General features: G+C 47.0%; 7 protein-coding genes, 1 long non-coding RNA gene and 1 pseudogene across 11 annotated transcripts; all 9 read left to right on the forward strand.

Moving 5' to 3' along the window:
* Positions 1-206: 206 nt before the first annotated feature.
* kel (Kell metallo-endopeptidase (Kell blood group)) lies at positions 207-16,071 on the forward strand. Of its 4 annotated transcripts, none has more exons than XM_088939398.1 (18): positions 207-2,178; positions 2,902-3,052; positions 4,341-4,577; positions 4,715-4,842; positions 6,053-6,211; positions 6,927-6,992; positions 8,051-8,239; positions 8,805-8,947; positions 9,303-9,420; positions 9,567-9,674; positions 9,771-9,869; positions 9,975-10,052; positions 10,968-11,071; positions 11,464-11,568; positions 12,434-12,501; positions 13,316-13,473; positions 14,957-15,046; positions 15,234-16,071. In XM_088939398.1, exons 1-18 carry the CDS (start codon positions 2,134-2,136, stop codon positions 15,372-15,374), a joined length of 2,187 nt encoding a protein of 728 aa, XP_088795524.1. In that variant the 5' UTR covers positions 207-2,133; the 3' UTR covers positions 15,375-16,071. The 4 variants fall into 4 exon arrangements, with proteins under 4 accessions (XP_088795524.1, XP_088795527.1, XP_088795525.1 ...); XM_088939401.1 differs by having other exon boundaries at positions 1,935-2,178; positions 9,768-9,869; XM_088939399.1 differs by having other exon boundaries at positions 1,997-2,178; positions 2,905-3,052; positions 9,768-9,869.
* A 957-nt stretch (positions 16,072-17,028) lies between these two features.
* On the forward strand, positions 17,029-20,542 carry emg1 (EMG1 N1-specific pseudouridine methyltransferase). Its single transcript, XM_088940047.1, has 5 exons — positions 17,029-17,195; positions 18,116-18,217; positions 18,899-19,040; positions 19,122-19,333; positions 19,949-20,542. The coding sequence occupies exons 1-5, from the start codon at positions 17,046-17,048 to the stop codon at positions 20,060-20,062; spliced, it is 720 nt and encodes a 239-aa protein (XP_088796173.1). The 5' UTR covers positions 17,029-17,045; the 3' UTR covers positions 20,063-20,542.
* A 1,647-nt stretch (positions 20,543-22,189) lies between these two features.
* Positions 22,190-22,524, forward strand: LOC148816463 (histone H4). The gene has a single exon (XM_088940061.1). The coding sequence runs from the start codon at positions 22,190-22,192 to the stop codon at positions 22,499-22,501; it is 312 nt and encodes a 103-aa protein (XP_088796187.1). The 3' UTR covers positions 22,502-22,524.
* Positions 22,525-23,295: 771 nt separating this feature from the next.
* On the forward strand, positions 23,296-23,918 carry LOC148816464 (histone H2B 1/2-like). The gene has a single exon (XM_088940058.1). It carries the CDS (start codon positions 23,306-23,308, stop codon positions 23,678-23,680), a length of 375 nt encoding a protein of 124 aa, XP_088796184.1. The 5' UTR covers positions 23,296-23,305; the 3' UTR covers positions 23,681-23,918.
* Positions 23,919-26,190: 2,272 nt separating this feature from the next.
* LOC148816465 (histone H1 pseudogene) lies at positions 26,191-26,963 on the forward strand (annotated as a pseudogene).
* A 998-nt stretch (positions 26,964-27,961) lies between these two features.
* On the forward strand, positions 27,962-32,442 carry LOC148816466 (histone H2A-like). The gene is made up of 2 exons (XM_088940048.1): positions 27,962-28,333; positions 32,077-32,442. Exons 1-2 carry the CDS (start codon positions 27,962-27,964, stop codon positions 32,392-32,394), a joined length of 690 nt encoding a protein of 229 aa, XP_088796174.1. The 3' UTR covers positions 32,395-32,442.
* Positions 29,154-29,564, forward strand: LOC148816467 (histone H3). The gene has a single exon (XM_088940054.1). It carries the CDS (start codon positions 29,154-29,156, stop codon positions 29,562-29,564), a length of 411 nt encoding a protein of 136 aa, XP_088796180.1.
* Positions 30,605-30,916, forward strand: LOC148816468 (histone H4). The gene has a single exon (XM_088939857.1). It carries the CDS (start codon positions 30,605-30,607, stop codon positions 30,914-30,916), a length of 312 nt encoding a protein of 103 aa, XP_088795983.1.
* A 262-nt stretch (positions 32,443-32,704) lies between the features above and the next one.
* LOC148816469 (uncharacterized) lies at positions 32,705-39,019 on the forward strand. Its single transcript, XR_016094704.1, has 3 exons — positions 32,705-32,826; positions 33,578-33,760; positions 36,566-39,019. It is a non-coding gene; the product is annotated as an uncharacterized LOC148816469 (long non-coding RNA).
* Positions 39,020-69,455: the final 30,436 nt, after the last annotated feature.

A 69,455-nucleotide genomic window follows, 5' to 3' on the forward strand; every position in this document is an offset into this window, starting at 1 on the left:
CGCGGTGACGTGGGACCGGCTGTTCCGGGGAAGCCAGGTGACGCTGCCCACGTCTCCCCGCGGCTTATCTGCCCCCAGCAGCAAGCTCTGGCTGCTCTCGGAGGGGCCGGGGAGAGGGAGGGAGGGGGGCGGGGTGTCCCCGCCGGGCTCTGCAGGCTTCTAGATTGGCCTGGGTGGCGGTAGAGCCTGAGAACGGAGCCTTCGTCATTTCGACCTGTCCCCAGACGGAGTCGCCTCCTCCAGGCTCCTTCCAGGCCCGTGACGCTGGGTGATGAGCTGGTACGTGAGAGAGGGACAGGTTAGCACCTACTGACAGGCAGGGCACCCGAGTGCGGGTGATTGTGTGCCGACTGAAGACTGAAAGAACGACAGTGACGCTGCTCTGAGGTACAGAACGGACCCCACGCAGACTAATCCTGCACTGAGAGAGGCAGGATATTCCACTGCCCAGCACAGTGACTGGACACTACAGTACTACAGCACTGAGAGAGACAGTGACTGGACACTACAGTACTACAGCACTGAGAGAGACAGTGACTGGACACTACAGTACTACAGCACTGAGAGAGCCAGAGTGACTGGACACTACAGCACTGAGAGAGACAGAGTGACTGGACACTACAGCACTGAGACAGACAGAGTGACTGGACACTACAGTACTACAGCACTGAGAGAGACAGAGTGACTGGACACTACAGCACTGAGACAGACAGAGTGACTGGACACTACAGTACTACAGCACTGAGAGAGACAGAGTGACTGGACACTACAGTACTACAGCACTGAGAGAGACAGTGACTGGACACTACAGTACTACAGCACTGAGACAGACAGAGTGACTGGACACTACAGCACTGAGAGAGACAGAGTGACTGGACACTACAGCACTGAGACAGACAGAGTGACTGGACACTACAGTACTACAGCACTGAGAGAGACAGAGTGACTGGACACTACAGTACTACACCACTGAGAGACAGAGTGACTGGACACTACAGTACTCCAGCTCTGAGAGACAGAGTGACTGGACACTCCACTACTACAGCACTGAGAGAGACAGTGACTGGACACTACAGTACTACAGCACTGAGAGAGACAGTGACTGGACACTCCAGTACTACAGCACTGAGAGAGCCAGAGTGACTGGACACTCCAGTACTACAGCACTGAGACTGACAGAGTGACTGGACACTCCAGTACTACAGCACTGAGACAGACAGAGTGACTGGACACTCCAGTACTACAGCACTGAGAGAGACAGTGACTGGACACTCCAGTACTACAGCACTGAGACAGACAGAGTGACTGGACACTACAGCACTGAGAGAGACAGAGTGACTGGACACTCCAGTACTACAGCACTGAGAGAGACAGTGACTGGACACTACAGTACTACAGCACTGAGAGAGACAGTGACTGGACACTACAGTACTACAGCACTGAGACAGACAGTGACTGGACACTACAGTACTACAGCACTGAGAGAGACAGTGACTGGACACTACAGTACTACAGCACTGAGAGAGCCAGAGTGACTGGACACTCCAGTACTACAGCACTGAGAGAGACAGTGACTGGACACTACAGTACTACAGCACTGAGAGAGCCAGAGTGACTGGACACTCCAGTACTACAGCACTGAGACAGACAGAGTGACTGGACACTCCAGTACTACAGCACTGAGAGACAGAGTGACTGGACACTACCGCACTGAGACAGACAGAGTGACTGGACACTACAGTACTACAGCACTGAGAGAGACAGTGACTGGACACTACAGCACTGAGAGAGACAGAGTGACTGGACACTACAGTACTACAGCACGGGGAGCCTGACAGCAAGCTAATGTGAGGTTACTGGTGTTATCAGAGTGACACAGTGCAGACTGATGACAGGAGATATCACAGTGTGAGAAACAGCTGACAGGACAGAGAGAGAGAGAGAGGCTGTCAGGGAAAAACTTGGGTAACAAAAAGCAGCACCGCGCCTGAGCTGGAGAAAAACAGCAGCGCGCAGGAAGGCGAAGGGGAGTTCAGCGGTCTACTCCGAGGCAGGAGGCAGAGAGCGAGGACAGCGGACGAGCCGGGCCGAGAGAGTACTGGAACCGGAACCGGTGTGGTCAGCGTGCTGGCGATGTTGTCGGCAGAGAAGATGACCGAACGCTCGCTGGTGTCTCAGGTAAGCGTGAGACACTTCTGTCACCAGCACGTCAAAAGGTGACGAGGGCAGCACTGGTGGATAAGAAGTATTGTTCTCGCTGGTCTTACTGCTGACTCTTAGCTGCTTTTGATAGTACAGCTATTCCACTCCGGGCTTGTCCTCTGTCCCTCCTCAAGCTCCCTCTCTAATCAACTGGCGTCGCAGTTTCTCATTCCTCCATCGCTTCCGCTGTGCAGCAGGGCGGCTGGAGCGTTTTTTTGGGGTGGAGGGGGATAAAAAGTGGAGCTGGTGCAATTACATTAGAACTGTGATGAGAGCAATGCTGAAGCTTGACTACTAGTCATGATGACAGCTGTTGTGTCCACCTCCTCTGCTTCTGTGAAGAGATACTGTGCTGTAGTGTCCAGTCAGTCAGTCAGGGTCACTGTGCTGTAGTGTCCAGTCAGTCAGGGTCACTGTGCTGTAGTGTCCAGTCAGTCAATCAGGGTCACTGTGCTGTTGTGTCCAGTCAGTCAGTCAGTCAGTGTCTCTGTGCTGTAGTATCCAGTCAGTCAGTCAGGGTCACTGTGCTGTAGTGTCCAGTCAGTCAGTGGCCTTAACAACATGGCTGGGCAGTTTGTTCCACACTACCGCCTCCCTTTGTGTAAAGAAGTGCACCTCCACTCAGCTCGCTCTTGTGCCTGCAGGTCTGAGTTTCAGCGTTTCTCTGACTCCCAGCCCTCTCTGCCCTCTCTGTCTCAGCAGAGGATTCGAGGTGCGCGGTGGGCCAGGCATCGACTCTCGCGGCTCTCCCTGGCCGTGCTGCTGCTGACGCTCCTTGCCCTGGTCCTGGGGCTGGGCGTCCTTTTCCACGGCGACGACGGCTGCTCGGCACCCGCCCAGGACGGCCCAGGTACCGGGGGGGAGGGTGCGAAGTGACCTCCAAGGAAACGACCATTCTCGTGACAATAGCGCAGCAGTCTGGAGTAACCACTAGGTGGCGCTCTTCAATCTGAGGCCAGCGGTCCACGGCAGCTCCGCAGTGGGGCGATGTGAGAGACTGTGTTTTCCGTGGCTGTATTGGCAAGAGCTGGCTGTGCTCCAGATGACATAGCACTTCTAGTATTATAACCAGGGGTGCTGATTTTGATCGCTGACAATTCCTGATCCGGGTCAGGCTGACAGAACAGCGGCAGCCTTTCTCAAGTTTTACTCGGGGGCAGAGCACAGTATAGACCGATACACCCGCACACACAGGGTCCTGGCACAGGGATAAGAGAACCTGGGCACAGCACCAGGCACAAAGTGGAGGAGACTCAAACACTGAAGGGCTGCGTCTGGAGGTGGTCCAGGCCTGCTAGCACTTCATGTAGGGCCTGACACAGATGCTCATGCACAGGGCTGCCTATTTATACCAAACAATGTGGATGCGTTATGGGAGAACTTGACAAGTGGGCTGACTTTAAGTGGTGGGATTTAAACCCTTGTTGTGCGTGTTGTAACCCAAACCGCACCTTTTTCCTCAGAGGAACTGTTCAAAAGTTAAAAGAAGAAGTGGCCTGGGTTTTTTTTAAGTCCCTACAAAAAAAAAAAAATTCTGCATGTCTTTTTGTGAAAACCGATCTGTTATTTAACTCCCACACTGTTGGACACTTACTGTAAATAATCTAAGACAGTAAGCAAAATAACTCAAAACTCAAACCATCAGCAATTTCTGTTCACCATGTCTGACACCAATTATGTTCCTCATTTGACTTCTTTCCAGAGCAAATTTGACACCAAAAGTGAACAAGACCTTTTTCAATTTATTTCGCTGATACTCACTACGATTCAATCTTTATTAATCCACCCATTTTCTTACCACTTTTTCCAGTTCAGGGTCTTTCTGGGAGCCAGAGCCTATCCCAGCAAGCACTGGGCACAAGGCAGGGTACACCCTGGATGGGACGCCAGTTCATCACAGGGCAGACATAAGAACTCACACACATTCACACCAGCACTAATTTTCCCGCAAGCCAATAACCCAGCAGCATCTTTCACGTGAACACGGGGAGAACATGCAAACTCCACACAGACAGTAACCTGGGAATTAAACTGAGGGCCCTAGTTCTGACCACTGACCACTGACCACTGCGCTACCGGGCTGCCCAGTATCTTAAACGTATTCAACAACCTCCTCCCTCTGCTCTCCTCTCTCCCAGGTCTTTCCTGTCTCTCCCCGGCCTGCCTGTCGGTCACAGCTCACCTCTCCTCTTCCCTCGATCCTTACGCTGATCAGTGCCAGGACTTCTTCCAGTTCGCCTGCGGGGCACGCCTCCGGGAGCCGGCCACCGGGGGGCGCCAGAGGGGGAGGAACAGGCAGCTGCAGCCCGGACGGCCGGCCAGCTCACCCGAGCCGAGGGGAAACGCCCTGCAGAGGATGCTGAGGGACATTCTGGGTGAGTCTCCCACGGGCTCAGTGTGCGTCTTATAGTCTGCGAAGACGTTCGTGGGGATCTGCATGGGTCGTGCAGACTGACAGCAGCAGAAGGAATCTATCTAACCCCCTTCCCCCCACCGGGCTGTGTGCTGGCAGAGTCCCCGAACGGCTCGGGCGCCGTGGACTCGGCGGAGGCGAAGGCTGGGAGGTTCTACCGGTCCTGCATGGACACGGCCCGCATCACAGACCTGGGGGCCCAGCCGGCGCTCGAGCTCATCGAACAGGTGCGTGCGTGTGCGTGTGCGTGCGTGTGCGTGCGTGCCCAACAGTGGGAACACTTTCACAGGGTTCGGACTCTTGTTTTTTTACGTGAAATATATCCATCCATCCAGGGCCAGATCTTGGTGTGCGTAGGCCCTGGGCCCTTTCACTCCGAAATGTGCAAGAATAGGGGTGAACGCCAATTGAATGATGCACCTTAAACTATTGTGATGACCCTGGGTGGGATGTCAGTCCATTGCAGGGCAGACATGCGCACACACACCAGGGCCATTTTCCCCACAAGCCTATTAACCCACCAGCAGGTCTGTGGGCTGTGGGAGGAAACCCACACAGACAGCACCCAGGGCCCCTGACACTGCGAGGCACCGCCGCTAACCACCAGGCCACCCGCATGAAAAAGATTCACTTTCGTTTTCAAGAGGGGAAAGTAGCAGGCCTAGCAGCCGGAACATTTTTTTTTTATTTCTGCTTTTCGACGTGGAAAGCAGAACCTGGTTCCTTATTTTAAGTTCCCCTTCCGTATCTGTTTTGTTCCACTTTGGTAGGTGTCTGGAACATCTCTTTGAAACCTTTATTTTTTTGCTCATCTCCAAATTTATCCCAAAAAGGCTTTGAAGGTCTGGCTGTTAAGATGGCAGATGAACCCACTTTTGCTGGGTCGTTTTTCAAAGTGTTCTATCTGGGCTGCCTGTCGTCACTGACAGCCTAACGTGCTTCACACTTCTAAGTCGGATCTGTTCCCACATGGTTACCCAAGATCAGACGGGTGCCATCCATGAAAATGAACAGAATCCAGGAAAATAAGTTGATCATGGTTACATTTTTTTGCATGTCTTTAAGGAAGCCCACTGGATTGGGGCTTTCCAGTTTCTGGCTTCAAAAACTGCTTGGGTTTGCCTGCAGGAATCAAAATGACCATCCAGTATGATCCCCGCCCGAAGAAGGCTCCACAGCCGAAATGTTGTGTTTCTTTTCTTCTCTTTTCAGCAGGGAATATACCTTCACTTGTTCCCTTGCATGTATTATTATGATCATCAGTGTGATACTTGTGGAGCTTTCCAACCCAAAGTGCACATGTGTTATTATGGAACAAGTAAAGGTTTATTCCACGCTGAAAGGAGAAGTAAAGAAACACCATGTTTCGGCTGTGGAGCCTTCTTCGGGTGTCATGTATTATTACGACCATCATCGTGATCCTCCTGGTCTTTGTAGCTGGGTGGCTGGCCAGTCTCTGGGGTGTGGAAGCGCTCGGATTTCAATGCCACTCTGAGATCCCTGATGCGAGACTACTCCACATTCCCTTTCTTCAGCATCTACATTGGGAGGGACCCGCAGGACCTCACCCCTAACAGCACCACGAAATACATCCAGGTCAGTGCCTGAAGCGAGCAGGCTGGACAGAGCCTGGCCAGGAGAGATGGGTCCGGTGCTGAGCTGCACTGGATCTTGGCTCTTGGCAGTGAAACAAGGCACCTGCCTTCTGGATAAATATCGGAGCCAACCACACTCTTGAGATTTTCTCTCTCAGTGGCTGGCAGTGCTGGAGGAGTCCGAGACAGACTCCCATCACCTTCCCTTAACCTGATCGAAACCTAAGATGTGCAAAGCAGCTGTCGCACCATCGTTGCGTTCCTGGGAAACACTGCATCATAGAAACTCACATTATAAAAACCAGTGGAGAACACTGCGTTACAGAAACTCACGTTATAAAAACCAGTGGAGAACACTGCGTTACAGAAACTCACGTTATAAAAACCAGTGGAGAACACTGCGTCATAGAAACTCACGTTATAAAAACCAGTGGAGAACACTGCGTCATAGAAACTCACGTTATAAAAACCAGTGGAGAACACTGCGTCATAGAAACTCACGTTATAAAAACCAGTGGAGAACACTGCGTTACAGAAACTCACGTTATAAAAACCAGTGGAGAACACTGCGTCATAGAAACTCACGTTATAAAAACCAGTGGAGAACACTGCGTTACAGAAACTCACGTTATAAAAACCAGTGGAAAGCAATGCGTTATAGAAACTCACCCCAATAGCGCTGTCCCCCAGCTCGATCTCTCTCTCTCTCCTTGTAGATCGATCATCCTGACTTCCAGATACCAGCCGAATGGAACACCAAGGACAGGAAGCCCAAAGCTGAGGTACGGTTTTACTACACCAGCTACAGCGACAGCACCTGTTTCGAAATGTGTGTCGCAGGGCTCCGAGGAAAGGGGAGGTTTATATAAGAGCTCACGTCTTAATTAGCAGCCCTGTTACACCAAAACAAATCCTGGAGCAGTTAAATAATGATAATTCTTTACACTTATAGAGGCTTTTCTGGACTCTCCACTCAAAGCGCTTGACAGGTCATGGGGATCCCCTCCACCACCACCAATGTGTACCCCCACCTGGATGATGCTCCAGTCCTCTCCCCACACACCAGCTCTCAGTGGGGAGGAGAGCAGAGTGATGAAGCCAGTTCAGAGATGGGGATTATTAGGCGGCCATAATTGGTAAAGGCCAGGGGGAAATTGGGCCAGGACACCAGGGTAACACCCCTACTCTTTTATAAAAACACTCTGGGATTTTTAATGATCACCGAGAGTCAGGACCTCAGTTTTATGTCCTATCCGAAGGACGGCACCTTTTTATAGTATAGTGTCCCCATCACTATACTGGGGCATTAGGACCCACACAGACTGCAGGATGAGCGCCTCTTACCGGCCAAACTAACACCTCTTCCACCAGCAACCGTAGTTTTTCCCAGGAGTCTCCCATCCAGGTACTGGCCAGGCTCACACCTGCTGAGCTTCAGTGGGTGGGGCCACCAGTTGTGAGCTGCAGGGTGATATAGGTGCTGGCACTTATAGGTTGACCTTGAAAGTGAGATCTCCTGATTTCCAGGAGTCCGGGATTTCCGAGGCCAAGCACAGTAAAAGTGTGCAACTGCCAGAAATCAGGAGGATGACCAATGCAGTGATTGGCGTCTCTGGAGAATAGCACACTGGCTGGGTCTGGAGGATTGATAGGAGTGATGGTGTGGGGAGGGGAAAGGGAAAACGAGCCCACAATGCATCACTGTTGGAGAAGAAATCCTGGGTGTGAGACGGGATGATGGGAATGTTGTTCTTTGGCGTTGTTGCCAGGCCAAGACCTGACCCTGGAAGGAGCTCAAGACCCGTAGATCCCTCTCCCAGCGACTCCGTCTTTCTTCTAGGTTGTGCGCATATACATCTCCTATTTGGTGTCTCTGCTCTCCCTGCTCGGAATCCAGTCGAGCCCGACGTCAATGCCCACGGGCCTGGTCACCGCCTTCGCCTCGGAGCTGAGTCGAGCCGCCACCCCGCTGAGGGACAGGCAGGCTCGGGGCCTGCTCTATCAGCGCACCACCATCGCACAGCTCCAGGTCGGCCTCATTCGCTCCCCCACCGGCTGGGTCTGGTCTTGTGTGATGTTTGTGGTCGTTCTGGAATGTGGTGACTAAAACGGCGATATTACTGGTGCATTTGAACTATATAGCCTAGCTGTCTGTTTGTCTTCCTGCTTCCCTATATTATCTCGATGATAGCAGTTCAAGTTGGGAGCTGCGTCAGCATGCTCAGGCTGCAAAGGAACAAGGAAAGGGTTATTCCCTGCTGAAAAGAGAAGAAAACAAACACAACGTTTCGGCTGTGGAGCCTTCTTCGGGTGTCAAGTCCACAGCCGAAACGTTGTGTTTCTTTTCTTCTGTTTTCAGCAATGGATAACCCTTTCCTTGTTCTTTATCTAGAGGATGTAAACTATATGTTTCGAGGATTCCTGGCTGAATCCTCACTTGGGAGTTTACAATATGGCCTCCTAAAAGTTCTCCCTGGGGTCAGCGGGTGGCCATAATTCTTTCTGCTCCCCTGATCGGCTCTGCAGTGCTGCACTTCAGTGGTTCCCTCTTATGTAGAACTCTTGAGGGCAAAGAGTGCTATCTGTTTTTTTAGGAGGCTGCCCCAGCGGTTGATTGGCTGAGCAGCTTGGAAGCAACTTTTCATCCCATCCAGCTCAACGAATCAGATGTCATCTTCGTGCACGACTTCCCTTACCTCATCAGTATGTCTCGGAGTATCAGCAACTGGTATAAACTGTAAGGATGATCAATCTCATGAGATAACGCAGATCTTAATATAGACCCTAGAGACACTCCTCACACACAGAGATTAATACAGACCCTGATATAGACCCTAGAGACACTCCTCACACACAGAGATTAATACAGACCCTGATATAGACCCTAGAGACACTCCTCACACACACAGATCAATACAGACCCTGATATAGACCCGTCACACTTGTCCCTGAGATAGTATAGACCCTAATATAAATCCTAGAAACACTTGAGATATACAGACAATCATCCAGAACCTAGAGTTAAATCTAACCAGGTACTGAGAGATGGGCACATTTTTTGCAAGGATTAATATAGGTGCTATCTCTTTCAGGGGGACAGTTCACTCTTATATGATTCTCAGCCTCCTCCATACTGTCCTTCCCGCTCTGGATTCCAGATTCACTGAACTTCGGCTGAACCTGTCTAACGCCCTGGAAGACACAAGGGAGGTGAGTTTCTGTCTCTCTCTATGTTTGTAAAGCTGTGCTGATGTGACTGCTAACCTGGAGGACCAGGGGAAGATATTGGTTTGGTTCAGTTGTATGGAGTTCTGTGGCCTCTGTGTCTCTCCACTCACCTTTTCCACCCACTTCAGAGAGCCCCCCGCTGGCAGGAGTGTGTTTCACAGACGGAGAGGGTATTTGAATCGGCCCTGGGAGCGATGTTCATCGACCGAGCTTTCACGGCACAGACACAGGAAGAGGTGAGAACGACATACAGACGGGGAACGAGAGATTTGTCAGAGAAGGCAAAACAGCCCCTTGCTTGGAATGTGTTTTAAGCTGACATTTCCCAGCAGGCAGAAGATTTGATCTCCAACATCTACTCATCCCTAAAGGCCAAACTTGTTGATCTACAGTGGAAGGATGCAGAGACCAAATCCATTGCTCTGGAAAAGGTACGATAACAGGAGAAGCCGGTGGGGACACTGTCTTACTCTGCTGTGTTAAACGACGACTGTCCGTATGCCACATAATCATCTCCACCCTCTTTCTCTGGACAGATTCGGTCTCTTCCTCCCAGGCTCGCTAAATATCCAGGAATCCTAGATAGGAGAAAATTGAACGAGCATTACTCTCAGGTAAATCTAAATTAACGTCTCTATATATATATGAAGGCCGCACCAGCATGGTGGAGTATATAGCTCAGGGGGCCCAGGGTTCGATTGCTGGGGTGCTGTCTGTGTAGAGTTTGCATGCTCTTCCCGTGTTTGTGTGGGTTTTCTCTGGGTGCTCCGGTTTCCTCCCACAGTCCTGGTTGGTAAATTGGCTTCTGGGAAAACGGGCCTGAGGTGTGAGTGTCTGTGTCTGTCTGCCCTTGCGATGGACTGGCATCCTGTCCGGGATGTATCCTGCCTTGTGCCCATTTTTTGCTGGGATAGGCTCTAACTCCCCCGTGACCCTGAACTGGAAGAAGTGGTTAGAAAATGGATGCATATGTTTGTGTGCATCCTTTGAGGTGTTTAATTACAGTTTATTTTATGGTATGTATTAACCTGTGTTATATTTCTTCCTTAGATGTGTCCCTCAGCTCTGAGGTCTTTATGAATCCCTGTGTCACGTGTATTTCTAGGGTCTATATTAGGATCTGTATTAATCTCAGTGTGTGAGGAGTGTCTCTAGGGTCTGTATTAGGGTCTGTATTAATCTCAGTGTGTGAGGAGTGTCTCTAGGGTCTGTATTCGGGTCTGTATTAATCTCTGTGTGTGAGGAGTGTCTCTAGGGTCTGTATTCGGGTCTGTATTAATCTCTGTGTGTGAGGAGTGTCTCTAGGGTCTGTATTCGGGTCTGTATTAATCTCTGTGTGTGAGGAATGTCTCTAGGGTCTATATTAGGGTCTGTATTGATCTCTGTGTGTGAGGAGTGTCTCTAGGGTCTGTATTCGGGTCTGTATTAATCTGTGTGTGTGAGATGTGTCTCCAGGGTCTATGTTAATCTCTGTGGGTCTATATTAGAGTTTATATTAACTGCCCACTCTATCTCTTTCATCCTTTCAGGTGTCAGTCAGTGAGGATGTCTATTTCATGAACTATCTGCAATCACTCTCAGTCTCACAGCAGAGGAAGATGAGGCTGTTGTCGGGAGCAGTAGACACTGACATGTACTATTTGTTTTTTTACCCAAAAGTCATTCTGTCAGCATGTGTCTGGGCGACTATTCTGTGCTTTTTGCCACATAATTATCTTCGTCCATCTGAAAAGATCCTTTTGCCATTGCTCTTGTTCAGTGTTTCTCAGCGACTGAGTGACTCACACAGATGATTTGTCTGGTAACTGTTAGAACTAAACAGCCTCCTCTGTGTAACCTCCCTGAGTTGGTGTGAACTTGCTTATCTGTCACTCCTCCTTCGCTCCCTGTGTTATCTCTCTCACAGATCTCCTGCCTTCCTTCCTGTCTTGTATAGTTTTATTTTCCCTCACGACAAACGAAGAAGAGCAACAGTCATCGGCCCCAGAAAGCTCACAGAGTTCCGGTTTTCTCTCCCTCTGTCAGGTTTTCCCTGAGTCCCGTGTCCGGCAGTCCCTCCCTATCCCCCTCCGGAATCGTCTTCCCGCCCGGAATGTTTCACCAGCCTCTCTTTCACCCGGATTACCCAAGGTGATCATCTTCATCATCATTATCATCATCATCTTCATTCAGGCTGGTCTAGACTCCCTGGGCAACTTCTCTGCGTTCAGGACCAGACTTCTCCATCAGCATCTTAGTCAAGCCCTACATGCAGCACCCAGTGTACTAAATGCAGTACTGCTGGGATTGAGTCTGCACCATTTTGTGCTTGGTGTTGTGCCCCTTGCATCAGGATCAGGCCAGGTTAACAGGTCAGGGAGCTGTAGTATTAGAATTGCTATTGATATTTATTACTGCTAGTTGTAGCTGTGAATGTATCTATTGTATATTGCTAGCAGAATAACAGCTTTGTTAGAGGTTGTAGTTGCTGTGGCAGGAGCTGTAGCAGGAAACAAAAATGGTTTGCTAACTGCTAGGTGGTGCAGGCTTCTTTTCAGACACAGGGCATAGACACGCCCTCACATGCAGGCCAATTCATCTACCAGGAGGAAACTCCTGGGACTACAGGGAGAATATATAAACCTCACACACATAGCACCCCAGAAATTGGACCCAGGGCCCCAGAACTGTGAGGCAGCAATGCTAACCACTTTTTAACAAGTCTTCAAATAGAAAACTGAAATAAATTAACAAGAAACCAGAAGACACAGGGATTTCCTAGAATCCAGACGTAGGACTACAGTACCAAGGGATTTTTACAATCAAGGCCTGAATGCAGAAAATAAAAAGCTTAAGCAATTAAGCCAATCAGTTACAGGAACCAATCAGCACTGGTGATTTAGGGCCCTGTTGGACCAAAAACCCGCAGACACAGGGGTACTCTAAAAAAAACAAGACTGGATGAGAATTTCTATCCTGGATATTTCACAAGCTTGATTGTTCTTTCCTTCTTCAGAGCTGTCAACTATGGCGCAATGGGAACAGCTGTGGCCAAAGGCATTCTGCATCTCCTCCTCAGCCACAGTGAGAAAGACTTCCTCCCCTCTCCTGTCCTTCTGACTGCCTGCCTCCTCTTTCCTTCTCTCTCTGACCAGCAGTCTGTTTGCTTAGTAAACTCTGATATTCGCCTTAACCTGATCTCAACCCCACTTGAACTTCACTCCTGCTCTAGCCTCCCTGTCTCGGCTGCCAGTGTTGTATAGGATGCACGTCAAACTCATCTGACCTAAAAAAGAGCTAAACAGTTAAACTCATTTGTACTATAATGACTAGCTGAGTTATCTCGATCCATCTCTGCTCCTCAAATTCTCGCTCACTGTGCGTGTCCATGACAGGACACTATACACTGGGCAATAGGGCACTTTTACAGAACTGTGCCCAGACACCATTTGCCCCAGGGGTCTGACTGTGCTCCTGGAGAGCCCCCATTTTTTATAGGTAGCCATGAAATTGATATCTAAAGACCAATTTAAGTGTCATCACGCGAATGTCTGATTTGTAGAGGTCATTTGACATGAAATTCTGAAGACCATGGGCAGTGACTAGATCACTCTGCATCTCCCCACTGGAGACCCACTGAAACGCAGCAGATGTGAGCCTGGCTGGCCAGTACCTTAGTACTATCATTCAGTCATCAAGTCCCAGTTCCTTGACTGAATAAATTTACTTTCTTAATACATTTTATCTTACAAGTTGTCCTGATCTACCAAAAAAGCCATTTTTTTTCCAGGTGACTTATAAAATGAACTGGACTAGGTACGGTACAGGGTCAGGATCTGAGACCTGTGCTCAGCCCCATGTCCAACTCCAATGTGCTGCAATTGTTTACCTTGAACAGTAGAGGGAGCTCTGAGCCCCGCTGCCTCCCCATTGACGCTGACCGAGTGCCTGATGCTGCAGTACCGCAACTCGTCACGGGAAGGCGACAGATCCAGCTTCCAGGTCACGTCAGAGGAGCAGTGGCTCTTGCACATGGCCTTTGAGGTTTCCTTCCAGGTGACGCACTGACGGGAAGGCGGGGGTGGGAGGGGGGGAGTGGGGGGTAGGTGTGTGAGCTCGTGTGCCTCTAGACCAGAGTCACCAACTAACACAGCAACCCGCCAGGGTTTGGCTCTGCTTCAAGAAAGGGTTACAAACAGGAGGCGCTCCTCTGACCTCTTGACCTGGGGTTCGAACAGTGTGCTGTAGTCTCTGTAGAGGCTGTGTTTCCTGTATGAACTCCTCTCTCTGACTGCAGTGACAGTGTGCTGTAGTCTCTGTAGAGGCTGTGTTTCCTGTATGAGCTCCTCTCTTTCAGCACAGTGACAGTGTGCTGTAGTCTCTGTAGAGGCTGTGTTTCCTGTATGAGCTCCTCTCTCTGAGTGCAGTGACAGTGTGCTGTAGTCTCTGTAGAGGCTGTATTTCCTGTATGAGCTCCTCTCTTTCAGCACAGTGACAGTGTGCTGTAGTCTCTGTAGAGGCTGTGTTTCCTGTATGAGCTCCTCTCTTTCAGCACAGTGACAGTGTGCTGTAGTCTCTGTAGAGGCTGTGTTTCCTGTATGAACTCCTCTCTCTGACTGCAGTGACAGTGTGCTGTAGTCTCTGTAGAGGCTGTGTTTCCTGTATGAACTCCTCTCTCTGACTGCAGTGACAGTGTGCTGTAGTCTCTGTAGAGGCTGTGTTTCCTGTATGAGCTCCTCTCTCTGACTGCAGTGACAGTGTGCTGTAGTCTCTGTAGAGGCTGTGTTTCCTGTATGAGCTCCTCTCTTTCAGCACAGTGACAGTGTGCTGTAGTCTCTGCAGAGGCTGTGTTTCCTGTATGAGCTCCTCTCTTTCAGCACAGTGACAGTGTGCTGTAGTCTCTGTAGAGGCTGTATTTCCTGTATGAGCTCCTCTCTTTCAGCACAGTGACAGTGTGCTGTAGTCTCTGTAGAGGCTGTGTTTCCTGTATGAACTCCTCTCTCTGACTGCAGTGACAGTGTGCTGTAGTCTCTGTAGAGGCTGTATTTCCTGTATGAGCTCCTCTCTTTCAGCACAGTGACAGTGTGCTGTAGTCTCTGTAGAGGCTGTATTTCCTGTATGAGCTCCTCTCTTTCAGCACAGTGACAGTGTGCTGTAGTCTCTGTAGAGGCTGTATTTCCTGTATGAGCTCCTCTCTTTCAGCACAGTGACAGTGTGCTGTAGTCTCTGTAGAGGCTGTGTTTCCTGTATGAGCTCCTCTCTCTGAGTGCAGTGACAGTGTGCTGTAGTCTCTGTAGAGGCTGTATTTCCTGTATGAGCTCCTCTCTTTCAGCACAGTGACAGTGTGCTGTAGTCTCTGTAGAGGCTGTATTTCCTGTATGAGCTCCTCTCTTTCAGCACAGTGACAGTGTGCTGTAGTCTCTGTAGAGGCTGTGTTTCCTGTATGAGCTCCTCTCTCTGAGTGCAGTGACAGTGTGCTGTAGTCTCTGTAGAGGCTGTGTTTCCTGTATGAACCCATCTCTCTCTCTCTGTTTCTCAGGCCTATGCTCAATGGTTGCTGAGTGCACCAGGTGATTTCTCTCTCTCCGGCCTGAGTCACACACAGCTCTTCTTCACCAGCTTTGCTCAGGTAAAAAAAACCCAAAAACTTGCGTCCTAGAAATGTTCAAATTTACAATTAATAGGTTTGGATAATGTATCCCATGTGACATTGCAAAAAAAACAAGCAGTTCTTTTGTGAATTCTGGAAGCAGTAGTTCTAACCTGACCCCGTGAGCTGGTTAAAATGTTAAGCTCATCTTTTTTTATCATTACAGATGCTGTGCAGCTCCGACAGTGACCCCTCTATTCCCGACCCCTCCTTCCTGGTGAACTCCGTGTGTGCGAACTCTGATCTTTGCTCCCAGAAACTGGGATGTTCCCCAGACTCCCCACTCAATCCCCGAAAAAAGTGCTGACCGCGTTCCCTGCGTTGCCTTCTCCACTCTCTGTCTGCTAATGACAACATAGGGGGGTTACTGCTGCACAGACAAGCAGGGGGAGCCTCAGGGTTCGTTGTCCTCATGGGAGACTACATTTCCCAGGGGAATGTGCAAACAATGATGCATGATGGGATTTCCCTTACTTGTCACAGACCTGCAGTACACAGCCTTCTTCAGCTGCAGGAAGGGGGACAATTGCTGTGCCTTTCCAGTTGTAAAATTGATTTGGAACCTCAGATGATACTATACATATAGCTTTTGAGTATATTTTTTATTGCTTCCTTTTGTACATGGCAATTAGACCTGTATATTTGCACTATGTATTTCTACAAAAATGTGTGTATATAAACATCTGTGCAGAACTACATTTCCCATGAGAAGCTGTAGCATGTGTGTAAAGTGAATGCTGCCACGATTGCATCAGGAGAAGTATGACACATTCAGCTTTTGGAGTAAGGAAAAAGTAATGGACTCTATTTGGACTGCATTCCCCATCTGCCATAGTTGTAAGCACACTGTGTTGATGAAGAGGAATACCTTTGCAATGCCTTATGGGAAATGTAGTTATTTTTTAAAAGCTCATCCTTGACTTAGTGTTATACAGTGTTTTCATGGGTGTTGAATGTGCCTTGCACTAGAGAAGTACATAATAAAACAGAACCAGCTTTGAAAATCTTGTCTTTTATTTGGCTGCTGGTGCATAACGGTTATTTGGCGGATGAGGTGGGTCCCATTCTAAGTGTGAGGGGTTTCTGAGATCCTCTTGGAGGAAAAATTCTCGAGAAAAGCAAGGAATTACTTCTATAAGTATGTCTTTGGATCTTTAGGGTCAGTTACCACAGCCTGGACACAGAAACTGGATGCAGTCAGACCTGGCTGTTCAGAGAGAAACTGCCAGAAGGGCGAAGCAAAGACAGAGATGCACTTTCTGCAGAACTGTGAGAAGCACACACATATTATAGAAACATCCTTCCCTAAAATATCACATTTCAGCCCAGAGTTCCCACACCTGCCAGATTTAGAACAGCTACATACAGTATCCTACTAGGGGAAGAAACTCAATAGAGCTGTAGCCCAGTGTCTGATCTACTGTCACAACCTGAGGAACAGAGACTGAGTCTGTCTCTCAATAATAATAATAATAATAATAATAATAATAATAATAATAATAATACAGTGTGTGATCTCCTGTCCCAGCCTAAAAGGAGCAGACAATCTGTCTCACAACTAGTGCTATGTGTATAACTTTTTTCAGTCTTAACTTATTAAGGCTACCCAACATCATCCCTTGTATAGCTGTATGCATTACTAACAAACTTATAAAAAGTAGTTATATACACTACTTAACTTATAGTAAGCAACACAAGTACTTCTATGTACAATTTTAGAGCACAAATATTTTTAACTACCCTAAATGAGCCAAATCATAATTGCGAAATGATAGAAAAGAGGTCACAGTAGAAAATTTGCATATGGATAAGTAGAGGCGGGGCAACTGAGAAAATGACATGTAAATAACCCAATCAACGTCGTTTCTGCCTTAGGATTTCCGCCCAAAGCAGGAGCTGCCTCGTTTTGGGCAAAGTGACGTAAAACTCATGCGACGCTAAGCGCTTCTGGCGTCTGTGTGTTTCTTGCAGGAGGAAGATGGCGGCGCACGGCGGGCCGAAACGTGGTTCGGATGATATGGACGAATATGACCCGAAACCGGCCAAACACCTTCGGACTCTGCATGATAGGATGACTGAAAAGCGGTTAGTGGTAATCCTGGAAGGAGCGACTCTGGAAACAGTCAAGGTACTGTCGTCTTTTAAATAACTGCTGTGATACCTATATAAAACACGTACACCCTTATGTAGGATTTCGGAGTTATGTGTGTATTTGATCTTTTTTTCTAAATGTGTAGGACAAGTTGTATACTATTAATGGCCCAGTGTTTCGATACTGTAGCGTTCTGTATGTCAGTTTGGAAGCGTGCTTGTCTGTTAACAATACTCTAGAGCACAATGCTTTGTGGACTGTATCATATTTAAAAATGTCCTAAATAATAAATACCTTGTCATGCTGAATGGCGCTACTTTACATTGAAGAGTACTGTAGTGTTATGGAACTTATTGTGTTATGCTGGCGTATTTAATTATGTTGTTATGCATTGTATTGTTTCGTATTACATTAGGCTAAGAAACCGTCTTTTCACTGAGCGCCTCACTGTATTTTACTGGCCTGGACTGTATTGTGTGCAGTGTTATAGTGTTATACAGTCTGTTTGTGTGATACTGGACTGTATAGTACTGGCCTGCAGTGTGATTGACTGTATTGTGTGCAGTGTTATAGTGTTATACAGTCTGTTTGTGTGATAGTATTATACTGGCCTGTCCTGGTTCTATGCTGCATGGTCCCCAGTGCTCTCTGGGATGGGCTCCCAGTCACCGTGGCCCTGGTCTGCAGAAGCGACATTTGGAAGTGCCGGTGTTTTTCTGCTCAGGTGTAGCCCTTTTCTCTCCACTTTCACTGCTGCCTCCTTGATGCCCACAATCGCTGTCATTCCTGGAGTATGTTCCCTGAGGTCCAAGAGGAGCCGCCAGCCTGTGCTGTTTCCCGCCCCCAGCGGGTCGGGGCCGATGCTGGGCACAGTCCTCTCTTGCCTTTTCCCACACTCACCGGGCACTCCCCCCTGCTTGCGTGTGCAAACCCCTACGCTCGGTGTCTCCTCACAGGTGGGGAAGACGTTCGAGCTGCTGAACTGCGACAAACACAAGAGCCTGATCATCAAGAGCGGAAGGGAACCGGGACGGGTGAGGCCCGACATCACGCACCAGGTACTGCGCCCACTCCGGCTTGTCATCTAATAATCATACACTGACAGGAAGCCAGTGCCGGGACTCCAGGACAGGAGTAATGCGATCATTTGCACTGGCCCTGGGCGGGATTCTGGATATACTGGAGTTTATTCCATGTGGATTTAGATACCCCAGCTAGTAGAGCTTTACAGTAATCAACAACGCTGACACAGCCCAGTCACAGGACTCTAGACTCTTCTAGTCCCTGTGGACACACTGACACAGCCCAGTCACAGGGCTCTAGACTCTTCTAGTCCCTGTGGACATGCTGACGCAGCGCAGTCACAGGGCTCTAGACTCTTCTAGTCCCTGTGGACACACTGACACAGCCCAGTCACAGGGCTCTAGACTCTTCTAGTCCCTGTGGACACACTGACACAGCCCAGTCACAGGGCTCTAGACTCTTCTAGTCCCTGTGGACACACTGACACAGCCCAGTCACGGGGCTCTAGACTCTTCTAGTCCCTGTGGACACTGACGCAGCCCAGTCACAGGGCTCTAGACTCTTCTAGTCCCTGTGGACACACTGACGCAGCCCAGTCACAGGGCTCTAGACTCTTCTAGTCCCTGTGGACACACTGACACAGCCCAGTCACAGGGCTCTAGACTCTTCTAGTCCCTGTGGACACACTGACACAGCTCTCTCTCTGTCCCCGTCAGTCTCTTTTGATGTTGATGGACAGTCCTCTGAACCGAGCAGGCCTCCTCCAGGTTTTTGTCCACACGGAGAAGAATGCCCTGATTGAGATCAACCCCCAGACCCGCATCCCTCGCACCTTTGACCGCTTCTGCGGGCTCATGGGTAAGTCCCCTCTCCCTCCCTCTCTCGTCCTCCCCGGCTGCGTTCCTGGCTGCTCACCCTGCCTGCCTTGCTCTCTCGCAGTCCAGCTGCTGCACAAGCTCAGCGTCCGGGCGGCCGACGGCCCCCAGAAGCTCCTGCGGCTCATCAGGAACCCCGTGTCCGACCACCTGCCGCCCGGCTGCCCCCGGATCGGCACCTCCTTCTCCGCCCAGGGGACGGCCCTGTCCCCCCGCGACCTCGTCCCGGCTGAGGGCCCCGCGGCATTGGTCATCGGCGCCTTCGCTCACGGAGCGGTGAGTGGGGGGGGGGGGGTTGGGCGGTGAGGACGTTTGTGGTCGCCGTCTTAGGAACTAGGAATCATCCGAATCGGGTTGGTTTAAAGGGGAACGGCAAGGCTATTTTCATATTTTGGGGTTGGAAAGAGTTGGCATTGCTGAGTGCATTTTAGACAGCAGTGAAGGTAAATATGTACACAGTAACTCGTTAAAACCTCCAGTTTACGTTACGAAATGGAGGACATTTCCCAGAATGGATTCCCTTCCTTGTTGTTCCGGCTTCCTCCTCCTCCGGCAGGCTAATGGGATTCTGGGGAAACTGGCCCTGGTGTGAGCGCGTGTGTGTCCTGGGATGGTCTAGCGTCCCGCCCATGGTGTAGCCTGCCTTGCGCCCTTTGCTTGCCCAGGATAGGCCCCGGCTCCCCCAGGACCCTGAATTCGGACAGAGTTGAGTACAAAATGGATGGGTGTCCTCCACAGACTCTGAGATTGTTCCGTCTTGGATCGGGGGTGCTTCTGTTTCAAGCGTTCTGCAGAGAGGGTTTAGGCCGGAGGGCGATGATCCTGTTGACGGCGATCGGTGGCGGCGGCGATGGGGGCTTTGATCGCCGTCTTCCCTCCCCTGTCTTCCAGATCAACGTCGATTACACGGAGAAGACCGTTTCGATCAGCAACTACCCGCTTTCCGCTGCTCTCACCTGCGCCAAGATCTGCACCGCCTTCGAGGAGGTGTGGGGTGTGGTCTGACCCGCGACCCCCTCTTGGACGGGATTGGACCGAAGAGGAGGACGGCTTGGACCAGTCAGCTGCCAGGACTGGTGCCGTAGGGCTATTTTTCCTCACAGCCTAGTCTGAGGGACGCCGAGCTGTCTGATGAACACTGCGGGATTACAGCGAGGAGGTACTGGCCCAGTCCCTTTTCGCTGTCCCTCGCTCGCTGTGCTTCCTCAGCTCTGTGTGTGAACTGTATGACACGGAGAGATGTTGGCAGCCAATCAGCATTCTTTGCGTCGGTATTCTGCCCGGTAACTATAATCCCCTCACCCTCATCCTCATTCTGATTGGACTGTTTGACAGTCCCCATGGCCTTCAGGTTTTTATCTGTTTTCCAGCAATATCGATTGATTGTTTACCTCATTCTCTTTTCAAAATAATTTGACCGGTGTACAAACCTGTGTTTTGTAGTACATGAAATGCTGTGTTCTCACAATAAATCTGTATTCTGAATCTGAGGAGTCTGTGTGTTTTGAAAGGGCTGTCATGGAACATACAGTGTTTTAAATCTTTGAATTTTGGGTAGGCAGGAATGATCATAGCAGATTCCTGTGCTTTTAAGCTGAAGTGTTTTTTTTTTTTAGGGTGTTCACTTAGCTGCTGATAACTAATGTATTCAGAGAATAGGAGCTTTCAAAACGTATATTAATATCCATGTCATTGCAACAGAAGGGCAGTTAAAGATGAGAAGAAGCCGCCATCTGGTTCATTTGGTAGTCAGTAGCCACGTGATCTGAGCGTTTCATCCACTTGTTTCCCGATAGACGCCGGGGGATCAACCTGAACAGCAGGGCTGGGCAGCTTGCTCCACTCTCCCACAGCCCTTTGTGCAGAGTAGGGCCTCCTGTCCTGCTCGGAAGGTCTCCTCCGGAAGTCTCTTGCCAGAAGCCGGAGGATTAGCTTTAACAACATGGCTGGGGAGCTCGTTCCACTCTCCCGCACCTCTCGGTGTCGAGACGCACCTCCTGTCCTCAGTTCTGACTGCAGTTCGCCGTCGGTCCCGCTCCTGCCCCCTGGTTCGTGTTAAACTGTTTCTTCCGAAGCTTGGGGGGATGACTGTCTGTGCCTTCGAGAGGTTTGAAAACGTGTATCAGGCCCACTTGTTCTCTGCCCCGTTTACGCTTCCTTGGCGGAAGCATTTTGCCGTTTTTAATTTTGTGATGCACTTATTTAGCGGGGGGGGGGCGTGGCAGGTTGGGGCAGTGGTTCAATTTCTGTGACGGACTGGCACGTGAGATCAAACTTTTTTTCCTTCAAAGTTTTATTGGACATCAACTAATACAAAGGAGAAAAGAACAAGAATGATCGATTGTTTTTTTTTTTTTGTCCTGTTATGTGTCAAGTTTTCAAGGGGGTTTAAGCGATAGTGATGGAGTTTCAGCCTCCTTACAGGCATCAAAGAAGGGAGCTCCACAGCCGAAACCTTCTCTCTTCAGCGGGGAATAATCCTTCACTTGCTCCTTGGGAGTACCACTAGACCGTTATGCTTTGTGGACATGATATCGACCCAGTATTACTAATAGGTTAATTATAAAAAAAAGTTTTTTTTTTCCGTAACTTGCAACATGAAACTACATCAAACTACCCGGAAGAACAGGTCGGTGGCGGGGGAGGCCAACGGTCTCGCACGAAGTCACTTCTGCGTTACGAGAAATGCAACCGAGTAGCCCGAAGTCTTGGTTTATTATTATGGTATCAGATGCCCTGATAAAGACATAAAACAACTGTGACGACAGGAAGAAAATAAAGATATGCGCACAGCACGCTAACACTCATTCCAATATGATCCCCTGCAGCATTTGTTAATCTCACTAGCTCCCCGTTGGTTTCGGAATAAATATCTTTATTCACAGCTTCTCTGTGAGCTATCCTTCGTTATCCTTTATTAAGCTGAAAGTCGCTTTAAATGCGGTCAAAGCACAGATGCCGTCCTCTATGGACCGCTTGCGGCAGTGAAGAGGTTAACGCGCGACGCAGCTGGACAAGCGCGTGGGAGGCGACAAGAACTCGTCTGGTTTCAACAAGGTCCGCCTGCAGTGAATATAGAGCGGGCACGGGGAAGCTGGAGAGTAATTGTTTTGTATCTAAATAAGAGAGAAGATGTCTGGAAGAGGCAAAGGCGGAAAGGGACTCGGGAAAGGAGGCGCTAAGCGTCACCGCAAGGTTCTCCGCGACAACATCCAGGGAATCACCAAGCCCGCCATCCGCCGCCTGGCTCGCCGTGGGGGAGTGAAGCGGATCTCCGGGCTGATCTACGAGGAGACCCGCGGGGTGCTGAAGGTGTTCCTGGAGAACGTCATCCGCGACGCCGTCACCTACACCGAGCACGCCAAGAGGAAGACCGTCACCGCCATGGACGTGGTGTACGCGCTGAAGCGCCAGGGCCGCACCCTGTACGGCTTCGGAGGCTGAACAGGAGCGGAGCTGCACTGCCGGACCGGACCCCGACGTATCAACCCAAAGGCTCTTTTAAGAGCCACCCAGTCTTTCGATTAAGGAGCGATTGATTCTTATTGTGTACTGAGCCGTGTGATTCGGGTATTATCTGTATTAGAAACTGAACTCTGAATTAGAAATTCTGAATTCCTCCCTGTCTTTACAGACCGCTTCCTCGGCTCTCGCTGTATATGTGTCTGTATTAACTAATTCAGTCGGAGAAAATGCATGGTAGTTTTTTAGCGACCTACTGTTTTCACCGTTTTCACAGAGCAAAGAATTCCGATTAAGACATTTGCGCGACTTTATTCTCAAATGTCCGGCGCCAAATGGTAAACAGAAAATGCAGTGGGAGAAGACGGGGGTGGTTATGGGTTAAATTGCATCTAACAATGCAGCCAGAGTTAATTTGGTGTTTTCGATGCAAGTAAAACCTTTGATTTTTAGAAATGGCGATAGACCTGATGCATTCATTAAACGTAGATCGAGACCAAAGGGGAAAAAAATATGTATTTCTGCTTCCCTGATTGCCACGAGGTCTTTGTTCTCAATGCTGGTTGGAACCGGCTGGGGCCGGCTTGACTACGGCACAAAGGTCAAGATGCAGCGGAGCTTCTCATTGGTCCAGACGGACAGCCAATAGAAGCTGAATACTCGCAAAACAGCCAGATTAACCAATGAGAGCAGCTCTGCTTTGCCGGTGGCTTATTTGCATACCGCTACTATAAAAGCGTCTGCCAAAGAAGGAGGAAGCACATTAAAGCAAACCAGAGAGGAGACATGCCGGAACCAGCGAAATCCGCTCCCAAGAAGGGCTCCAAGAAAGCCGTGACCAAGACGGCCGCCAAGGGCACCAAGAAGCGCAGAAAGACCAGGAAGGAGAGCTACGCCATCTATGTGTACAAGGTGCTGAAGCAGGTGCACCCGGACACCGGCATCTCGTCGAAGGCCATGGGCATCATGAACTCGTTCGTCAGCGACATCTTCGAGCGCATCGCCGGCGAGGCCTCCCGCCTGGCGCACTACAACAAGCGCTCCACCATCACCTCCCGGGAGATCCAGACCGCCGTGCGCCTGCTGCTGCCCGGAGAGCTGGCCAAGCACGCCGTGTCCGAGGGCACCAAGGCCGTCACCAAGTACACCAGCTCCAAGTAAACCCGGCCCGCCCGTCCCCGATCAGCGAACCCAAAGGCTCTTTTAAGAGCCGCCCACAGACTCGAGAAGGAGCAGATACTGACTATGATCATTATAACTAAAGACTGCTTATGACTTTAACTACACAGAGTTACATATTCCCGTGTTCTGTGGAGAAAAAAAAACAACCAACCTAAATGAGGTTTTATGTGTCTGATTTTAGTTTGTTACTGCTTATTTATTGTATTAATAAATATTTAAATATCTGCAGCGTCCCGGCATATCTGTAAGATGAGGTAAGTGATGGTATATATAAGATCTGTCTGTAAGGCTACAGCTGAACCAGGACGAGGCTCAGGGAGCAGAGACCACGGTTGTCCAGCAGGGGGAGCAGGAGAGAAATAATCGTTTTTATTCGTAAACAAAGCAGAGGTTATTGACCTGTACTGCAGCCACTTATCAAAACTCTAACGCAGTTCTTTAAACTGGAGAAAATACACACTCCAGGGTACCTGCATGCCTATGCTCAATAGTAAGGTAGTTAACAGCTAGTTGTAGCCAGCAGCCTTATCACCCTGCAGCCCCACTGGAGCTCAGCAGTGTGAGCCTGGTCAGTACCTGGAGGGGAGACTCCTGGGAAAAACTAAGGCTGCTGCTGGAAGAGGTGTGAGTGGGGCCAGGCTATAATACCCCATTATAGGTCCTGACTCTCTGTGGTCATTAAAAATCCCAGGGTGTTTCTTGAAAAGAGTAGGGTTGTTACCCCAGTGTCCTGGCCAAATTTCCCCCTGGTCTTTACCCATCATGGCCTCCTAATAATCCCCCTCTCTGAACTGGCTCCATCACTCTGCTCTCCTCCCCACTGAGAGCTGGTGTGTGGGGGGAGGACTGGAGCATCATCCAGGTGGGGCTGCACGCTGGTGGGGGTGGAGGGGATCCCCATGACCTGTAAAGAGCTTTGAGTGGAGTGTCCAGGAAAGAGCTATATAAATAAATTATTCTTATTCTTAATGGACCCAGATCTCGTCCTGTTGTTTGTAGAGAGTAGCGAGGGGATCAACATGGCTGGACAACTTGCTCCATTCTCCCACAGCTCTTTGGGTAAAGCAGTGTCTCCTGTTTAAAAAACTACACTTGTTTGGTGTATTTAGACTGTTTCTTTACCAAGGAGCGATTGCTGTTCTATGAAAGGGAATTCACACTGCAGCAATTTGGTGTTTATGAGTAACGGTCTAGAACAAAACTAATCTGTAGCAAGACTGAAGAATTATTGAGAATAATAAAGAACCAGTGAGAATACGCCCCCCCCCCCCCCCCACACACACACACACACACACACACGGCAGAACTGACAATTAACTAAATACAAGAACTCAGGGTGTTTCTACACTGTGTGGATAATTCAGTATTAGTGTAGGTCTTCTATTTGATTAATATTATTAAGATAGGTTTCAAAATAAAGCATCTACAACTTCTGCCTCTCAGGTCTTGATTTTAATTCGGGATGGAAGAATCCTTCTGAATGGAGTCTGCATGTCTCCAATTTCTGCCCTGTTCCTGCTGGATTGGTATGAGTCCTACCGTGAGCCCCAGAGACAAACTTCTTAATTTAAATCTCTGGGGAATGGACGGGTGTCCACACGATCCAGATGAAAGAAAATAAAACTAAGCATTTTGAAATTCCTTTTTTTCTGCCCGTCTTGTACGAACAGTAATATCACGGGCTTTCTGCTAACTGTCTCCTCCCGAGAAGCTGGGACGATGCTGAAGGATCTGGAGGAACTGAAATCCGAAGTAACAGGTTTAGAAAGAGCTTCAGGAATGTTGGTATTGACGGTAGAGAGTCGCGGTCTTTACTAAAGCCCCATTGAAGAATCGCCTTTGAAGGAAGAGATTTGGAAATATATGAGATAAACAAAGCGACAAAATACGCTTGTAAAGCATTTTGTAAAAGCGTATCTGTGGAAAAACTCGAAATACTCCGAAATTCACAGGGATAAAACTGTCTAGTTTGACAAAACTTGTCCGTCTCCTTAGAAACAGCGAGTCCGGGAGTGTGTTAATGACACTGAACATAGAGCAAAATAAATCATCAGTTTAAAATAATTCAGAATTCATTCTTATTGTGGTACATGACCGGCGGCCTCGGCTGTATTATGTACACATTGTTTTTGTCTTTACTGACGGTTTAAGTACATTTATTTTAGAAATAGACGACAAAGTGCCGGGCGAGCACCGCCTTTCGTGAGCTCTGTTGTTGGAGTTTGAGCAATTCTGTCAAAATTACCGAACAGAAACAGCTGTAACTCAACTGCATATTAAAGAACAGGGGGTTTTCTCTGCATTTTGCATCTTTTGTACTCGTTTCGGTGTAGTTGTGAGGATTACGGGGCAGTTTTGTGCGCGGAGAAAACACAAGTGCGAGCGGGCTGTGCGGAGCGGAGCTGCAGCAGCAGCGGTTGAGTCTCCACGGTTCTCATGCGGCCTTGAAGTCCCGCCTGCGCGCGGAGCCGCAGACAGTCCGACAGCAGACAGAGACGCAGCGATGGCAGAAGAAGTCGCTCCGGCCCCCGCCGCCGCGCCGGCCAAGGCGCCCAAGAAGAAGAGCGCCGCCAAGCCCAAGAAAGCGGGCCCCAGCGTGGGAGAGCTCATCCTGAAGGCCGTGTCCGCCTCCAAGGAGCGCAGCGGCGTGTCCCTGGCCGCCCTGAAGAAGTCCCTGGCGGCCGGCGGCTACGACGTGGAGAAGAACAACTCCCGCGTCAAGCTGGCCATCAAGAGCCTGGTGACCAAGGGCACCCTGGTGCAGACCAAGGGCACCGGCGCCTCGGGCTCCTTCAAGCTCAACAAGAAGCAGGCGGAGACCAAGACCAAGCCCGTGAAGAAAGCCGCCGCCGCCGCCAAAGCCAAGAAGCCGGCGGCCAAGAAACCCGCAGCGGCTAAGAAGCCAGCGGCCGCCAAGAAGCCCAAGAAGGCGGCGCCCAAGAAGCCGGCGGCCGCCAAGAAGTCGCCCAAGAAAGCCGCGAAGCCCGCAGCGGCCAAGAAGGCGACCAAGAGCCCCAAGAAGGCCAAGAAGCCCGCGGCGCCTAAGAAGGCAAAGAGCCCGAAGAAAGCCAAGGCAGCGAAGCCCAAGGTGGCCAAACCCAAGACGGCCAAAGCTAAGAAAGCGGCTCCCAAGAAGAAGTGAGCGATCGACCCCCGAGTTAGTTTCCTCCAAACCCAAAGGCTCTTCTAAGAGCCACCAGCCCTTCCGAGAGAGAGCGCAGACTTTCCCTTTTCACCGCCTGAAAGCGCCGGTTCGCTCGATGGGGGGAATAGTTATTTTACACGATGGGGGGGTATTGAGTTTTAGCGATTAAAGTATCCTTTTTCTTGAAATTGAAACTGAAATGCGATATTTAGTCGAACTGAGTAAAATATTGTTCAAATGTAAATACTATTGCAAATAATGGGTGCATAGGGAAGGTTTTGTAGAATTATAAGGGGGCCTTTTCGTTAAGAATGAAACTTTCTAATCGTCACTGAGCAACGCTGTGACTCCTTGTATCTCATCACCAACAATGAGGTGAAATGTTACACTGTTACATTGCCCGTAGGTTTTCATTAGTGTGTGACTTGCAATTCGTGACTGCTAGTCTCGCAGCTATAGCGGACTTGTGAAAAGGCGTAACGTGACAACTTGATCACTATAAGAGCGACAACGGTGACTTTTCAATACTGAGCCCTCGCAGGCGGGTGATCCAGATTCTTATGGGAGTTGAGCTTAATTCCACTCAAGGTAGCGTGTTAAGACATAGTTACTGAGAGTCAGATGGCGGTGAAATTCACTAAAATATACTTTCTAAAGCATGAAAATGACCGATTAAGCAGTGTGTTTTGCACATTATCTGTTGTAGTTTTGCTAATCGCCTGTTGTTCTGCACATGGCCTGTTGTCTCTGTCTTTCTTTTCTTATGCAACTGTATTGTTGTTTTTTACCACTTACCGTCTGAGAGGTAGCTAAATAGCATTTCGCTATTCCATATACCTGTGTATTAGAATAATGATAATAAGCTTGAAATTGAAAAACAAATATTGGTCCTTCGCTCGGCAGCAGAGCCGCGCTGTGTTCAGAGTCCGAATTTCCCTCCTGCCTGTTGATTGGTCGAGACCGAGAGCGCTGGGTGGCAACACTGATCTCTGATTGGGTGGAGAGCTTGTTCCCGTCCAACCAATCAAATTCAGCCGCGACTCTTCAAAAGCGGGGCGGCAGACAACTTGTGATCATTGTTGTCACATTTCTTCAGACAAGCTTGATAGTGCAAGATGAGCGGCAGAGGAAAGACCGGCGGTAAGGCTAGAGCCAAGGCCAAGACTCGCTCTTCCAGGGCCGGATTGCAGTTCCCTGTGGGCCGTGTCCACCGCCTGCTGCGCAAGGGAAACTATGCCGAGCGGGTCGGCGCCGGAGCCCCGGTGTATCTGGCCGCGGTGCTGGAGTACCTGACCGCCGAGATCCTGGAGCTGGCTGGCAACGCCGCCCGGGACAACAAGAAGACCCGCATCATCCCCCGGCACCTGCAGCTCGCCGTCCGCAACGACGAGGAGCTGAACAAGCTGCTGGGCGGCGTGACCATCGCGCAGGGCGGCGTGCTGCCCAACATCCAGGCGGTGCTGCTGCCCAAGAAGACCGAGAAGCCGGTCAAGAGCAAGTAAACAGCCCGGCAGAGACCCCGACTGACCCCGAACACAAAGGCTCTTTTAAGAGCCACCCACAGCCTCTTGAAAAGAGCGATTTCTGTTTTTATTAATATAAGTGCAATATACATTTATAAATAGGTCGGAGCACGTGTTTTTGTTCCTCAGTGGTGTCTGTGGCTCCGTATCACAGCCGCTGTGTGGACGAGCGATTTCTGTTGCGCTCCCAATACAGTTCATACGATCATTTTCTTTGTTCCGTTCGTTCAGGTAGATTTTCACCTTTTAATTATAAACCGAGCAGAACAAACTGGGTTCCCTATAGTACTTGTAATGGGGTTTAGAAGATTGTTCTCTTAATTCACATTATTCTATCATTTACATTAGTGTATAACGAGCTTTTTACCCCGAGCTGCAGAGTTGAACAGAAATCGGGGTCCCTCAGCACAGCACTCCTCCCCTGAGTCACAGGATGCGCTTTTACACTGTAACATATGTTTGATTTAACTTCATTATAGTAGGATTACACTATTTCATGATTTAATGGAAGTATATTCTTGTCCTACATTATTATAGTTAAAAGTAATAAAGGTTCTTGCCAGGTTATTGATTTCTAGGTATAAAAACGCCTTTATACTTTGACTTGATCAAACAAAGAGGATTGGAGAGGGTGTATGAACTGCGCGCTCCTTCTCAAACGATCCAATCAGCGAGAGGGTCCCGGGGCCGTTCAGCCAATCAGGACGGGGCTGCCTGCGCATATAAACCCGAGTGCCGGCAGCACCTCTCACTACAGTGCTGATTGTGAAGAGCAGCGAGGAAGATGGCGAGAACCAAGCAGACCGCTCGCAAGTCCACCGGCGGCAAGGCGCCCAGGAAGCAGCTGGCCACCAAGGCTGCCCGCAAGAGCGCCCCCGCCACCGGCGGCGTGAAGAAGCCCCACCGCTACAGGCCCGGCACCGTGGCTCTGCGGGAGATCCGCCGCTACCAGAAGTCCACCGAGCTGCTGATCCGCAAGCTGCCTTTCCAGCGCCTGGTGAGAGAGATCGCCCAGGACTTCAAGACCGACCTGCGCTTCCAGAGCTCCGCCGTCATGGCTCTGCAGGAGGCCAGCGAGGCTTACCTGGTGGGGCTCTTCGAGGACACCAACCTGTGCGCCATCCACGCCAAGAGGGTGACCATCATGCCCAAAGACATCCAGCTGGCCCGCCGCATCCGCGGGGAGCGCGCTTAGACACGGACCGCCCGCTGCAGGATCTTTCCCCTTGAACACAAAGGCTCTTTTCAGAGCCACCACAACACTCGAGAGGGTTCATATATTCCACTATAGCCTGTACGAGGCACAATTCTCGTTTGGTTAGGTGATAAGTGAAATCCGTACTGAGAAGCGGTTTTCTACCCCCTCGTGTAAAAGCCCATTCGCGCACGACTACACTGCTGCAGTTACCCACCGACACACGTCCCCCTTTTGCTCTACCTCTGTTTTTCAGCCTTCATATCTACCTTTGAAAGTTTAAGTGCATGGGATTATTTTAATGATACAAGAACGAGTGGCATTAAAACCCCTTACACTACTATACGTTTTACGAATTCGGTGTCTGTTCGCAATTAAGTAGCAGCTTACTGGTCCCTCCATCGCTCTTCATTTCACCCCAGAAGAAGCATTTATACTGCAGTACAGATCTGTGAGGACCACTGTGCTAACTAGCCATGAACCTCAGACAATCCATGTGATCGAGATTTCAATGAAATGGTTTAAGAACGTTTATAAAGACAGTTTGGGTGAAGCATTTCCTTTTAAGCGTTTTAAAAGACGTCCTTACATTTTGGACTTTTTAACAGCTGGATTGTTTATTCAATGCTACATAAGGGGTGGAGAACGAGATATGTACTACTTCAACGATGAATGCTTTATGTCAGCTATTCATGACCCTCATACACAGTAGTACACTACATTTTCCATTCCGAATTCTGTGTTTTTGTGTTGTGCGCGGAATTAGGTCTAAATCTACACGAGAATATTACAGCACCTCGGGTCGCATCAACATAAACATTGAATACTCGAGGTCTGTCCTCTGCAGCGCTGCTGTGGGAGAGCTCACGGCAGGGAAGGGGTTCATGTGCAGTCTGGGCTGCTGCTGCAGTCGGAGAGGAGGCGGGCTCGTGTGTCAGTGCGCCTCCGGTCTCAAGCAGGTCCGCTCTCAGGCTTGAAAAGAGAAGCGCCGCGGCTGCAGCCCAGCAGTGTGTGTTGTGTTCACAGCTGATAACTTGAAGATGTCTGGAAGAGGCAAAGGCGGAAAGGGACTCGGAAAAGGAGGCGCTAAGCGTCACCGCAAGGTTCTCCGTGACAACATCCAGGGAATCACCAAGCCCGCCATCCGCCGCCTGGCTCGCCGTGGGGGAGTGAAGCGGATCTCCGGGCTGATCTACGAGGAGACCCGCGGGGTGCTGAAGGTGTTCCTGGAGAACGTCATCCGCGACGCCGTCACCTACACTGAGCACGCCAAGAGGAAGACCGTCACCGCCATGGACGTGGTGTACGCGCTGAAGCGCCAGGGCCGCACCCTGTACGGCTTCGGAGGCTGAACAGGAGCGGAGCTTCACTGCCGGACCGGACCCCGACGTATCAACCCAAAGGCTCTTTTAAGAGCCACCCACCTTCTCAGAAGAGAGCTCTAATCTGTTTGGGTATCGAAGTTTTATTTTGAAAACCATATTTGCAAGTATGAAATAAAGTAATCACAGAGTCGCTTTATTACACACTGGTACACTATACAATACAGAGCGACCTATATATGGATGTGGCTGCTAATGGGGTAGCGTTTCTTGGTGAAACACGTTATGCTGCCCAGAAGTGTTGGTGTGGTAGTTTTTGTCCCTATCACTCGTACGCTGTGTTTTGCGTTTTGTATTTAAACTATTTTCTTCTGATAAGCCTCCTTAAAAAATGCGTTCGAAAGGGTAGAAAATTGCTATTAGATCATGGGGCAGAATGGGGTTCAGCTTCTAAATGTTTTTTTTTTATTCTTCAAGCTTGGTTTGTCTTTTAAGAAAGCGCTTTTGTGATATCGGGCCGTTTCTAACCCTCCCGCCCCGCCAGGAAGCTGCTCGGCTCTTTGTTCGCTCAGACGCGGCGGGAGGTCGAGACAAAGACGCTCGAAGCGCTTGAAATCCATTTGCAAAGAGCCCTTCTGCTTACGTTCACTTTGTAGAAAGGTTTAGTGTGATGTTTTCTTGTGCTCAGACTAATTTGAAACCTGTGCTAAAGCTCAAAAGTTTTGCGATAAAATGCTGTTGGTTCAGAATTGATTTTAAAATTGCCTAGATTATCACCAAGAGTTCTTTTGACTCCAAGTTTGCACAAATTGGACAGTTTACACCGAGCACATTGTTTTCTAGAGAAGGAGATATAAGAGTCGGATTTCAGAAAACGGATCACACGGCCCTTTGTTCCTGTGTGCGCGGGCGGAGGGGAGAGAGAGGCGCCTGGAGTCAGAGCGAGCGGCTCGGGCGCTCAGCCGTTTGAATTTCATTGGCGGAGAGCGCAGCCAATAGGAGAGCAGCTCTCTCGCTGACCAATGAGCCGGCATCTGTGCTGAGCGAGCTGATTTGCATGCGGCCGCTATAAATAGAGGGCTGCAGGAGATGGGTGATTTTATTACTGTCTGTGCAGTCTGCAGTGTGTGAATATGCCTGAACCAGCGAAATCCGCTCCCAAGAAGGGCTCCAAGAAAGCCGTGACCAAGACGGCCGGGAAAGGCGGCAAGAAGCGCAGAAAGACCAGGAAGGAGAGCTACGCCATCTACGTGTACAAGGTGCTGAAGCAGGTGCACCCGGACACCGGTATCTCGTCGAAGGCCATGGGCATCATGAACTCGTTCGTCAGCGACATCTTCGAGCGCATCGCCGGCGAGGCCTCCCGCCTGGCGCACTACAACAAGCGCTCCACCATCACCTCCCGGGAGATCCAGACCGCCGTGCGCCTGCTGCTGCCCGGAGAGCTGGCCAAGCACGCCGTGTCCGAGGGCACCAAGGCCGTCACCAAGTACACCAGCTCCAAGTAAACCCGGCCCGCCCGTCCCGGATCTACGAACCCAAAGGCTCTTTTAAGAGCCGCCCACATACTCGAGAAGGGGCACTTGACCTTTTTTTGTGTGCATGTTATTACTTTATCCGAAATACTGAAGCGCCTTTGAGCTGCGCTTATTAAACGTAAATCTGTTTTGGACAGAACAGGCTGTCTATATTTCGTGTTGTGTGTATTTTATGCAGACTTTCCGTTTACGTTTAATATTTCAGGCTGTCTGAAGAACGTATTGTTTGCATAATCTGAGTATGCGTTTTCAGGAAGTGTGATTTATGTCTAATTAATAGGGATTTCACGCCAAATAACGCGAACACCGGTGCTGTTCGTGCCTATCGGCTCTCCGGCAGGGAAGAGGTTAATGTTTCTGCTGCTGCACGAGTCAGAGAAGGAGGGATCGTGTCTCAACCAGGTCCGCTTGCATGTTTTCTCCTTTTTATTTTTAGTTTGTTTTAACGATTAGAAATTTACAACTGCGTCTAAATCCTGTTATTATATGGTCGCATGTTTTTAGGCAGTATAAATCGTGCGAGCTTCCATGAAACAGCCTCCATGTCTGACCTGAAACAATTATTTCGGATCTTAATGAAGCGAAACACAAGTCTCAGTTTTTAAGTTGCTGTTTATCTTGAGATGGAGTATATTTTGAAAATGCAGGATATTGAAATGTTTCTGTGGAGTTTAGGTATTACTATTTTACAAGTATTTTCTATAGAAAACAGAAGAATCACAAACAGTAAAAATGTCAAACTGACCCTATGTTGTGAAGGCTTTATTTCGAAAGATAGATACTTTATTGATCCCGTGAGGGAAATTGCAGTGCAACAGCAGCTTAACACAGTCAACACAGCACAGTGTAACGAAGGATACAATAATAATAATAATGCAGTACAATCAGTGCACTAAGTGCACTAAGAAGAGTTACTGACAGTCCAAAACACACAAAGACCAAACCAGAACAGTACACAGAAAAGTTGTATTGCACAATATAAATATAAATGTATTAGTCCCTGGCATATATTGCACAAAACGGTTGTAAACGGGAAAAAGAAAATATTTTAAAGAAATAATTAAATATTCAAATTCTTTTTGGGAGAAAAAGCAGTCGCTTTGACTGAGAAACAGTTACAGGACCGATAGAAAAGTATCTCCCTGTTTGTAAGGTTACAGCTGAACCAGGGCGGAGCTCCTGGGTGCAGAGACCACGAGTGTCCAGCAGAGGGAGCAGGAGAGAGTGGATCGGGACACGCTAAGGGGAGAAAAGCAGGACACGCTTGTCTGGAAAACAAGGCAAATGTCTTTAAAATAAGAACTGCAGTCCACACGATTTCAGCTGTGGATCTCTGGTGAGTTAAATGATTTCTTCTTGCTGTCTGATAGCGGTTTTAGTGTCGGGTCATTAATAAATATTAAACGGAACGCAAGTTAAAGGAGTGAATTTAATTTGCTCATTTGATTTACTGGTTTTAAAATCTATATGAAATGGTGCAGAGGACTGAGGAAGAGACGAACTCGAAATGCAGTTCAGATATTCGAGAAAGGAGCGGCGTTTTTACATCGACTGTAAACGTTTTAAAAAGAAAGATTTCAAGAGTTTGCTCACAGACTTGGATGTGAATGTTTTGCTGTAAAGGGATTATGTGTCTTTCCCTGCTCTCACGTCCTGGGGGCCCGTAAAATTCGGAAAGATTAGATGTTAGTCCGAAACTATAATATTTGTATGGATTTCTCTATTCTGTAAAACAAATAATTACCTGTCAGAACTCTACAAAGTTTCAGAAAAGCACAGATTTAATAATATCCAAACCATCAAAAAATATTCAGAACCTTTCTCCAGTCATATAAAATGTATTCTCCAGGCTGTTTTCACTGGTAAATATGTTCCTCATGAGGATGGTTAGCTCTTGTCCTGCAGCACAGTTCCAGGGTATTACAGTGAGAACAGTGATTATCCAGGGTATTCCAGCTCACTGTTCCTTGTGGGTATTAGAGGTCAGAGGGCTCTGCCCCAGCTCTTAAATCACTGCGTCAAACCCATTCATCTGCACTCTTCTCTGCTAGAGTTCTGAGGGCTTTGCCCCAGCGCAGTGTTGAAGATCCCTGTCTGGGGTGGTGTTTTCAACACCCTCATATGCAAATCTACCTGTGAGAATGTGCAGTTCTTGTGCTCGGGTTCAACTATTTACAAGTATTATCATTCTTTGAGTCCTTTTGGTGGACATAAATATTTCATTGCTTTGATTTCAGCTTTCCTGGAATTACAACCTTGCATTGAAAACGCCCAAAAAATATATTGCAAACAGCAGGCAATTTCTTTCTCCTCTGATATAAGCGCCGGACACAGTAAGTCATTGCAAAGCTCCCCAGAACAAAACAAAAACATGTTATTTGCCGGTGAGGGTCTTGAGCACTTCCCACCCCTGTAAAACAGAGCCCAGCTGCCCACAGATATCCCCAGTCCTCTCTGGTGTCTGATTTCAACTTTGTAAAGCCAGTGCCGTAACCCTGTCTGTAGATGGTACTGTACTTGACCTTCAGTCTATATTGAAAAACTTGGCGGTTATACTTGATTCAGGCTTGACATTTGACCCACAGGTACAGCATATTGTCAAAACCTCTTTCTTTCACCTCAGAAATATGGCTTGACTACATCTTATGTGACCACTAACTGTTGCTGAAAAGCTGATCAACACATTTGTACTTGTGATTTCTGTGCTGTAGTTTTTCTCAGAATAGTTAGGGTAGGGTGAAAAGAAAGAGAGTCCAGCTCTCAGAAGAGTTTGGGCAGGCGGAGAGGGGAGTGTGAGTACAGCTGTGATTTCTGTGCTGTAGTTTTTCTCAGGCGAGTTTGGGAAGGTTGAGAGAAGTGGAGGAGTACTTGTGATTTCTGTGCTGTAGTTGGTCTCAGATGAGTTTAGGGAGGCGTGAGAGGATTAAGAGTTCTGCTGTGATTACTGTGCAGTAGTTTGTCTCAGAAGAGATTGGGGAGGGTGAGAGGGTGTGAGAGTTCAGCTGTGATTTCTGTGCTGTAGTTTTTCTCAGTAGAGTATGGCGAGCTGTGATTTCTGAGCTTGATTTGTATTTTATCTGAGACGAGTTTGGGCAGGGTGAGTTGGGGGTGAGAGTTCAGCTGTGCTTCATGAGTGTAGTTTGTCCACGATGTGTTTGGATAGGCTGAGGGATTGAAAGTCCAGTTGTGACTTTTTGTGTGTGCTGTATTTTGTTTTAGAACAGTTTGGGGAAGAGTGAGAGGAGGTGTGTCCGATTGTGAATTCTGTGCTGTAGTTAGTCTCAGAATAGTCTGGGGAGGAGTGAGAGTCTAGGTCTGATTTCTGTCCTGTAGTTTGTGTCAGAAGAGTTGGGGGATACAGTATAGGCACTGAGAGCACAATGTGTCCCTCTGTACTGTTGTCCCCCCTGGGTATACATTACTGCACAGAGCACCAACAGGTACCAGTCCACTGGGGTATACATTACTGCACAGAGCCAGCAGGTACCAGTCCGCTGGGGTATACATTACTGCACAGAGCCAGCAGGTACCAGTCCGCTGGGGTATACATTACTGCACAGAGCACCAACAGGTACCAGTCCGCTGGGGTATACCTTACTGCACAGAGCACCAACAGGTACCAGTCCGCTGGGGGTATACATTACTGCACAGACCAAACAGGTACCAGTCCACTGGGGTATACCTTACTGCACAGAGCACCAACAGGTACCAGTCCGCTGGGGGTATACATTACTGCACAGAGCCAACAGGTACTAGTCCGCTGGGGTATACATTACTGCACAGAGCCAGCAGGTACCAGTCCGCTGGGGTATACATTACTGCACAGAGCCAGCAGGTACCAGTCCGCTGGGGTATACATTACTGCACAGAGCCAACAGGTACCAGTCCGCTGGTGTATACATTACTGCACAGAGCCAACAGGTACCAGTCCGCTGGGGTATACAGTACATTACTGTACAGAGCTGCAGCATTGCCAGGTGGGCTAATTGAACCCAGAGCCCCAGTGCTGTGAGGTTGCAATTCTAGCCACTCTACCAGCATGCTGCCCTCACTATCGGCTCATAATCCTTAATTTTTCTTCACCCTGACTTCTGAAGTTACAGCTCTGACTGCCTTCGGTAAGACTTCATGTTCCTCCCAGGTGAAGCCGTCTCCGGCTCTGTGCAGCGTCGTGACCCAGCGCTGTGTGACAGGTGTGCTGGCAGAGAGCAGCGACCACTCTCATCTGAAGATCTCATGAAGCAGCCACTTACAGGCCCAGGTAAGACACTGCTTGACAGCTTTATAGCTGCTCATCAAGTAACTTCATATCAGCACTGGAGCATAATGTTGATTGTGTGATGAGAAGATTCAGCAGAATATATTTAAAGGAAATGGTCAAACCTGTAGATCAGTGGAAGAACAGATACAGATTTCAACAAGTTCACAAATTTGGGGAAACTTCTGTTGGAAAAAGCTGACATTTATTCATGCATCCTAAAGTTCAAACGCATCAAAAAGGAAGCAGTTCACAGTGTTGGAGGTTGTGTGGAGAGCAAGTAGAGACTCATTTACACATAATCCTGTCCTGCCTGGAAATTCAACAATACAGGAAACCTCTACATGAACCCTTAATAATATAGTGAACCTAAACACGCTGTTCCCGTCTCCCTGGTGTGTTTGAGTAGTTTTACTTTTGATTACTTGGAAGTAAAGGGTAGATTTATACTAGGCAATCCTTTAGCTGCCAGTAAGACAACAATCACAAGAAACTGGGTTTACTGGAAAGCCCCCAACATGTGAACAGTGGATCAGTGCTGTGAGGGAGATTTCCATCAAGAAAAAGAACAGCTTTCTCTCAGGTTACAGGCAGAGAGGTTTAGCAGATACTGGTGAGCCTGGATTGGATTTACAGCCTCACTCAAACCTGATTTCATTTGGTGAAGGAAGATGAACCAGTTTTCCAGTGTGGATTACGAGCTGTCTGTTGTGTTTTTACTGACTAGTTAGATTTCCTCCATCTGTACTGGCACAGTGTAGAGAGTTAACCACGTGGAAAAGCATGTCACTGTCAGATGGAGGAGGACAATTGCTGTGTCGTGTTTAGGCTTTATGTGTGTATCCTCTTGTTGGTGAATAAAAAGCCTGTGAGAATAACCTTTGGAAGTTCTCCGCTGTAATTCCAGGTGGTGTGGGAATTCTGCAGTTCTGTTCTGTTGGAGGCAACAATACTGATAGGACTACTATACCTTCAGCACTTCACTCAGAGGATTAAAACATTTGCCTCAAAAACTCAGCATGTAACCTAGGCGTCATATTAAAGGCTCTCGTGTAATTCTCATGTTAAAACAGTATCGATAACATGCTTCCTACAATTAAGAAATATTGCAAAACTAAGGCAGATTCTCTCCACTCAAGACACAGAGAAAGTAATACTGTACATGCTCTTGTATACAGCAGGTTAGACTACTGCAAAGCCCTACTATCAGGGAGCACCCACCACTCTTTCATCACCTTACAGCGAATTCAGAATGCAGCAGCTGGAATTGTTACTAGGAGCAGAAGGTATGACCAATATAACCCCCATGCTTAGCTCTCTTCATTGGATTCCTGTCAGGTACAGGGCGGACTTCAAAATCCTTCTACTTCCTTACAGGGCTCTCCGAGGTCAGGCACCTGTCTGTCTAATGGAACTTATTCATGTTTACCATCCAAGTCAGCCGGTTAGATCACAGAATGCAGGTCTTCTTCGTATTCCGCGCATTAATAAAAAAATTAATAAATAAAAGCCTTTAGATACAGGGCCCCTCGCTTATGAAAGCCCATGTTCGGGATGCCGAGTCGATCTCAGTATTCAAATCCAAACTGAAGACCTATTACTTCAGCCTAGCCTGCTCACACCTTACATTATAGCCTGCTGCAACCATGGCTGCTGGTGCTGCTGTACATGCCATTGTGTGTCTCTGTGTTGGCCCACCAGGTAGCTACATCTGTTCTGACCAAACTATCCTATTCTCCTCCCCACATGTCTGGATGGCGCCCGGGCTGGGTACCATCTGAGTTTGATGCTGCATCACTGCCTTGGCTCCAAGAGGGACATCGTGGATGTAGCTATCGTTTACGAGGATTTTGCTGGTCTACAGAGATCTGCATGGAGTACTGACATACAGAAGACATGATGGATGAATTAATACCTTCATTCATTTCTCCCTTTTTTAATTGTATAATTTTAGCATTTAGGGATTGGGCAGACAGTTGACCTTGGACCCCTACAGGTTTCTTTTCTCCTTACTGAGGAGTTTGTGGTTCCTCTCCTCCGTTGTCTTCTGGCCTTTTCTGTTCTGTATTCACAACATTTACGGTCACTTGTTTTGTTAAGTGCCTTGGGGCAACCTTGTTGTGAAAGGCGCTATGTAAAAATGCATTGAATTGAATTCTGCGAGCCACCCGTGACTCCGCCGGTGTCGGAGCGCAGAGGCTGTCCAGGGGTGCAGCTGGGACCCCAAGTCCACAGACAGGTTCAATGTGTTCTGCTGCAGTGAGACCCGAGTCTGCCAGGGGTCAGAGGTCAAGAGCTGCAGGGGCTCTCTAGCTCCCTGTACCCTAAGGGGAGGAGGCTCGGAGCTGGGAGACAGTGGGGTCCCGCTGTGGGGTCTGTGGGAGCGGTCAGCCGTCACCCCTCCTCTTGGTGGGGGAGCCTGTTGCCTTGATAGTTCATTCTGGCTTCACTTGCAAGGTGCACAACCCTCTTCTCCCTGACCTAACGCCCCACTGCCCGGAGGTGTGTTGCTGTGCTGACTGCTGTCTGAGGATCAGAGCGCCATCTGTCCTCCCAATCCCAGTGCCTGCAGCCCCTCCTCTGGAGAGGGTCGTGAGGAAGCCCTTCCCTCCTCTTGGACCCCCAGCTCCTCTCTCTCTGTGGTCTGACCTTCCTGATTGATGCCCTCTCCTGCCACAGGGGCTGATAACACCACGTCCATGATTAACTGCTGCCCTATTCCTGTGAGCTGTGGTGGCAGGTTTATTGGTTTATCTGGGGGAGGGAAGAAGCACAGTGCCAACAGAGCACCAGCTGAAGTCACACATGAGCCCAGAAGTGTCTGAATAAAAGAACTGGGGTTTCATTTTTTACCTCTTTATTAACTGAACACTGCTTTTCCCTTTTCAAGTTCCACGAAGGAGAAGACACTCAGTTCTCCTGTGTATCACAACTCTGCACGAAGTGGAGAGGTGATTGCTCTGCTGGGGTGTTTCCTGCAGGCAGCGACAGCAGATGCAGCTCCAGTACTCCAGCTCCTGCGGCTGGGACCCCAGTCTCCAATCGGGAAGCTGCAGGAGAGACTCTCCCCAGGGGAGACCTGGTCGCAGACATCAGGCCCTGCAGGGAAAAGCAGCAGCAGCCTGGTCAGTTAGTATCAATCTCAGCCTCCACTGGCTGCGGACAGCTGGTGCTGGTTAGGGCTGCAGTCTTGCTAATCTACTGGACTGACAATAAACTGTTCCCATTGCTAAAGAAAAAAAAATATTGTAATAAAAATTAAACAATTCCCTGTGAGAGAAACCACAGCCCTTGTGTTTCTGGCCCTGCTTTTTTCCTCCTCTCCCAGGGGTGCAGGAAGGACAGGAGCTGCTCCTGTCATCAAGGAGGTTCAGCTCTCTCAGGAACTAAGGCTGGGAGAAGGGAGGACCAGCTCCTCTCCCCACTGGCAGAGGGATGGAGTCCACAGCTCTCTCAGATCTGCTCCAGAGCTCAGACACTCCTACTGCCAGACCTGAGGGCTTTAAGAAAAGGGATCTGAGGGCTGTAGGCAGCCACTGTCATACAGTGCTGAACTACATTCATTCACCGTATTGATCAACAGTACATTCCAATTGCTGATTCTGTACTCAACCTGCCAACTGTAGGAGTTCTGTCTGCACTGAAGTAGCAGGTGTTAGTAATGAAACAGCTCCAGCCAGGACAGCTGCCCTGGGGACGAGTGGAGAAGCAGCAGGAAGGTCAACAGTTCCTCCCCCAGCTAGAGTCCCTGGCAGCAGCTCTTCCCTGGAGAGGCTGAGCCCCCTCTGCTTGGCCAGGAGAAGCCTCTAGGACACCCTCTGCTGGGCTGGCAGCTCTGGCCTTCCTCTCCTTCTCCAGGGGCACTAGGCAGGACCCCACTGGGCCTCTGGGGCACCACTGTCCACCCTCTTCTCTGGGACACAGATACTCCCACACCACTTCTAGACACTGGGCTCTGAGCTCCCCCCTGCACTGGAGACCCTGGGCTCACAGCAGACTCCTTCCTCTCCCCCTGCTGACCCTGACCTGGGACAGGCCAGCCCCTCCACAGCCCTGAGCTCAGGGTCCTGCAGGCTGGAGCCAGTCCTGTCCAGAGCACCAGCAGCTGCCACACCAGCTGGGCTCCTAGTTTAGAAAGAGCTCCACACCAGTCCCACCAGCAGCAGGGGGACTAGGCTACAGCCCTACACATGCTGTAGGGCTCTTGTCTCCTCCCTCTCAGACAGGGTGAGCTCCAGTACACTGCTGGCTCTCTTCTGGCCTGACTCCCTCTCCTGAGCCCCTGTGGGTCAGCTGTCCAGTCACAGGACTCCAGGTTGCAGCACCTCACATGACCACATGAGGCACTGTCTCACTGCTACCATCACACAGGGAAGATACTGGCTCCAGCAAAAGAAAAACCTGTAAAACCAAAAGGACAATAAAAAAAAATACATTTAGAGGCTTAAACAAGAAAAACACAAATAACACAAAAAGGCTTTCACCAAGCAGCATTAGCAACTGCTTTCTTACCATGACCTGTCTATCCTGAATCCCACTGCTACTCCTTCCTGAGCCTCTGACACAGCTTTTATACACCTCAATCCCATGTGAAAATCCTCCCAGTCCAATCAGCCCTTCAGACAATCAGTGTCCACAGGTGCAGCTCTTGACACTGGAGAGTCTGAGTCCTGTTCTGCAAGCCTGCAGTGGCGCCACACTGTGGTCGGTCCTGTCTCAGGGCAGCCTGAAAGACGGGGACTGCGGGAGGAATATTGTCACATTCTCACAGAGGGAGATCTGCAGGGACTCAAGCAGGAAAAGACATACAAGGGTGTCATTACACAGTGATCTTACTGACTGTTTCAGACAGGAGCTGTATCTGTTACAGCTGAAATGAGACGCAGGTAGTTTGACAGATGTACAGAGGGGTTTAGACACAGCAATCAATACAGGATCAATTACAAAGGGATCAATACAGCCTTCAGCGAATTATAGAATGAGAGTGAGTGTAAGAGAGGCACAGACCTCCAACTTTTACCCCAATCTGTAAAACTGATCAGGTATTTAAAATCATAGCTGGAAAGTGACAGATCTCTGATCCAAACAGATCAATAGACACACGTGTGACAGGCAGGGACAGATTTCTCCAGGACTTTGTGAAATAAGTCAGACAAACTGTTCTGGACTGTGGCAGAGAAGCACAGTTAACAGAATAGTGGCTGAAAGATCTGCAGGCAAACTGCTGTGGAAAACAAGTTCATTTCAAGCCACAGAGCCAGTGTGTCAGAACCAGCAGGTGATGGAGGAAGAAATAAAACTGATCTGAAGACAAAGAGAAGAACACAAAAACTGACACTAGAGTAAAAAATTTGTGATGAGAACATGATTTCAGTCAGCACACTGCACTGAACCTGTTAGCTTGATGAAAACGTGTTCAGGAAGATCAGAGAGAGAGAGAGAGAGAGAGAGAGAGAGAGAGAGAGAGAGAGAGAGAGACAGACAGACAGACAAGTGTTCAGGCACCTTCAGCACAACATCCCGCTGAGTTTCATTCTGAGCTGGTGAGGGTGTCAGTCTGAGACTCTTGGCCTGGAGCTGGTGTCTGCTGTGTCACTGAGGCTCAGGGCCAGGAGCTGGACTGGATACAGATGACATCGCGGTCAGTGGAGCACAGCTGGAAACTGAAAAGGGCTTCATTAAAGCAGCCTCCATAGACACGTGTAGCAGTGTCTCCGCCTGGCGGCCACACTGTGAAATGTCACCTTCTGACATCGCTTTTCACAGTGTTACTGCAACTTTAAATGTCGACATTTGAGCTGATTAAGTAGTTCAGGTGGGTAGCCGCGTCAGCATGCGTAAACTGCAAAGGAACAAGTAATAGGATTATTCCCTGCTGAAAAGAGAAGAAAGAAAACACAACGTTTCGGCTGTCGAGCCTTCTTCAGGTGTGAGCTGAACGTTGTGTTTCCTTTCTTCTATATTGAACTGATTGTTCGCTTAATCCTATAACATTTGTATCCTAGATTATTTTTCAAGGTTAAAATTAAAAACTTTTGATGAGTATAATTCTAAATCATAACTTATTGCAACTCGCTATATGATCATTTTAACGTGATATTTCGATATATTCGTTACTCTGGGTACTAAATTAACTACATTTACTACTTCTTTAAATAATTTCAGATGTAACAAGATTCTGAAATTAAGCCTATTAATCGGGCTACAGCAGGGGGTGTCGATTCCGATAACAGTCCGCCAGGCGGCGGTGGTGATACACGAGTCTATGGAGGGCTGGTTTACAGCGCAGTAGTGAGGGTCTGGTGTGTATTAAACACCCGGATCATGTGACTGGGGTCTGTACTGTTTACGACAGAAACGATCCACAGCCAATCAGATCCCTGGATTGAGCCCAGCGATGTCGTGATTGGTCAATGGGAGTTACTGCTGATTGACAGTAAGTTTTCCCAATTATAGACGAGACTCAGTCCAGTTGCCCAATAAACTCCTAGATTCAGTAGAGGGGCGGGAATTTTAAATGTATTGTTGGGCCTCTGCGTCTAAGAAACAGGAAGGAGTTATTATTTAGCAAGAAGTAACATTTAATCGGTGCCACCTTTCTTTGTTAAAAATCTGAGGCGTCCTTTTATACTGTAGCTGTAATCTTTTGTTGTTTGTCTCGTATTTTGTTCGTCTGAACACATGAAATCACGGCGCTACGTTACACGAGTTGCTGTGGAAACTTTATTTCTCCTTCAGACGCGTTGAGCCTCAGTGATCCTGAACCTTCGTGCAGATGAATTTGATGATGAAGAAGACGATGATGGTGAGACCCTCGTGTGTCAGAGCGCGTCTTCTAACTGTTACTGGAGAAACAAGACTGAAGCTCAGACCTTTCCAAAGGCTGAGTCCCTGAGCTGTGAGGATCATGAGGACCAGCTGGACAGTCCACTGTCCACTCCACAGCCCTGAGGAAGGAGGTAGGCAGGACAAGAGCTCGTCTTTAACAGAAGCTGTGAGAACTGAGGGTAGATTTTACTTTATTTATTTGTTCTCATCGTACATTTTATGAATGTAATGGCTCTTGTTGTGTTAGATGTGTTGTGTCTTTTAACTGTCTGCAAAAACACTTACCCCTCTGGGACAATTAAGTAAGAGGTGTCCAGTCCTGAGGGGCCAGTGTGTGTCTGCAGCAGGGCTGTCCAGTCCTGGTCCTGGAGGGGTCAGTGTGGCTGCAGATGATCCAGGTGTTTTTGATCAGCAGCTGCTAAAGAGCTGGGAAAAGGTGTTTGTTTGGTCCAATTTAACCAGTAACCAGCTGGTTTAGCTCCAGTCTCTCTCCTCTGTAGCTCTATACTGTGTCCATGAGAGATCTAGAAGACAGACAGAGATTACGTGTTGATTTGTGTTTGTTGATTTAGTTATTACATTATAATATTTATTTTTCTCAGCACTAGAATAGATAAAGAGAGAATACAGATTCTGATTTAATCTTTATTTAAAAATAATTCCCTAAACAGCATTTAAATGTTAAGTTTTCCAGAAATGTTATTGAATATTTATAGACAGACAATGTTTTGAATATCTGTTAAATATATATACATATTGCTTTATATACCTGTGCAGATCTTACACTTAAACTTGTCTCTGCTGGATCTCTTCAGTTTGCTGTGTGTTATGTGTGTATTGTCTCTCTCAGTTCAATCTTGTAATTGCCATCGTGATGTGGAATAGTGTTGTCAGTTGTTGTGTTGAAAGGAGATGATCTCTGTTGTAGTAAACTGTTGTGCTCTTTGATCCCTCTGTCTGAGCTGCTCCTACACTGCTGTGGGTATTTTCTCAGGGACGGCCTCTGGAGAATCTGTACCAGCCTCAGGAATGGACACCGATATCAGCTGACTGTTCCTTCACTCCTTCATTCTGATAATTCACTACACTAATGTACTGTTTTAACATAATAAAACACTCCTGAGCAAACTTTTAGTCACTTGTTTTTATCTTATTTTTGTTCTTTAGTTAAAATCTGGTTGTGAACACCTCTTCCATGCTCTTGGGTTTTATTTCCAGTGTCTGTGAAGGAAAGTGTGGTCTTTGTGGTGATGAGAGAGCTCTCTGCTAGTCATATTGAAGAGTTTCGGGGGAACTTCTGATATGAGCTCTGTGCCTTGTGAGGGGGGAGATTCTCATGGAGAACAGGGGAAAGGTGAAGCCTGATTGTCCACATTTATAATTGAAGTCTAATTCCATCACACTGTCAAACTCAGAGCTGCTCGATACAAACAGATGGAGTCACACTGACACACTGCAACACCTTTCCCAGTGAAGCAGAGTCCTGTGCAATATGCAGGACTGACAGCCCCTCTGAACACTGTACAGGATCACAGCAGCTCCAGATCACTGCAGGATTGAGCGCAGCTCCAACTATCCTCAATCTTCACAAACATCATGAATTCACTTCATGTGAGCTGCAGTTGTGCAGTGGCTCCTGCAGTCCAGCTGTGCGCTCTGCTCTGTCTTTATTACAGAAAGGGGTCCTACTCTCGGCCGGGGAGTGAATCGCAGTTTTAAAGCTTTTATATTTGGCGGCGCTAGAACGTCCGCGCGGCGCTGTAGCTCGTCGTGTAGCGCGCTGGTCTGCGGGCAGTGAGAGTCCGGGTTCAAATCCCCAGACTAATGTGCGGTCAGTGTGGACCTGGGTTCAATCCCCGAAAGAAATGCTTTTGTAAAGCTCGAAACACAGTAGATCAGAAGAGATCCTACTTTTAGAATTGCAAGAAGAGGAGGGATACCTTTTTAATTTTTCGATTTTTTTCGTTAACCGAAATTTTGCCAGATAAGTATGACCGCGGAGTTACTCTAGATTTGGCAAGAAGTATAGCTCACTCAGCTAAACCCCGACTCCTACACATCTCCACCCCGGAGCCCCGGGTTCGAGACCCGCCTGGCTCGGCTGATATTTTTCTCTCGAGCTGAACTTGCGCTCTTCTGATTGGCTGCTCTTACCCCCACCTCTTCCACACGCTGATTGGACACTATTAACACTGAACCCCGCCCTTCACCACAGCCACACCCTCTGTCTCAGTCACCATGGTGACGGGACGCGTTCCCTCAGCAGCGCGGAGCGTCATCCTTCACCTAACGGGCTGCGAGTGTCCTCGGGCGGCGGGGCTGTAATCGAGGCCGGGGATGGAGGCTGCAGTCTAGGCCGCAGACCAGCGTCTCCCGCCTCCCCGACCACGACAGCCCGGTGCCCGGAGGCTGAAGCGCTGCGAGCCGCTTGGTGTGGCTGCTCACAGGGGGACCCGATTCACGGTTCTCCACACCCCTGTACCCCACCCTCCCACACCCCAGACCCCACAATAATCAATTAACCAATTAACACTCACAGCAGTTTATTACAGCAAATAAGGATATAAAACATAAAACAATTACACTATACAGCAGTGTTATTAAGCAGGTATCCACACATTTCCATCTCGGTCCCCGGTGTCTCTTATTTTGCTACCTTTGTCGTCCTTTTCGCGCTCATCAGGGGGTTCACGTTATAAATAGGGGCGGGTCTGTGCTCCAGACCCGTGCAGGCTGGGGTCCCGGCCAGAGGGAGGGGAGGCGGGGGGACTCCGGCGGCTCGCTGGCTGGGAGAGAGGCGGCTGGTACCCCGCTGCTCTCCCGGTACAGGCGCTTTGCTCGGCTGCCGGAAAAAAAGAACATGCATTAAATTTTTCTTACAGGTTTTAACAAAAGCAACAACGTTTTCTACGAGAAATGCATTTTAAATGTCTTTAACTCTCTCGCTTCAACCTTTACAGCAGGACAGCCGGCGTTTCGAGAGCAAGGTAAGCGGTTTCTCTCTCTCCTCACACCGGGGGTTTCGGTTTTCACACCGGGTCTCACACGGCTTGGCCCCAGTTTCCTGCGGTCAGTTACCGGTACCTCGAGTTACCAGTTTCCCCCAGTTCAAGCTAAACGGAGCGGTCGGCGCGTCTTCATGCAAACCGGCTCCGGAGAAAGAAAACCCAGCCGGACCTGCAGCTGCACAGTGAGTCGATACCGGTAAGAGACGAAGCCCCTGTGAAAGTGGTTTTCAGTCCTAAACGAGCCTTGAAGCTGCGCTTTCCTGACCGGGTCTCTCTCGGCCTCTAGGAAGAAGAGACTCGGACTCGCCTGTGAATCCGCCGCGGAGCTCCGGTCACTCGGTACACGGGTGGGTCTGCGCTCAGGTCTCCACGCCGAGAAGGACCCGACAGCCGCCGTTTAAAGCCCAGAGCCGCGCCAGGATCCTGCAGAAGCCTGGAATACAAACGAGAAAAAGCGTATTGTGCAGGTAAAAACACAACATACAACAAGCAGTTTAAAGAAGCTGAAGCACGATTTTAATACCATGTTTCTCCGCAGAGTCGAAGCCACAAGTCCTACAGCCCGTCCGGCAGCTCCGCCAAAAGTAAGTTTCGAAATTCATGTACTTTTCAAGCCCCATTTTATAACGTTTTCCACTCGGACCGAGAAAAGCCGACAGCCGTCGCCCAGGATCCCGCTCCAGCTAAACGGTGAATTTGAGAAACTTTCTTTGTTTGCAAACTCGCTATTTAAAGGCAGAGAAGCGACTCGGGCGTCGGAACCGCTAAACAGCCGCGGATTGAGGTCTAATTGCAGACTGACCGCACCTGCCTTCTCATTCAGACTCGGCCAATAGGGGCGGCGGATCCCGGAGCTGCTCGTCTCTGCTGCTAAACAGCGAGTTTTCAAACAGGGACACGAGAGACCAAAAATCCCCTAACAGGCACAGTTAAACAAAATAAATCTCATCTGAGGTTAAAAATAGGTTTTAGTCTGAGCTACTAGGCTTGCAGCCCTTCCAGTGCACTCCACTGCAGTAAGCTGACTCAACCAGCTGCTTAATTAGTGCTGATCCTGCTAATGATCAATTCAACAGCACTGGGTGCAGCTACACTGTAATGCAGTGGACTGGAGAGGCTGCAAGTAGCTCTGATTCCAGTATCAAGGTCCCACCTTCACACTACAATACCCTGAGACAGGACGGGCTCCCACACTGACACTACACTGCCCACTCATGCTCTTTATTCACCTCAAGGCAACACTGCTCACAGGGAACACAAATAAGGAACAAGCTGGTGTCGACTCCACTCTGGAAAGGAAACAAGAAAATGGTTCTGGCTGTGGAGTTATCTGGGTGTCAGGAGGCCATCAGGCTGCAGAGAAACGGGACACCTTGAGACAGAACAGGAGTCTGAAGAGGCTCTGAGACTGAAAGCAATCACTTCTACACCTGTGCTCAACCCATTACCTCACCACATCCTTCCCAAACAGTTAATAAACCTCATTCGCAGCACTCATTACTAAACCAGTTTAATTTCTCTGGTTTATACACTCTCCTGTGATGAATGTTAATGGTTCCTGCCCCTCGCCTGCTTTCTGACAGCATCCAAACCACACAGCAGCTCTCCTGCGCTCGTGTTGGGGTGAACTCGACTGTCGCAGGGGAAGGACATGGTTTCTGATGATGTGGAGTGAGTCTGAATCCTGCAGTTAGTATGTGAACATGATTCAGAAATCGGGACTCTGCAGTGACAGTGTTAAGGACAATTGTAGCTGTTGTCTCACACATGAAGAAAACTCCAGAGCCAGAATAAATGTTCTTCTCAGTGTGGAATTCTCCCCTACTTGTTCCTCTGCAGCTCCCACACTGACACTCCTCTCCACTCTGAGCACATTCAAACAGGCAGGTTTTTCCTACAGCTGAACAATCTCCTTTCACCAACAGCCTCAGCTGCACTCCCACCTAAAGACACTCAGATCTTTTTCATGGTTCAGTGGAAGAATTCTAACAGCACAGAATATGAACAAAGCACATTAATTCATGTCACTGGCCCTGTCAATCAGCCCCTCCTGTCAAGGTGTATTGTGTACTGTGGGACACTTGAAAATGCAGGTTTTCATTGGAAAGGTACAGTGTCCTCCATCAGTACTGCAATGAGCCAACTTTACAGTCAAGCAATTTGTTCTTGTGATCGGAACAGAAATATTATCCTGGTTTTATTCTGTGGTAATTCTCTGCATACATTTGATCATATTGGAATAAATGTTCAACTTTCTATTTTGATGTTACTGGGACACATTCACTTTAAATACATTTCAGAGTGTAGAAGAGTATGTGCTTGTATATCCCTCTGAGACAGTAACTGCATGAGGTCTGAGACCCATTGAGCTCACTGCCCTCTGTAATCATCTGAGATGCTTTGCTGTTGCCACCAAGTTTTTATTTAGTCTTCAGGTGATCATACTTCAATTGTTTTTCCTTCTGTCAATAGGGTTGAAATCTAGGCATTAGACCCAACAAGTTGAGGTGTTTCTACAGTCATTCTCCTGATGACCTCCTTGGTTGCATTATAAACTGACTCAAAGCTACAGCACCTGAATATTTGATGTGTGTCCTCTGAGCCGAGATGTAGATGACACGTATGGTCCCTAACTAACACCACCTCTAATCCTACTCCTGTACATGTGATCAGCATCTGAGCTCAGAGGGAGCGCAGAGGACATTGAGGTGTTGCTGGAGCTCTCAGCTCCGAGTCCACCGCCTTCAGGTTTGAGCTTCAGTGACCCAGTACACTAGTGCTGAGGGAGACAGACAGGTGAAGGAGTCTCCTCATGATCTCCCCAGGCCAGGCCATGACTCTCACATGAGGTGCTGTTCACTGGAGCATCTGCAGCTCCTTTCTTTCTCCACACTTGAACCTGTCATCTCTGTCCTCTGAGCGCATGCTGAAGCCTGGTGGAGGTAATGTCATGGCCTGGGGAGGCTTGAATGTCTCAGACTGGGTCACTGCTCTTCATTGAGGATGTAGCTAATGATGGCAGCAGCAGAGGGATTTCTGAAGTTCACAGAAACAGGGTCTCTGATGAGCTCATCAGGAGAAAACCGAAACTTGTCAAGTGTGTCTGCAGATCTCAATCCAACTCGAAGTCACTGCTTTAACATGATACAAAATAAAAGCACCTCAAGAACAGGCGATACCTCATCTTCATTGATGATACTGAGTACAGTGAGCTCATTTACTGGTTTATGCTATGAAATGTACGTAACATGAATGTGTCCCAATAAGTCAGACCATATGACATGATGAGGATTAATTCACCACTATTCCTGCTGCCTCCTGGTGTTCATCCACACTCCCAGAGAACTGAGATGCAGATTTCCAAATTGAGGAGAATCTGATTTACAGGGTGAGTTGGCTTAGATCCCCACACCCTGACATCACACTGACACTCCTTCACTACAGTTGCAGCACTGAAGTAATCTGCATTAATGTGGAAGTCTGACATGTACAATTAATCAAGCATATTCTGTACTTGTCTAGAACTCCATCTTATATACTTGTTTCTGTATCGATACTAAAATTCTCAATCATTTAAGATGTAAAACCAGAACACTGAACTTGGTGCTGGACTTGTCAGCTACACTGTCTTCTGCAGGAACAGCTCAGTCAGGAGGTCAGCAGGAGGAAACAGTGGACAGTCTTGTACTGGCCAGGCCAGTCTCCACGTTTAAATCCTCCTGAGCAGCATTTTACAGGCTGAAGAAAATCAAAACCACAAGAATAGACAACTTGGTAGCTGCAGAGGAGGATGCTAAGAATATTGAGCTGACTGTGTCCAGACTGCAGGCAGTTAGTCTCAAAGGCAGCTTCACCCACATGTTTCCCAGTCTTTACTGTCACTTGAAATTACAGCATTTAACTGGCTGTGCTTGAATATGATCAAATGTATGCGATTCCAAAAATAAATTGTATGTTTTATTCTGTTTGTTATTCATCATCTCCTGTTCATGAATAAAGATTGCTTGACTGTAAAGTTGTGGCTCATTGCTGGGGGTACTGTGTGCAGATCTAGGACGAGTCTGGCTGTATTTAACAATGCAGGCAGTTGACATGATTTGCTGTGGAAGTGAGGGACCTGTGCTCAGGGGCAAACTGAGAACTAGATCTAGTTATGGGAAGCACTTGATTAGTAGTAACACCCTGTTCACTGGAGTGTTCTGCACTCGGGTTTTAACTGTATAACAGGCTAGAGCCCATTCAGTGATCTAGTGCTCAGTATCCCGCACTGTCCCGGGACAGATGTGATGGCAGTACTGTACAGCACACCTCGCTCTGCATGACCCCGGCACATACAGATTCCTTATAGCGCCAAGTTCTTTTTAAAATGCAAAGACGAACCTAGAACGAGTTAAAATATAAAAGCAACATACGGGTGAGACTAGAGTTTAAAAAGCACAACCCAGCTCAGACAAACAGACCGCGTCTCTGTCGGCGCTGCAGCGCGATGTGAACAAACAGCGTCTTGGTCAAATTCCTGACGCCTGTGCAGTGATTGAACGTTGAAATTAATAAAACCTCATATGTTTCCTACATCTGAATCGAAATTAAAGCGGGCGAGCATTTCTCGTGACAGTAAGGACACGGGCTGGAGGTCTTGAGCCCTTTTTATTCGAAATTCATTTTCCCGACATTGGGACGAGCCCGTGTTCCGCAAAGCGAGCTGTGCTGTACTGCCGAGTGATTCCCTGAGCCCCCCCCCCCAGCGCAGCTCCTCGCTCCTGTCTGATTACTGTCGCTGCGCTGCTGCTCAGTGTTGAACTCCGAGCTCTTACCTGCTTGTCTTGTGTTTCAGGTCTCCCCTGGCTGCTGTCCCTGCCGCCCGCACAGGACCCCTCCCGCACTGACCAGACTGCTGGCGCTGGACAGGAAATCGTCATCCGGACGCAGTTACTTCTGATTCTGCATCTCACTCTGTATTTTTTTGTTTCATTGTTGCCAACTGTCTTTGATTTGTATGCTTGCAAAACGTAATAAAGAATTTTGACTTCTGTCTTACTTTCTTCTTCTTTTCTTCGAAACATTACTTCGAACACAAACATAAAACCAAACAAAACGGCGAACGAGCACCGCCCACAATGCATATTCATGAGGGGCGTGGTTAATGAAGGGCGTGTCGCATAATTGAGTAGGGGGTGTCGCATTATTCATAAGTGGGTGTTACCAAATGATGACGTCACACAGCCAATCAAAAATGTCTGGATGAGAGCCCACCTCCAAGATTTTTGCTCGCAGGTGATTGGTCAGTTGGAAGCAGCACTTCAACTATGGAATAAAACCCCATTTTCTCTATTCTGATTGGTTGAAAGACCTGTCAATCAAATCACCACACCCCCAAAATGACGCACTCCTGAAGGGTTGTCTTTATATGATTGACATGAGGTTTAACCCAATCACAGAAGCCCATCTCCAAGACCAGCCCCGGGTGAGATTTGTTTAATACTAATGAACTTTAATTCACTTAATACATAAACAAATTATTCATTATAATGAATTAGAATAATTTGAAATGTTAATTAGTAATTAAAATTTAGACAGCAACTCTTTTTGTTTCAATTTCCCTAAGATATTTATATTTTTTAGGGAACACAATCTGAAAGACAGCAACCAAGTTTTTAAAAATACATTCTCCGAAAAAAAAGACAAATAAGCCAGAAGTAAAATGAATTTAAATTTTATTTGTGTTCAGTACAAGTGTAAACATACATTTTAGAAATAAAAAAGCATTCGAGTGAAAACGCTTTATTTCCAGGTTAAAAAAGAAAAAGAACAACAGAAATCATTAAAACAGAACTTATTAAAATACAAGTGACTGGTCAACCGATTTTAATACAAATTTAAATACCCATGAGAGCGTTAACGCCGGTATCTTACTGACAAAAGAAGCAGTAGAAAAAAATAAACGAAATTCACACAGTAAACATGAGAAAATAACATTATTTTCACTAGAATTGTTTTTTTTATTTCACATTATCACATACGCAAATAGCTCATTAAAATACTGTGACTAGTGACTAGTGCGCAATTTTAATAAATGCAAATTTAATGCAAATACGAGTTAACAAACATCTTAGAGAAAATAGTCACTTTTTCCACAAAAGCAAAGTGAGCGTTTTTTAATTCAGTACCAACAATAAAAACCTTAAAAATTAAAAAAACAATTCTAGCCAAAAACTAATTTTCTAGTTCATATTAACAAGAGAAATGCAAATCAGCTCATTAAAATACAGCGACTGATTTTAATAATGCAAATATGAGTTAACAAACATCTTACAAAAAACAACAGAAAGTCACTTTTTCCACACTAAAGCAAAGTGGGCGTTTTAATTCAATACAAACAATAAAAACCTTAAAAAATAAAAAAACAATTCAAGCCAAAAACGAATTTTCTAGTTCATATTAACAAGAGAAATGCAAATCAGCTCATTAAAATACAGCGACTGATTTCAATAAATGCAAATGAGGAGTTACCGCCGCCGTCTTGCTAATCAAACACAAACAACACAAAATCGCTTGATACTCACTAGCTGAAAGTCAGGAACATCCAGTTTTAAATCCAATTTAATGATTTCGTGATGTGTCATAACGATATATTTAAAAATAGGCCAAAAAAACGACTAAAGCGTAATAAAATCGAGAAAACGCCATTCACAAACCCCACAGCCCAGTTTCTGCAGAACTTCCGGTAGAGGCCATTTTGGGGGCGGGGCTTATTTAAATATAAGAATCTCAGCCAATCAGAATCCATGACGTCTCGACCCAAACCACGCCTTTTGGCAGTAGAGGGTGGGGCTGCACCGCCCTCATGAGTTGGGAGGACGAACTACAAATTAGATTAATTGTCAAACCGCTGCCTATATATTGAATATTAATAAAGGATTTTGGTGGGCAGAGCCGCGAATAATGTCGTCTCGCCTGTTTATTGGTCACTTTGGGCTCCAGGTCCTATAAGTTCTGACCCACCTGATTATCCTCCTTTCGCGCGAGAGCCGGGCAAGACAGACAGCGGTAAGTAACTCGTCCAAATGCTTTTCAAGCTTTACTCCTCTGTGCGTTTAAAGCTCTTTTAGGTGATTGTTTTACAATCATTTCTACTTTATTTCTTATTCTTATTTTCTCCGGGCTGTGCTTCTGTTCTGTGCAGAATCCTGTGAATATTCGTTCATATAACGTGCTGCTTGCTACTGCTCTTGAAATGTACTTGTAATTCGAGACTAACAAACATCACTCTTTTTTTCAGCTTTGTCCACTAAATCACATTTTTCGTCAGTCTGGCGGGATCATGTACGAGTCGAGACGAAAGTCTCAGTATTTTCTCTACATTTCGTTTCTCTCCAGCTCTCTCACTCCGGAGCTCGGCCAGGACTCGCGGCCCCAGTGACAGTGAGGGGAGAGTTTTACTGCCTGCTGCTCTGGTATCGACTACATGTCGGGTAAGAACCGGGGAATGTTGTCAGACAGACGGGGCGCTGCTTTCACAGCCCGGGTCAGCTCTCTTGGCAACTCACTGGTACCCTGGCTTGACCAAGAGGAGCGGGCTGTCAGGCTGTGGGAGCAGCTGTCTGCAGAGCCGCGTATAGAGACCGTGTGCCTGGCTCTGCCGTATGCAGCTGCAGGCTGCCCTCTGGTGGCGGCTAAGAGCAACAGCGTGTGAGCTCGGGCTTCTAAAACAGTGGAGCTCACTCCACTACTTCACTGTTCAGTCCTTTACTACCGTTCTTACTCACTGTAGTGTGAAATGTACTGACACAGCTCGACTTTGAGTTTTAATGACTGTACTTGTCTGTCATTCCAGCTTTCAACAAAGGCTTTGACTTCACCTACAGCCTGGTTCCACTTTCACCTTCAGCTCCCTCCCTGCTGCCTCCTGCTGCTCCTCCCTCTACTGAGGACTGAGACTGTGAAGAGTCAGAATCTGGCTCTGGGATTGACAGGGTGAGTTGGTTTAGATCTCTACACCCTGACATCACACTGATGCTCCTTCACTACAGCTGCAGCAGTGTCACAGTCTAGATCTCTTCATACTTTCCTTTACTTCTTCCTCTGCCACTAATGTTCCTGATCTTTTCAAATAAATGCTAATAATTCACAGTGATCTCTGTCCATCACAGGAATACTGAGTGTCTTCAGCTCCTCCTCTGAGTTCAGATGCTGATGGCACGTCCACTCCCTTACCCCACTCCTCACTCTTCTACATGTGATCAACATCCCAGCTCAGAGGAGGAGCTGAAGGCACTCAGGATTCCTGTGATGGTCAGAGATCACTGTGAATTATCAGCCTTTATTTGAAAAGATCAGGAACATTAGTGACAGAGGAAGAAGTTAAGGAAAGTATGAAGAGATCTAGACTGTGACACTGCTGCAGCTGTAGTGAAGGAGTGTCAGTGATGTCAGGGTACAGAGATCTAAAGTGTGAGGAAGTGTTCTGGCACAGCCTGACCTATTTTAATGAGCTTACTTCTGTCTTTCCAGCTTACAACAAAGTCACAGAATTCAGGCCAGCCGGGTTCCAGTCTGTCAACATGTGATGAATAAACACCTTCAGCTCCCTCCCTGCTGCCTCCTGCTGCTCCTCTCTCTCACTGAGGACTGTTTAGAGTCAGAATCTGGCTCTGGGATTGACAGGGTGAGTTGGTTTAGATTTCTACATCCTGACATCACACTGACACTCCTTCACTACAGCTTCAGCACTGATGTCCTACACGTACAACTCCTCTCTCCTAGTCTGTAACTGTCTAGAGCTCCATCTTCTGTAGCTGCTTTACCTGTATCTCTGTCACCACTAGTCTCCTGTTGCTGCATTAGTCTGTCTCTCCCACTGCAGAGCAGTCTGCACTCTGCTTCAGGAGTGGACAGTGACTGGGGAATTAGACTCTCTGCCTGCCCTCTCTGCACTGTCCTGTCTCTCTCCTTCTCTGCCTGCTGCTGTGTGAAGTGTGTTACTCTATAGGGTTCAAGTATATTTATGTTGAATGTTTATTAATCACAGGTTGACAGACTGGAACCAGGCTGGAGTGAATTCAAAAGCTTTGTTGAAAACTGAAAAGAGACTCGTATCCCCCAGGTCTCCAGGTGAGCTCTGCACAACTTCTCCTATTTCCTACAGCAGCTTCTCACAATAACACCTCTGCAACCCCACAGTTAGAAATAAATCTCACACTTGTCACTTTGTTGAACTATGAGCTATATTGCACTTACAGGTACACTGTCTGAATGCTCAGGTAATAACTCCTCAGTGTGTTTCTGCTCAAAATATTCTTCTGCCACACAGGGCACCTCCTTCTATCTCAGTGTATTATTTTACAATAGTCTGAGCTTAAGCACAGCCTCCCACAGACACTCATTCAGACTGGAAATGCTGTCTAGAGTGAAACAGTCTAGATCCCTTTTTACTTATTACTCTGCCACTTATGTTCCAGATCCGTTCCAATTAAAGGCTGATAATTCACAGTGATCTCGGATCATCACAGGAATCCTGAGCTCCTCCTCTGAGTTCAGATGCTGATGGCATGCCCACTCCCTAACCCCACTACTAACCCCACTCCTCACTCTTCTACATGTGATCAACATCCCAGCTCAGAGGAGGAGCTGAAGACAGTATAGCCCCTGTCCTAGTCCAGCAGTGCTGAGATATGATTTGTATTTATTACCAAGATACTGTGGCCACCTTCCTCACTGGGGAGAATTGTCACCTTGATCAATTTTGAACTTAATTCTGTTCAAAAAAAGTTCCAAGAGCTTTGATTTTAATTAATTTTGTCCAGAACTATGAAATCCTTTTTGGTTGCTCTCATTGAATACTTCTGCTTGATGTAAAAATAGATTTCAGTCTCCAGGTTTCCTCAGTGCTGTATGAGGTTGTATAATAACTGGTTCTATGAGTGTGACTGAATGGAACTACAGTAAACCCTCTGTCTGTAAAACTGTCAACACTGGACTTTCCCTGTGATAACAATAGGCAAATTGCTAACAATAGGTGTTACTTGTTTTGTATGCTGTAGTAAATTTAATACAGTATATTTTCAACACATGACATAAAGAGCTCATCTTTTATAATAAAAATACAAAGGAATAAGTTTTTTTGACTACTGATCTCAATTCTTTAAAAGAAGTCATAAGATCCAGAGAGCATATATATCATTTATATACTTGAATAGTGTTTTGGGGATGGAACAGATGACGCTATTAAAAGCTCCTGTTACTCTATTAAACTGAGGGTTTCCTGTAATTCTCTTTAATGCTTTTCTTACTTAAAGACTCTTCTGTTACTCATGCTTCTGCTGTCAGTTCTTTTACAGTTTCTGATCCTTTGACTGTTTGTAACTCTTCTGAACAGATTTCTAGATTTCAGTTTGTCTTGAATTCTGCCGTGGCCAGTATTCTCACTCAGTGTTAGCTGACTGAATCAATACTCTAGCTCTAGTTTAGAGAAGGGTAGATTCTGTATTATTGTGAATGTGATTTTTTTGCCCTGCTGGGATCTTCTCTGGCTCTCAGCCCCTCTTGCCCCTCTCTGTCAGCTCCTGTCCTCCTTTCAGGATGTTCACCTTCCCTCCTGCACTGCTGTCACCCTGAGCTCACAGACACAGGCGCTCTTACCTCCCTCTCTGTCCAGCCAGAGTCTGCTCCTCTTCTCCATGAGCTGGGACACGGTCTGCTTCTTACTCTCCTTGCTGATCCCAGCACGGACATTCCTGACTCCTGGAGAAGACAGCACACTGGAAAGACGGGAAAGGCTGCTGCTGGGAGAGGTGATTCTTACAACATCGAGGTGACCAGGTGATGTTTTAATCCTGCAGTTGTACTGTGTGGCTCCACTGTGCTTGTAGATGAATACCTGGGTCAGGATGAGGCTCAGAGTTCCTTCATGCTGGAGTCTGGAGGTGGTCTTGTCCACTGGCTCCTGTTCTAGTGAAGAGCAGTAGAATAACTGTCTCCAGTCAGCTCAGACTCTGAGGGGGAGAGACAGCAGTGGCATCAGAGACTGCAGTCAGGTCTGCCAGTTTAACTCTGTGCAGAGTCTGGAAACTCCCGTCTCCTGTACTTGAATTTGTTCAGTGACCAGGAATGAATTATGTTACTGAATGTGCCTTAACAGGGATACTGAGAGCAGTGAAGATATTTGGCCCTTGTGTTTCCTGAAATTATTTGACATAACATTACTCTAAGTAAGAAATATTGCACAGTCTTTAAGACATATTCAGTGCTATTATTGTAAGTAAATCTGCAGATCACTTTGTTTTTTATTATACGTTTCTAAATATCTCACTCCCTATTCCCTCTGAATCACTTCAGTGTTTCTGCCTGTATTGTCTCTGGATCTTCATTCTTCTATTTCCTACTTCGACATGTAATAATGTTCTCAGTTGTAGTATTCGAGAGGAGATGATCTCTGCTACAGGATATCAGTCTCCAGTAAATGCTGGGCTCTTTGATATGTTGAATTTGTTTAGCTCTTTAATTGTTAAATCCATCCTGCTAACTATGATTAATTTGCTTGTTCCAGCACTGTAGTGGTGCTGATGGGAGGGGCTGCAGGTTTAAGATTCGCATTCCCAGCGGGCCACATACACACCCCGAGACAGGAAATGTTCTCACCTGAACGCTACGCTGAACATTCCCGGTCTTCAGTCTTGGCTGTGGAGTGGTGTCTGTGTGTCGGGAGGCCATCAGGTTGCAGAGAAACAGGACACCTTGAGACAGAACAGGAGTCTGAAGAGGCTCTGAGGCTGAAAGCAACAACGTCTACCTGTGTTCAACTGATTGACTACTGTGGTAAAAGAGTGAAAATAAAACCAGGAATGACAAATATTTTAATATTTGTTTGTTTCTTTCTTCTTTTTTTCAGCATGGAATAAACCTATTACTTGTTCCTTTAAACCTCAATATATTTGTGTATATACTGTATATAAAGGTTTGGAAGCCCATTTCCCCCAGGGAGTAAAAAAAAAACGCGCTATGGTATCTCAGAATTGCAACTTAGCAACTCAGAATTGCGACTTTATATCTCACATTTGTGACTTCGAAATAGCCCACATTTCATTGTCTGTCCTTTTGTCATTGTAACGGATTCGGGTTCTAGAGCTTGTGCCCTCGCCGCTCCCACCCTACTTCGTGCCTCACTGCACCGGCTCGAACCCAGGTCTTGCCAGCTGAGCTAAAGAAGACCTTTTTTAAGTAAAAAAGGACATACAATGGAAATATGTAAAAAGTATAAGTTTCAGCTTTTATCATTGTGAATTCCTCTTCTATTTCTGTATCTTATTTCATATTCTGTCTCCGGTTTTGTATTTCTGGTGTTTAAATAAAAACTTTTTTTAAAAGCCCACCGTCCACTATTCCACCCGGGTACTATGGGAGCCTCACTGGCGGAAATGGAATTATAAAAAAATTAGTGTGATTAATTTGATTTTTATCAGGGCATTGTACAAGACAAGTCTTCAGGCCTATAGATGGCAAGACCTGGGTTCGAGCTAGGGTGGGAGTGGCGAGGGCACAAGCCCTAGAACCCGAATCCGTTACAATGACAAAAGGACAGGCAATGAAATATGGGTATTTCGAAGTCGCAAATGTGAGATAGTAACTCAGAATTCCGACTTTACATCTCGTAATTGCGACTTTATAAGTCGGAATTCAGAGATACTAAGTCACAATTCTGAGTTACCAAGTCGGAATTCTGAGATACCATAGTGCGTTTGTTTTTACTCCCTGGCGGAAACGGGCTTCCATATAAAGGAGATGAATATCAGTCAAATATTTTCTTTGCAGATGTGTGTTTAGTTGCCTAGCTGAATTACCCGTGTGGAACGAGTCGTGACCACAAGCTCAGACACCGACAACGTGTGTGAACGAGAAAACCATTACAGGTCCCTGGAACTCACTCGTAAGATGTTGCCTATTGTTCAAATTTACAATAAAAATAAAAATCTAATTTTATTCTTAGTTTGTTACTTAAAGTAATACAAGAACTTAACAAAAAAAGAACGGTGTGAGTTATGCAGAAATTCACCGATAACTAATAAACAATTCCAGCGAAAATGAACTCACCTGCTGGCGGTGGGCGTCTCCACGACGCGTGTGTGGGACTCGGCTCGCCTGGCGCAGGTGAGGCTGGTGTCGGTGACGTCATGTAAACGGGACCATGCAGGGACAGTGGGGGAGTTGGATTCAGACAGAGCTGAGCTCTGTACCGGTCAGGGATTATCGCGTGGTATGATGGCCGCCGCCTCACAATACTTTTAGTTTTTTTTTTATGAGTAACTCAAACTACCTAGCGCTGTGAAAGATAAAAATTTTTTATTTTGAGAAAACAAGATTCGTCAGCTGGCACATGATACTCTTGTTTTCCCTGGAGATTTAATCGGTTGATGCAGTTAGAATTTTGATTCAGGAACAGGTGATAACACACAAGTAAACACAGTTGTGACAGTGAGGTTCTTAAAACAGAACAGAGCTGTCAGTCCTAGTTAATCAGAGATTCATCGCTGGCAGGTGGTGTCTTACTGTCAAGAGCAGAGGGAGTTTCTCATTCTGTGTGGTTCAATCGCACTGGAGTTTCCTAAACACATTAGTGATGATTCTGACAAATTACTTTATAATTTCATATTAAAGAATACACCCCATTATGTCCGATAAGATCATCTTGTGTAGCCCCGAAAACAGTGTGGCTTGACTGTTCTAGTGTTCTAGTTCTAACACCCCTACACTCTATGGACCTCAGTTAAACATATTATCTAAATGTAGAATCTCTTCCAATGACCTACAGGAGATGGGTGTACATCATACACTTACTCAGTTGATATACAATTTCCTTATTTGGGAACAGTATGTACAAGTGAACTCAGGGAAGTCTCTCACTATCAGCAACCAGCACAGGGGTGCCCCAGGGGTGCGTGCTGTCCCCACTGCTTTTCACATTGTACACTGATGATTGTGTACGCCACTCTGACATCTGTGCGATTATCAAATGGGTCCCTCCTGTGGGTGAAGAGCCCTGGGCTCCTGTGGAGGGAGAAGCACTTTATCAGCGCAGCTGTGAGAGGTAAATAAAGAGCTTAAGGTCTAATGTAACTCTAGTGAATTTGCTTTACTGACTTCCTAAGATGTTATGAAGAAGCATGTTCTGTGATTTGCACGGTTTCCGTCAGGTTTTAAACACTGGACAAGTAGGTGTTACTCTGCCCTGTGACCCACAATTTCCATACCAGAGCCCCAGTTCAAAGACTCCTGAGGTATATTTTCAATATTCTGGGTTCTACAGGGCTGAGACGGGTCATTTCAACTCATACTCTTGGAGTTTTATCTGGGACTCAGTTTTGCTAACAGGTGATTTGACATGCGCCTGGACTTTCTACTGTACTAACCCTGTCAAGTCCAGTCTTACCTTATGCAGTCAGATAGAAGCATGTTGTGAATATCAAAGCTATGATTTTGGGACCGCGTTGTCCAAGCAGAAATCCATCACTGGTATTTATTTTGACTGCTTTCATTGTGTTAGGCTTCTCTGGCAAATTTGTTTTTATCACAGTTATTTGAGCTGATAATGATTTGAGCTAATTCATGATAAGTATTGAAACAGTAGGCTTGGATTAAACAGACAATAATTAAACAGCAGGCTTTGTATTGATGATGATGTCCTCTGGTCTTGAGCAACTTTCCTTCCCTACTGCTGACACCCCATTCTACAGCAAACCTGTCAATACTTGTTTTGAAGTCCGGAATGATATTTGTATCTGCAGTTAAAAGTGTGTGTCTGTATATATACGTGTCTGGGACAGTGTAACACCAGGCTGGCGAAGGCCACTAAATATCTGAGTAATACACTGGGATGTTTTGGCAGGTTGCTAACTTATACTTGCATGAAACAGACTGGTTTTTAGGCTTAATGATTTTCAATATCAATTGCTACATTTTGACATGGACATGAAATGTGTTTATAGCACTTTTGGGTCTAAGAAGCCTTGTCACATTGTAAAATCTGCTTTCATATTTACTGATGGAAGAATAATTGTATTTCTTCATTCTCAACAGTGCTGTCAGTCACAGGCCTTTCCCCTGAGTCCCTGAGCTGGGAGGATCACGAGGACCACCTGGACAGTCTGCTACTTCACCTGCATAAGAGGTCACTCTTAAGTTAAATATTTGAATGTTAAAAATGTTTGATTTCCCCCCCCCCCCCCATCACTGGCTTGTAGTTAAATATCTGAAGAGTTCCTGGGTGCTCCTTCCTTTCAGCAGATACGCATCTTAATCTTTAAATAGTAAATTGCTTCACTTGTTGAGTCTGTCCTCAAACTGCCTACTTAAATGTGGAGCAGTGTTCAGAGCTACAATTGTGAGGGTGTGTGTGTGTGTGTTACAGCACCACATTGGCTCATAATGAACTGTGCAATGCTCTTTCAGAGGACAGTCTGATTTGTTCCTAGAGCACCGTGATAATTATTCTGAGGGGGATGTTCAGCCTCAAGAAAGCTTCTCTGACATATTTGCATTCCATCTCAAATTTGTGTTAATGTATTAAGCATTCCTACACAAGGCACTTTGTAATTAACATTGGAGTCTCTTATCCTTTCCGAGTTCTCAGTTTCTCCCCCCTCTGCACTCTGAGGTGGACCTGCCAGGGGCAGAGCTCAAAGCTGGAGTTGGGGTTTCAGATGCTCAGCAGCACTAGTTTGATCAAAAGCAGTATTTACTAACAAGGGGCTGGGAGATGAGCAGATCCATGATGAAAAGTACAGTAGTGGATTACTGGCAGGCAGCCTCCCTTGGTGTGCATACAAGCAACACCTGGAGCTTCACAATCAAGTTGCAGGAAAGTGAAGCGCCCTAAATTCATGCCTGACAGCCACCCTGACCAGCCTGCAGGGGTAAGGGAAAGGCGTGTAGGCTCATTAAGGAGATGGGAGGATGAGCATACGTGAAAACTCGCTACATGAGGCGACTCCGCTACAGGTACCCGACCCCAACCCTGCAATCCATACAATCTTTAAGAAATAATCCAAGGACACCAGTTTATTGCAGAAATTGGACAAGAAGATACAGAACAGGAGGAACCAGGACGGCTGTTATTATACAATATTGGAAATCGCTCAGGCGGTCCGCAGACTGGAGCTCCGGCCAGAGAGACGGTGGGTAACCTGGGACCGCGAGGTGAGTCCGGCTGCTCTCCGGGATCAACTGCTGCTTGAACAGGGGAGGAAAAAAAGCGTTTCGCGCTCCAATACCTGTTGGAACAGTGTCTGGCCTCTCGCCTCCGTCTTTACAAAAGTAGCACCATTTTTCGGAAGACAAAAAAAGCTGTTCATTTGGAGGGAGGCGTTAAAATTAGAAGCATGAGGCTCGCTAAACAGAGTGTGGACAAGTTGGATCCTCTTACCTTTGAATTCACCGGCCAGCTCTCCAGTTTCACGCAACACGGAGCTCTGCGCTTCGGCGTTCGGGCGATCGTAAAGGACAGGAAAGCGGGGGACCTGAAGAGGAGAATATCAAAAAAAAAACCTGCCGAAACACGACTAACAGACCTGCCCAAGCATTCAAACTACAGGTAGCGATGTTAAATGCTAACAGAAAGGATACGTGGCATTCCGTTCCTTTTAGAGGTACGAAAGTCGTTGGTTTGGTTGCAATTCAATCTTGCTTTCAAAGCTAGAAGGCATTTTCTAAACCAATTGTCCGCAACCAGTCATTTTCTTAATTACTCTGGAACTCGCATTCCTCCTCGTCTTCAGTTTTATACTGTTCCTGTCTTAATAGAAAGAAACCTCGACAGAAATTCAGCGAAACAGCCGGGATCGTGTTTTTCTTCCAGGCGCAAAGCCGCTATTTAAAGGCAAAGACGCACTCCGGCGGCCGGAACAATTGTTAAAGCAGACCAATCGAAAGCTGATACAAGATTAATCAAACCTGGCTTTTGACTTGTAATTATGTAGAAATGCCTAAAACACGGACGGTATCCAGGAGTTAGCCGTCTCCGCTTTCGCAACCCGGTCTTTCACAGACAAATACAGTCCCACTCCATACTTTTAACTGGGTGAAGTAACATTATTGAAACTTTAATTTAACACTTACGATTTGTTTTCAATTAAATATACTTTATTCATCCCCGGGTATTCAGGTCACGAGGTGAAAAACGAGTGTCAACCTTGCGACAGTGTTTCAGATTTCCTGTCTTTCAATTGTGGATCAAGTAGTAAGAATTATACTGTTGGAATAGTTGATATTTGACTGTTGGATTGATTTGATAATCAATCTCACCTTTGATTACTATACATCACTCATTGATAATGGTTCCCCAACACATTTCACAGAATAACCTGTGTATACGCTGTACAACACAGTATAGAATTTGTATGCCTTTTTAAAATTAATTAAAATGAATTTGGAGCTCATTCTTAGAGATGACAACTGCGAGGTAGTATACTACTAAATACCCGACGGACACTGCTTCCACTAGTTCAGTGCCAGAAATCTGATATAACACTACATAGACTTTTGATGACTTTTTAAATCCATTAAAATAAATATGCGTCTGTCTCTTAGAGATCACCTCTATGAGTCTTTTATGGACTTCTAAATATCTGCTTCCACTAGTTCAGTGCAAGGAGTCTGGTATTCATAGACAACATTTGTACCACCTGCACGTTTTGCACTTGACTACAGTAACTTTCTTATCTAATAGTATATTAAATAACAGCATCTCTCGTAGTAAAAATATGGAGCGATGTGATGCACCATTGATTGCAAAACTTGTTATTTCGTCTTCATCACAATTCTTAACCTTATCAAACGCCCATGGAAATATAAATATGTCTTATCGTGACACCTACTGGTATAAAGGATCTGGGATACTCTGTCCAGACGCCAGCTGGGGTATAAAACATTCAGATGAATTTAATTGCTCATGTAGTATTTTTTTAATAGAATTAGAATCATTTCAGACATTTTGTTTTAAAAAATAAAACATTTTAACCTCTCGGACTTCACGTCTGACACATGACATAAAGGCTCCTCCAACTCTGTGGCAAACTTTGAATCTCTGTTTTTCGCTGTCATTCGAAATGTTAAACAAGTCATGTCCAGTCGCAAAAGGGCTAGAAAATCGCATTATGAAGGCGTCTCAGTAGACTTAATGTTTGAAAAGCGAGAAAACAGGGGGAAGTGTCTGGTGTCGGAACTGGGACGTGGCTTCAGACTGAATAAGAGAGTTACATGCCCGGGGGGCTGTATGGCCGGCCTGGTGGCTCCGCGGGCTGAACCATCGGACACTTCTAAAGTTCAAAAAAGAAGTGCGACTCTCAGAGATCAGAGTGAGTTAAACACGAGCCCCGAGCCTCCCCGTCAGTGTGAGATCTTATCCCCGGGTGTAGCTCTCGCGCTGTCGGGGTGAGTTTGTAGAAGGGGCTGTTCTCTACCACGCCGGCCGTTTTGGGGGGCTCCATTTTCGGGGCCTTCCAAAACAGGGTAAATTGGGTGGTTTAGGTCCTTTATAAATGATTAGTTGTTGCCTCAATTCTAAAAAGCAGCCCCTTATACCACTGTGACACCTTCAGGACAGGTGTGGCATCAGCAGTGAAAGAGAGGTGCAGTCCTAACTAGGAGCGACAGGGGTCTCTCTCCAGCACGTTTCTCTTGATTCGGTCAACTGGCCACAAGCGAAACGTTCCCGACAAACAACCTCGTAGGTGAATGTCATTGTATCAGTTTGTCTGAAAATCGTCAGCCCTTAAATACTTTCTGCATTTGTTGGTGAGAAAAATGTCTGTGTATCTTCAGTAACGTCAGTGTTGAACCCTTGGAACTGAATCCACAGCTGTCCTTCAGGAGCCGAGCCCGCCCCCAGAGTGACCTTCCTCAGCGGACACGCCCCGTCCACCTGTCCACAGGTGCGCCCGGCAAGATGGCGGCGGGACGAGTCTCTGCGGCGTTAGGTGCGTTTGCGTTTTATTTCTAATTTTCTTATTTTAAGTACAAAAATCAAATATCACGTTGAGTAAAGAGAGACAGAGTTTATGCATGTCGCTAAAATTTTAATTGTATGTATTTCGGTTTAATTTGTGTTTTAGGACGCCGAAATGAGTGTTCTCTCCGTTTGGGCGTGCTGTGGACGTGTTAAAATATCCAATTAAGCGTTCTTATACTATCTTTCATTGCAGCATTTTTAAATATATGGTACTTCTAGGTATGTACGTAGGTATGTAAGGCTAGTTTACCATCAAACTAATTCCTTTCTAAAGTCAATTGTTGTGTGATATCTCTTCATTGCGGATATGGGCTATGACCCTTTCCACTCCGAACTTCTAAAATATTAAGATGAGATGACTAATTCGTATGTTTTTATTTCTCCAGGTGACAAAAGGATGTAAAGAAGGGGCCTCCGGTTATAAAAAGTGTTTTTCAAAGGTACTGTAAGTTATATTCCTACCTTTCGCTATCCTATTTTTTTGTAACTCAATTAGACAGCGCGTGTTGCCGGCATTTTAAAACAGAACGAGTTTATACAACTATTCTAACTTCTTTTTAGTTTCGTTGGGCTTTTGTTGAATAAAATTTTAAAAAATGTAAGGCGCTGGATCTTCATCTATTGAATCCATCGAGTAAAGATGGATAACACTAACAAATATTAACGATTCTTTTCAAAGCAGGGAGGTTTATCGAAAATGATACCCGCTGTAAGTGGTACTTTCTCTTAAATCTATTTGTAGCGTTGAATTTCTGTGTGGCCGAACGTATTTTCTAAATATTGGAATAGTGGGACTGTTTTCTTAGTGAATTTGAGCGGGATTGTATATTTCTTCGGGCAGCTGTTGGATCTCTTCTTTGCGGATTCGAGGTGTAATAAAGCTTTCCGCTCCGAAATTATACAATTTTGTAAAGATCGAATTGACTGATTTGTTTTATTTTATTTCTCCAGGTGACAAAGGATTTCAAGAACGCGCCTGCAGTTATGAAAAACTTATTTTTTCCCAGGGTAAGTAATGCTACCTTTCGCTATACTATTTATATTTGTGTAACTCCGTAACACAACACCCACTTCCCTGCATTTTAACACCAGAACGGGTTTATACCAAGCTTCTCTTCGTTTCGTTGTGCTTCTGTTGAATAGAGATGGGAAGCTCTAAGTCTCAGATTGTTCGTCTATTGAATCCACTGGGTAAAGACGGATAATACTAAAACTTTCAACGACGGTTTTCAAAGCAGGGAGTTCACTCGAATATGATACACGCTGTAAATGCATAAGTAGCATTGCATTTCTATGTGGCTGAACGAATTTTCAAAATATTGGAGTAGTGGGGCTGAGATGTCTGTGATTTCTCATGAAATTACTCATTACTATTACAATTACTATTTTAGCTGATTTAAAAAGTTAATAGACTTCCGAAAGTCGAGCGAATCGATTCTGCAAATCCGATATCTTGTTAATGTTTTTTTTTTCTTTTGCCTTCAGTTCTGCGGCTCCTGCTCCTCTGCGCTCCGACGATCTCCTTTCCAGCTCCGCTCCAGCAACTCCTTGTGCGTTGGCAAGTTATTCTTGACAGTGTGTGCTTTTCCTTGAATTTCATTGTTGACTCCAGTGGCTTGATCTGTAATGTACCGATTCAGTGCTGTATCTGATGTATTGACATTCTTAACCTGCACGTTTCCTGCTGACTGCTGCTACTGTTTGTGCTGTGTATTCTGCAATAAAAACTGTTGATGGCATTTTCTGAATTGTCTTCTATTTTTTAAGGTGTGTTGGAAGGGTTTGCTCTGGGCTGGTGTCTCACTGCTGTAAGTTTTTGGCTGGAGAATCTGGAGAGAGCACAACCAGTTTCCGAGGAACGATGCGATGGGTTGTTTTGTACTTTGCGCCACGGCCGCAAGGGGACACCCTATCGCATCGTGACTTGGGAACTGCGGGGGCTACCCCCTTTTTAAGTCGCTCCAGATTTTCCCGCCTTTTTAGATAGTCTCTGGGGGGTTAGGGTCCCTAGCAGTGAGCCCAGGTACAGCCCCTAGGGGAGGAGAAGGGAGGATAGCTCTAGCCAAGCCCCCTCACTCCCAGCTGAGAGGAAGGCGGGCTGGAGATGGCTTTGGCCCGAGAGAGAGGAGGCACCCAGGGCGGACTCAGCCTATCAGTCACAGCTTGTAACCAACAGACTTCTAAGTCCACACCAGGAGACCTGCCTCTCTGCAGGGACCTAGGCCATCACCAACCTGCCTTCCCCTCCTGCTGGGAGTGAGTGGGCTTGGCTAGAGCTGGAGTCAATCACCCAGCCCCTCTCTCCAAAAAGAGGAGTAGACGGGGCTGGGTTTGATTGATGGGAGGAGACCACGCCCTGAAAGAGCCCCGGTATATACTAAGTTTTTTGGCGGGAAAATCTGGACAGACTTAACAAGGGGGTAGCCTCTGCAGTTTCCAAGTCACAAAGCGATAGGGTGTCCCCTTGCGGTCAGTGACAGCAAGGAAAAAACAGCCCTTCGCATCGTGTCTCAGAAACTGTTAGTAAAGTCTCTCCGCCAAAAAACTCACCAACACCGGGGGTTTTCAGGACCAAGGGGGTACTGAGCTCTGCACGAGAACAGAAAGAACAAAACACATCAAAATCCAACAAACAATTTATTGAGCGAAAATTGCATACAAAACAAAGCCTTCCAGTACAGTACCAGCGACGCACAGACTCGAAGTGAAAATTAACACATTTTAAATCACAAAGCTTCAAAGCAAGGCTACATTAACGCTAAAGGTTTTTACAAGTAAACAGAGTACAAAAACATTAGCATGCAAGTACATGGAAAAGCACAGAAACATACAGCACGTTACTGTTTCTCCGAGAGATCTGTCGAGGCAGCGACCAGAGTGAAGACGGGAACTTCGTTGCCTTTCCTGCAAAACAACAGAAATCAGTATTCGCTGTGCTTTCTGTTACAAACAGCATCTCGAAATTATACCAGCTCGTTAGATCGAGCTTCCGTATTTACTGACACGTTCAGAAGATGAAACAGTTGAAATAAAGCACTTAGTCTGCCGTATCGCGAAGTGCTCCTGGTGAACAGATATTGAAGCACTCAGGTTTCAAAACAGTGTGCCAAATAACGAAGGCACAATCAATACAGCTACTGTACATGTTTATCGATTAGAACGAAACTGTCACATTCAAATGTTGTTTTTTACAATTTCCATTTCGATTGGAATATTCTTTTTCTGAGAAAACATCGTTAACACGCGAGCAGTTAATCCAATCTTTATAGGCTCCGCGGTTTCAATTTTTGTGATGCCATTTGGGAACAAAAACGGTTTCTTATGTTTTACATAAACAGCAGGCACACAGTTTTGTCGCGTCACAACAACTTCTGCCGTGAAGAAATGTCGTGTCGCCTAGCTTGACTCTACTTTGGACAAAGTGCATCACGTTTATCAACGATTTTCAGTAGATACAGTACATACTGCACTTCAATATGAGACGCGTTAACGAATAAATAGGTTAATACTTACATAGATAATTCCAGCAGCTCAGCCAAGCATGTCCTCCCCCGAAAACTGGAAACACAAGTACACCAGTATTTAGACGATCATTTAATGATAATTAAAACCAAGGTTTCTAAGCAGCAAATGGCATTTTCACCCGTTAGCGCAGAACATATTTCAGTATGATACGTGTAAAAACGAATAAGATGTTTAACTTACGTTGATACTCTCGTTATTTATTGACAATCTTGTCCTGCCCGAAGACACTAGACTGAAAACACACAGAAAACAGAATTTTGAAATTAAAGGCCATTTAAACTAAGCAGTACTCCTTGAAGGCGATCTTAAACGAGAAAATAAGAACGTAATTACCTAAAACACTCTGGAAAACAATGAGAAGATTAACTTTACAATTCTAGGTAGGCTATTTTCAGTTTGGATGAATGCGCACGCT

The sequence above is a fragment of the Atractosteus spatula genome, chromosome 22 (genome assembly GCF_055471065.1).
Source record: "Atractosteus spatula isolate fAtrSpa1 chromosome 22, fAtrSpa1.hap1, whole genome shotgun sequence".
In the NCBI taxonomy this organism is placed as follows: Eukaryota; Metazoa; Chordata; class Actinopteri; order Semionotiformes; family Lepisosteidae; genus Atractosteus; species Atractosteus spatula.

Coding starts and splice junctions, on each gene's coding strand:
- kel (XM_088939401.1), top strand. CDS start 2,134: ATGTTGTCGGCAGAGAAGATGACCGAACGCTCGCTGGTGTCTCAG. Junction 9,421..9,566: donor CCCTGGAAGACACAAGGGAG/GTGAGTTTCTGT, acceptor CACCCACTTCAG/AGAGCCCCCCGCTGGCAGGA. Junction 13,474..14,956: donor CCTTTGAGGTTTCCTTCCAG/GTGACGCACTGA, acceptor TCTGTTTCTCAG/GCCTATGCTCAATGGTTGCT.
- emg1 (XM_088940047.1), top strand. CDS start 17,046: ATGGCGGCGCACGGCGGGCCGAAACGTGGTTCGGATGATATGGACGAA. Junction 17,196..18,115: donor CGACTCTGGAAACAGTCAAG/GTACTGTCGTCT, acceptor GTCTCCTCACAG/GTGGGGAAGACGTTCGAGCT. Junction 19,334..19,948: donor GCGCCTTCGCTCACGGAGCG/GTGAGTGGGGGG, acceptor CCTGTCTTCCAG/ATCAACGTCGATTACACGGA.
- LOC148816463 (XM_088940061.1), top strand. CDS start 22,190: ATGTCTGGAAGAGGCAAAGGCGGAAAGGGACTCGGGAAAGGAGGCGCT.
- LOC148816464 (XM_088940058.1), top strand. CDS start 23,306: ATGCCGGAACCAGCGAAATCCGCTCCCAAGAAGGGCTCCAAGAAAGCC.
- LOC148816466 (XM_088940048.1), top strand. CDS start 27,962: ATGAGCGGCAGAGGAAAGACCGGCGGTAAGGCTAGAGCCAAGGCCAAG. Junction 28,334..32,076: donor CCAAGAAGACCGAGAAGCCG/GTCAAGAGCAAG, acceptor GCCGTGACCAAG/ACGGCCGGGAAAGGCGGCAA.
- LOC148816467 (XM_088940054.1), top strand. CDS start 29,154: ATGGCGAGAACCAAGCAGACCGCTCGCAAGTCCACCGGCGGCAAGGCG.
- LOC148816468 (XM_088939857.1), top strand. CDS start 30,605: ATGTCTGGAAGAGGCAAAGGCGGAAAGGGACTCGGAAAAGGAGGCGCT.